The sequence below is a fragment of the Manis pentadactyla genome, chromosome 5 (assembly GCF_030020395.1).
Source record: "Manis pentadactyla isolate mManPen7 chromosome 5, mManPen7.hap1, whole genome shotgun sequence".
NCBI classification, from domain to species: domain Eukaryota; kingdom Metazoa; phylum Chordata; class Mammalia; order Pholidota; family Manidae; genus Manis; species Manis pentadactyla.
The window spans coordinates 11,771,037-11,842,671 of record NC_080023.1 but is presented as its reverse complement, the minus strand read 5'-3'; the positions used below and the strand labels follow the sequence as shown (position 1 = coordinate 11,842,671).

Below are 71,635 nucleotides of genomic sequence, written 5' to 3'. Positions count from 1 at the left end.
AGCCGTAGCACGGACATAGCCAGGGGTGACTGATGGGTCAGTGCAGGCTCGTGGATGGTGAGCAGTGTGCGGTTTCCGTGCTGATCTGCTGGCAGTGGGGATGGACACACCTGCTGAGCACAGGGTGCATATGGGAACCCTCCTTACTGTCCACTCCATTTTGCCTAACCTAAAGCTTCCCTAAAAAATAGGCTGTTATTATTTTATTTTTTAAAAAAATAATGATAATAACAATAATAATAAGGGAGAAATGTGGGATTCACATATAAATCAAGTATAAAAATCAAACGAATATTCACATTTGACCTGATTGTTCATAGTTCATGATGTGTGATCAAAACCAAAAGTTTCTGTGATGGCTGCCCTCGCACTGCTCACCATGTAAGAACTTGCTCGTTGTGCTTCAGAAGATTGGAGACTGTGGAGAATTAGGCTTGGGGTGGATTAATGATTGTGCATTGAGTCCCCTATACAGAATTTTATTGTTGTTAACAATCATTTGATCAATAAATATGAGAGATGCCCTCAGGAAAAGAAAAAAAGGAAGAAAAAAAAAAAAAGAAAACATGCTCCCTGGTTCTCAGGAAAGCAGAAGTGTAGAAATAGCCTAAGGCGTTGCCTTCTTTAGTCATTAAAGCCCTTCTTTCCCTTCTTTTTCTTTCTTTCTTCCTCCCTCCCTTCCTCCCTTCTTTCCTTTTTTTCTCACTTCTTTTCTCTTGTGTTTTTATTTTGTTTAAATATCCAGTACCCACTCAAATACAGATGCGTTATGGGGAAGTCATTATTTACCCTGATCTTCACTCTGAGGAAATTCCCATTGTCTTCCGACTAGCTATTGGCCCTCATCTGCACAAACCTTTAGAGGTCTGGGGAGCTCACCCCCATCAGCACCCACGTCTTGGCATCAAACCCGTCAGTGCCCTGGGACAGCCCCCTAGAGCTGAAGACGTGAGAAGAATAAAATATTTTCACCCTCAAGTAACTTGCAGTCTTATCAAAAGGGCAATATCCATTCATATTAAATAATTAACTAAAAATACATAACAATATAGTATAAGTATCTGAAGAAGCTCTGAAGCCATTACATTCCGATGTAGTACCAGGCAAATCTCCCCCCAGGTTCTAAGGTTCTACAGCCGGCAACTGGGGAATGTCACAGCGCCTTCTCTTTGCTACACTTGAAGGTTTTCATATGAATATATTGGACCTTAAAAGATGAGTAAGAACCATATACTTTTGCCTAGTAAATAGAATTACTAATAAAAAAAATAGGCTGTTATTAAATTTAAAAAGAAATCTAAGGAGTCTGAATAAAATATGGACTTTAGTAATATAGCTCTTTTATGTGATGGTTCAATAGTTATTTTATGTGTTGCACAGTAATGTGAGAGGTTAACCGCAGGGGGACCTGCGCAAGCTGCGGGGCAGGGCCACTGTCTTGCCAACTTTTCTGACAATCTGAACTGTTTAAATATTTGATATTTAACATAATAAGAGGAACACAGAGTGGGGAAGAGAGAAGGAGAAAGAGCAACTGGAGCTTTTCCATGTATGGGTCCATCACTCCATTTTTAATATGCTAGAAGTGGCTTTCATTTATGACATCTCTGTGCTAAGCACTTGGTGTAGGCATCTCACTTGATCACAAAGTACTCCTGTGAAGTTGGTACGATTCTCCTTCATATGAAATTGAGAAATTGACCTTCAGGGTTGATGGAACTTGTCTGGAAAGTCTTCTCTAGTCTGGATCTTTGCCCCTGCATTGGTAAAGAGGGAGTCACACTAGGTTGCTGTGCATATGAAGTAAGATATGTTTTCAGGATGGTGTGTGAGATACAAAAGAACTGAGACAGTGATTTCCAAGTAGTTTCAGTATCACCATCTTCCCCAACATCCCTGTAAACATCACCATCATCATCATCTACATATCATGAGTGAAAAACACATAATATCTTAGGCACACCTCAAATGCAAAATGAGGACAGTGTCCCGAGTTTGATGGAAGGATAAGAAGAGTTTGGTTAGAATTTTTTTCAACTTCAAGCCCCCAACAAACAGACAGTCCCAATGGCACCGGGCTGTGTCCAGAGTTCAGATTCCTTGCATTCCTTCTGCCTGGTTTCTTGTTTACACAGTTGCTTCTATTTCCTATCCCCGTGGGGTCAGTTGCCACCATGAATTCCCTTCTGAAATCAGTGGAAGACGAACAGCCTGGGGCTACACATGCTTCTTGCTTTTCTTTTCCTCTCGGGTTATTGAGCCTGAATCCAAATGTCAAGGCAAGGTGAATCTGCAGTGGAAGTCATTTCCTGATACGTGTTCAGTTTCTTGTGCAAAGCTTGCGGGTGCTCCAAGGTGGGAGTTTGCTGTCTTTTCTTTGTCAAAGTACTTGATATACCCTGAAGCCCTGTCTATGGCAGAAATGGCAAATAGGTTTTGTCTTTGATGCCAACACTGGCAGATCGTACATGGCTTCTGGAGGACTGGGGTCCAGTGAGTCCAAGGCTGTGTCAGGCTCAGCAGGAGAGCCCTGCAGTCTGTCGTCCTGTCTGCCAAGGGCACTGGAGGGGATGCTGATGGTTCCTGGCTTGCGTGTTGTCATCCTCAGCCCATGGAATAAAGCCTTTAGCTTTACATTTAGGACCTCTCTTTGACTGTCCAGTCTTACCTTCCTCCTTCCCCTGTCACAAACCTTCTCCTTCAAGCAGTTTACCTAGCGATTCTCAAACAGATTATCAATAGTTCTGTCCCAAGAATTTGATAGGGCTTCCCTAATGAGCTGATGTGTCCAGTCTCAAGAAGTCTTTCTCAGTAAGCCAGCCAATCAGCAAAGAGCCATGAAATTTCACTGTAGGTTGTTGTCTGTGTCTGCGTCTTGTAATGAGCAACCACTGAAGTATAAACTGTGTTTCCAGTCAGACTTTTCTCTTTCTGAGGGTAACAGAAGCCCCTTTTCTTGTGGAGAACTGCCAGGGCACCACTCCCTGGAGGGCCGTGCTCCACACCACGGACTCTGAGTACCAGGGATGGGCTGTCAGCCTGGGGGTCCCTGTGGCTGCTACAGATGAAAGGTCACGTTCTGTGGCAAATGGAAGGAATCTGCCTGAGAATGAGACTAGACAGCAGAGAGTGCCCAGGAGAGACATACCGACAGACAGACACACAGACACAGGGAGAGATGCAGCCACTAATTAAACCCTTGCATCCATGTGTGTCTGAACCAACCTCACTCCTTATACTACCCAGTTATGCAGGCTGCAAGTAGTTATTCATCTCTTTCAAGCTAGTTGAGTTGGTTTACTCAACACATTATTAAAACAGTTCTGATGAGAATGCGTCCCATACGGCAGAACTGCTGCTCGTAAGGGAAGCACGGAGGCACGTAGGACACCAGCACTGGGTCTGGTTACATTTACAACCGAGACAGATTCAGATCTCGGCATCATAAGATAACGTCTGAAATAGCGTGCTGGGAGGTTCATCATCAATAAACTCAACAAAGCTCAGGCACTGCCATTCAGAGCACAGGGCATTTGCCAAGGGACTTGCCTCCCCTTAGCCTCAGCGCTGCAGCTGCTCCATGGGATCAGGGCACACTCCCCTCCTGGGGCTCTGGTGCTAAAGACAGGATGAGCCTTTCTGGAGCCAGTTCTCCAGGAGTAGTGAGCCCCTCAGCCCTGGGGGTCTGGGGAGATGGTGGGAGCCTGCTGGGAACAGCCAGCCTGGGGCTCCAAACCCTCCCCAGTGGCCCCAGGGCACTGCAGGGGGAGAGCATCATTTCCTCAGTTTATGGAGGTGTGAAGGAAGGGGGGACACAGCCTCAGCTCACTGTGGGTGATGGTCTGTTTCTCTCCGTGAATATCCAAGAAAGGGTTAGGGGGGAGGGTGCTTAGGGCAGGATAAGAGGACCAGTGACACCATAGAGAGGAGGCAACATTTAAGCAGATCTTGAAGGCTGAGCTGGTGTGTGCCTGGCACAGTGGGACGTGGAAGGGCATTGCAAGTAAGGCAAACAGCAAGATCAAAGGCAGAAAGAGGGCAAGTGCACCGTGTCTCCAGGAGATGCAGGTGAGTGCTGTCTGAGTAGCTTGGTGTGACCAGACTGGAGTGTGTGTGTGTGTGTGTGTGTGTGTGTGTGTGTGTGTGTGTGTGTGTGTGAGACATGATTGTGGAATGACAGGCGGAGCCAACAGGTAAGGGTCTACACAGCCTGGGCTAATATTACACCCCCTGCATGAAATAGAACTATCCAGGCAGAAGCTGGGATGGGATCTCAGGAAGACTGAAAGTCCATGGGAAGGAAGCCTGTGGGGGAAGCTCCAGGTTCCCTGCCAAGACTTAGAGACACTGATCAGAGAAGTTCCTGGAGTCTGCATGTTTCCTTGCAGATTTGCTTGGTGTTCTGACTTACAATCATCCAGAAAGAATCTGCCTGCCTCCTGAGGATCAAGATGAATTTTTCATCTTTCAGTAGACCACCTTGCTCTACACCTCCCTGGGAACAAAGCAGCTTTACGTTGCCTATGTCTAAATAATCGTCCAGGTACCACATTGGGAGTGACTGTTTCTGGGAACTTGGGGTGGTGGTCAGGACAGTGGAGGCGGCCCCTCAGTGAACAGTTTTATGAGAGCCTCGGAGTGTCAGGAATAGGCCCCTGCAACGGAATTCATGCAGAGACTCTTTGAAACACTGGGTGAAGCAGAAACACCCATCTCTTTGTGACTTTGGAATTCTCAGGTGGATTTTGCATGGAAGCGAACCACAGCTGTAACTTTTGGTCTCTATATTGTTGGAACATATCACTGTTTTCAGAAATTATGAGTTAGGTGCTGACCGAATTTCACACAAAAAACATCCTGATCTGGGACAACTTAAAAGTTCAGGAAGTCTGACAGCACTGAGTCCCATCCCCAACTGTGCTCAGTCAATTGGAACTGGGGTGTGCACATCTAGAAAGGCATGAGCTGTCCAGTTTTCCACCATCCCCATAATTCTTTACTTGGCTGTGTCCAAGCAAAAGGTTATTTGCCATCAAACCTCTATGACTGTTATCCTTACAGCAGAGTTAAGAAGAAAATGTGCCCAAATATCCATGATATGAGAGGCTTCATAACAGAGGGAGGCCTACATCTTGGTGGAAGTGAATCTCTTTCTATATGCTTAACATATAAACCATGTAAGTCTGTTTTAAACAATACAACTTAAGTTCATATTATGAACAAAATCACATCTGTTCCATGACATGTTAACAGTTAGGCCCAGTTCGAAGAAATCAGTATGTAGCCCTTAATGAGGTCCTGTTACTGTCAGCAATCGGCAGACCACCAAGCGGAGGGTCAGAGAGGACAGCTGCCTGGGGTAATGTCAGCTAAGCAGTGGTGCTTCAAGATTCCATCTAGGTCTTCGTGGAATGAGCCTTTGCCCACAGAAGGCTGACCAGAGTGAGGTTCTTGCATGTAACCAGAAGATGAATATTTTCAGCAGAAGTCCCTGAATCAGTGGACTCCCCTCTTTCTCAGGGCCCATGGATTCCTCTGGCCACACATGAGTCTCAGGGGCTGCCTTAGTAAAGCTGACTTGGAAACTGACATGTGGCTGCAGCTTCAGTGACTCCTTCACCAAAGGTTTACTGAGAGTGGCAGGTGGGAAGAGACCAGACAATGGATGCCGGGAGTCCCAGGTTTACAGTCTGGGCCCCTCCTGCCCGTAGCTCTGTGAACTTACTCCTATGTATAAAGTAAGTGGCCGGAAGCTTAGAGAGGTGAGTTGTCCAAAGTTACACTGCTCAAAAGAGTTAGGGCCAGAGTGGGGTCCAGGTCCTCCTGATTGCACAGCTCCTGGCTCCCAAGATAGGCACATCACAGGCCCGGGTGGGTTTTTTTACAGACCATTTCCTAACAATATTTCCAACTAAAACCATGATGTAGCTATCTGATATTTTCTAATGTGAAATGCAATGTAACCTGTGCTACTTAAAGGGTGGCCTGAGGACTAGAAGCATCTAGAGCTCTAGAAAGGCTAATTCTCACGGTCCATCCCAGACAAACTGAATCAGAATCAGAGGTTCAGGCATGTCTATTTTTTAAATGCATTTTTTAATCTGTGAATAAAAACATGCAACCTAAAATTTCCCATCCTAACCACTTTTAAGTCATCCTTCAGTAGTATTAAGTATATTCACATTGTTTTGAAACATATCTCCGGAGTTTTCTCATCCTCAAAAATTCAAACCATTAAGCAACAACTCCCCTTCCGTCCCTACTCCCAGTCAGTGGTAAGCATGACTCTACCTTTTCTGTCCATGAATCTGAGTACTGAAGGTACCTCATAGAAATGGAATCATGCCCTAGTTGTCATTTTGTGACTGGCTGTTTTCACTTAGCATAAGGTTCTCAAAGTTCATCCGTGTTTGTGGTATGTGAGAGGATATCTTTCCTTTTTTCAGGTTAATAGTATATACTGGATCATATACCACAATTTGTTCATTCATTCATCCGTGGATGCTTCCACCTCTTGACCATCGTGAATAGGGCTTCTATCGACGTGGGTGTGCAAAGATACCTTCAATTTCCTACCTTCTTTCTTTTGAAATTATATCCAGAAGTAGAACAGTTGAATCATATGGTTGTCCTATGTCAATTTTTTGAGGGACAGTTATACTGTTTTCAATTGAAGTTGTATGATTTTATAGTTTTACCTGTAGTCCACAAGCGTTCCAATTTCTCCTGCTAACACCAGTTATATTTGGGTTTTGATGATTGCCATTGAGTTGGAGGTGATATCTTGTTGTGTTTTTGTTTTCATTTCTCTGTTGATTAGTGTTGAGCAAGGGGCATCTGATGCCTACTATCAGTAGTAGAAGTTTGAGCACTTCTGTCCATGGCATCTCAGTATTGGAGTTTCCAGCAAAAGCACAATGCAGTCAATCACTGGATGGAACAGCACTTTATTCCTGTAGGGAATGGACAGAGCAAGATCAGAGTCAGCAGTGGACATAAGTCCACCATGGCCAGCAGGTCCCTGTGGGAAGCTGGCACAGGGAAATTAGCATGCACACATCCCTCTTATGCTACAGTGGAAGGACTCATCCCCTTCCTGAAGAGGACAGATACAGTAGTGAGATTGTCCAGGTGCCATATGGTGCACAGGTTTAAGCAAAGCAAAGAAGCACATGTTGAGTAAGAAACAGGGAAAGATATTCTCACACAAGGTGATAAATCCAGAATAAGCTATATGGACTCTTTATCTATTAGGAAGAAAGAGTTCAGATCCCAAGACCCATTTTTATGAGGACTACTGATGGTCAAAATACTGTATGCATGAGACTGCCCTTTCCAACAATTAGTGATATCTTGTTTATGTATGTGTTGGCAATTCATATATCATCTTTAGAGAACTGTTTATCCAAGTTCTTTCCCAATTTTTAATTGAGTTATGTGATTTTTTGCTATTGTTGGTCTGTGGGAGTTCTTTATATATTCTGATTATGAATCCCTTATCACATATTTTATGTGAAAAGAGTTTCTCCCATTCTATAGGTTGCCTTTTCACTCTGTTGATTGTGTCCTTTGATGTAGAAAAGTTTTTAACGTTGATGAAGTCCCATTTGTCTATTTTTCTTTTCCTTCCCATGCTGTTTCTGTCGTCTCTAAGAGACTGCTGGATCCATTGCCCTGAAGCATTTCCCTTTTTTTTCTAGGAGCTTTGCGGTGCTGTGTCTTGTTAAATATTTAAGTCATTTTGTATTAACATTCACTTATTTTGCAAGATAGGGTCCAACTTTTCTCTTCTGCATGTGGCTTTCCAGTTATCTCACACCATGTGTTGAAGAGATTGTCCTTTTCCCATACAGCTATCTTCTCAACTACTTGTCAACCAATCGTTTGACCATAGATGTGAGAGTTTTTGCTGAGTCCTCTATTTCATTGGTCTATATGTCTGCCTTTATGTCAACACCACACTGTTTTGATTATTGTAAACTTGTGATATGTTTTGATAACAGGAAGTGTGAGTCCTCCAACTTTGTTGTTCTTTTTCAAAATTGTTGTCTTCTAGGTCCTTCAAGATTCAGTATGAATTTTAGGATGATTTTTTTCTATTTCTGCAAATAGCCCCTAGGATTTTGATAGGGATTGTGTTGAATCTATAGATTTTTTAAAGTAGTGGTAAACCTTAACCAAATTAAGTCTTCCAATCCACGCACATGGTGTGACTTTCTGTTTTTTTTGTGTCTTTTTAAATTTTTTTTCAGCAGTGCTTTGTAGTTTTCTGTGCCCAAATTTTTTACCTCCTTGATTGTATTTATTCCTAAGGATTTTTTTCTTTTTGATGGTATTGTAAGTATAATTGTTTTCTTAATTTCCTCTTAAGGTTGTTCATTGTTAGTGTGTGGAAACAAAACTGATTTTTGCATGTCAATTTTGTATCTTGGAATAAGACTAAATCCATTTATTAGGTCTGACGTGTGTGTGTGTGTGTGTGTGTGTGTGTGTGTAGTCTTTAGGATTTTCTACATATAAGACCATATTATCTGTGAACAGAGTCAATTTCACTTATTTTTTCCAATTTGGATGCTTTTTCTTTTTCTATTTCTTTTCTTTTGTTTCTTGCCTAAGTGCTCTGGCTGTGACTTCCAGGACTATTTAGAAGTGGTGAGAGCTTCTTTATCTTGTTCTTTATCTTGTTCTTGATCATGAAGGAAAAGCTTTTAGTCTTTTCCATAGAGTATGATGTTCACTGTGGGCTTTTCATAATGTATTTTCATTAGGTATTATGTAGAGGCAGTTTCCTTCTATTCCAATTTTGTTGAGTGTTTTTAAGGCTACTGAATCTAGTCAAATGCTTTTCCTGCATCAGTTGAAATGATCATGTGGTCTTGTCTTTCATTCTGTTAATGTGGTATATTACTTTGGTTGGTTATCTTTTTTTGAATCATCATCATTGCATGCCAAGAATATATCCCACCTGGCCATGTATAATCCTTTTAATGTGTTGTTGAATTCTACTTGTTAGTATTTGCTGAGGGATTTTGTATTAATATTCATCAGAGATATTGGACTGTAGATTTCTTGCAGTGTCTTTGTCTAGCTTTAGTATGAGGGGGATGCTAGCATCATAGAATGAGCTTGGAAGTTTCCTTCCTCTTCAACTTTTTAGAAGAGCTTGAGGAACGTTGTTATTATTTCTTTAAATGTTTGTAGAATTCTACAGTGAAAGCAGCTATACCTGGGGTATTTTTTGCTGGGAAGTCTTTGATTCTTGCTTCAATTTCCTTACTAGTTATGGGTCTGTTCACATTTTTCAGGTTCTTCATGATTCAGGCTTGGCAGATTTTGTGTTGCGTTTTTTTTTATCTTCTCTGTTTCATTTATCTGTGCTCTAATCTTTATTATCTCCTTCCCCTGCTAGCTTTCGTTTGGGTCTATAATTTTATCTGAGTCCTCTATTTCCTTAATTATCTTCTGACTGGTTGTATTATCCATTAATGAAAGTAGAATATTGAAGTCTCTTGCTATTACTGTACTGTCATCTAGTTATCCCTTCCGTTCTGTCAAAGTTTGCTTCAAAGTTGCTTTGTAAATATGATTTTTATCCTCTTGGTGAATTGACCCCTTTTTCATTAAATAGTGTCCTTCTTTGTCTCTTGATCTAAATAAAGTATATTTTGTCTAGTTGAGGTCCATCCAGATTGGTCTTTTTCTGTAGACCTACATCATTGGAAATGCCTGCTGGAGTATATATGTGGTTTCCTTTACTCACAGAACTGTGTGTTAGATCTGGGGGAAGGAGCTATAAGACAGGTCTGCGACGCTATGAAAGACCTAATGGAAAATTGTTTTTAATCTTAGGTATTTGCGTATCCCAATGATCTGTACTATTCCTGGGGAATGACAGCTTATGACTGAAAATGGTTTGAACTTAACTCATGGTTAGAGAGTGTCTGAAATTGAGAACCAGGCAGATCCATTTATTCCAACCCTAGTATGGCCCCAAAGGAAATTACTTGAAGAAATTGGATCCCAGAGATTACAGGTGGGGAATTCTGGAAGTATATCCATATTGAAGTGGAGATCAAAGCTCAGCTAAAAGAATCTTGGACTGACTGATAATGACAACTGTGTATTGAACAAAAGTTGATTTTAAAAAGACTACCTTGAAGCTCATGACTCAAACTTTGAAAGAGCTATAGCAATTGGTAGTGGAAGGAAGCATAACATATGAAATTCCTTAAATACAAATTTATTAATGTAAAAAAATAAACGAACAAATAAATAAATAATAAAGTGTATTTTGTCTCATATTAGTATGGCCACTCCAGCTCTCTTTTGGCTACCATTAGCATGGAATATCTTTTTCTGTCCTTTCAATTCCTATCTATGTGTGTACTTAGAAGGAAAGTGAGTTTCTTATATACAGTATATAGTTGATTCTGTTTTTAAAATTGATTCAACAAGTCGATGTCTTTTGATTAAAGAGTTTCATCTGTTTTTATTTGAAGTAGATGCTGATAGAGAAGGACTTATTATTGCCATTAAAAATGTTTTCTGTATGTCTTGTAGCTTTTTCTGTCCCTCTTTTCCTCTATTACTGTTTCCTTTATATTTCATTGATTTTTTTGCATGGATATGCTTTGATTCTCTTATCATTTCCTTTTATATAAATTCTATAGATAATTTCTTTGTGGTTATCACAGTTATATAAAACATCTTAAAGCTACAACATTCTACTTTATACTGATAACTTCAAATGTATACAATAATTCTATCCCTTAGAGCTCTACCTCCCCCAGTTTATGTCACTGATATCACAAGTTACATATTTATGCAATATATACCTATTAATGTACATTTATAGTTATCATCTTATATTTTTGTAACTTAAATTCTTTACAAGAATAAAAAGTGAATTTATGCATAAAATTACAATAGTACAGGTTAGTATATTTGTGCATGTAGTTACTTTACTAGAGAATTCTAGGTCTTTATATGGTTTTATGTTGCTTTCAGCATCCTTTTCTTTAAACTTGAAGGACTCCCATTATCATTTCTTGCAGAGAAGATCTAGTTGTAATGAACTCCCTCAGCCTCATTTATCTGGGAAAGTCTTAATTTCTCCTTCATTTTCATGCACAGTTTTCCACTTATGGTATTCTTGGTTGACAGGCCTTGTTTCTTTCAGCATCCTGAATGTGTCGTCATACTCCTTGTGGCCTGAGTGGTTTCTGTGGAGAAATCCCCTGATACACTTATAGAAGTTTCCTTGTATGGGATGAGTCACTTTTTTCTTGCTGCTTTTACGATTCTCTCTTTGTGATAGCAGCAGTGTGATTATGATGTATGTCAGTGTGAGTCTCCTCGAGTTTATTCTAGTTGGAGTTATTTGAGTTTCTTGAATTTGTATGTGCACTGCTCTCATTAGATTTGGGAGTTGGCAGGCATCACTTCTTCAGATGGGCTGTCAGCCCCTTTCTCCCTCTTATCATTCTGGGACTCCCACCATGTGTACTTGCTCCATTTGATGGTCTCCCATTAGTCCCTTAGGCGCTTCACTGTTCTTCATTCTTTATTGTTCTCCTCTTGATGATTTCAAATACCTGTCTTCAACTGCGCTGATTGTTACTTCTTTATGTCTGCAGGTGAAACCCACTAGAGAACTTTTAAGCTCAGTTTTCATATTTTTCAGGTTCAGAATTTCTGTTTGGTTGTTTTTTATACTTTCTACCTCTCCGTTGCTATTCTTATTTTACGTATGCATTGTTTTCTTGATTTCCTATTTTTGTCTGTGTTCTCCTTTAGTTCACTGAGCATCTTCAAGACAGCTATTTTATATTCTTTGTCAGTTAGCTCATGGATCTGCATTTCTTTAGGGTGAGTTTCTGAAGTTTTATTTTGTTCCTTTGTGCCATGTTTCCCTGTTTTATTTTGTTTAGATGCCTTGTGATCTTTTGTTGAGATTTAGACTTTTTTGTTTTGCTTAATTGAAGCATCACTGATATACGATATTATATTGGTTTCAAATGTACACCACAGTGGTTCAACAGTTACCTGTATTATTAAATCCTCACCCTGTCTAATGAGGTTGTTATCAATAAATGTAGAAAGATGTTACAGAAGTATTGACTATATTCTCCATGCAGTATTACTGGCCCTGTGACCAACTTATATTGTGACTGTGAATTATTGTGCCCTCACTCTCCGCCCACCATCCACCTCAACCCCTTCCCCTTGGTAACCACCAGTCACTTCTCAGTGTCTACGAGTCTACTGCTGTTTGTTCCTTCTGTTTTTCAGGGTTTTATATGCCACAAGTAAGTGAAATCATATGGTATTTGTAGAGATTTAGACATTTGAAAAAAACCTATTCTAGTTTTTTACAAACTGCCTTCAGTCAGAGGAAGGCCTTCACCAATCAGCCCAGTTAGAGGTTCTGGGATTTTCAAATACTTTCTGTTTTGGAAAACTATTAATTATTGATTCACATTCTTTAATAGGTAAAGGCCTATTTGGATTGTCTATTTCTTCTTGAGATTGACTTTTGACAGATGTATATTTCAAGAAATTGGTCCATTTCATGTAAGTTATCAAATTAGTGGACTTAATAGAGTTGTTCTTAATATCCCTTTATTATCTTTTTTATGTCCATAGGATCTGTACTAATGTCTACTTTTTCATTGCTCATATTAGTCATTTGTGTCCTCTCTCTTCTTTTCTTAATGAGTCTGGATAGAGGCTTATGAATTTTATTGATCTTTTCAAAGAACCACATTTACGTTCCATTGATTTTTTTCCATAGATTTCTTCTTTAATTCTTATTATTTCTTTCTACTGCTTACTTAGGATTTCATTTACTCTTTTTTCTAGTTTCCTGATGTGGATACTTAGATATTTTCTTCTAATATATGTATGCTAAAAATTTCCCTCTGAGTAGTGCTTCTTTGTATCCTACAGATTTTGTTCAGTTTTGTTTCCATTTTCATTTCATTCAAAATATTTTTAAATCTATTTTGAGATTCCTCCTCTGACTAATATACTATTTAGAAGTGTGTCGTTTAAGCTCCAGTTATTTGAGGATTTTCTAGTTACTTTTATGTTATTAATTTCTTGTTTAACTCTGTTGTCATCTCACGCAAATGTTGTATCTATTCTCCTTTTAAATTTGATAAGGTGTATTTTATAACCCAGAATGTAGTTTATTTTGGTGGAAGTTCCATGTGAGTTTGAGAAGAAAGTATATTCTGCTGACATTGTATGACATAGTCTATAAATATCAATTAGATATAGTCTATTGAGGTAAAGTTGAGTTCAACTACGTAATTACTAATTTTCTGCCTATTAGGATCTGTCCATTCCTAAGAAAGGACTATTGAAGTCACTAATTACTATTATGGATTAATCTATGACAATCTATTACTTTTTGCCTTGTATATCTTGATATGCTGTTGTTAGACATATGTATGTTAAGGATGCTTATGTCTTCTTAGAATATTGACCCCCTTAACATTATATAATGTCCTTCTTTATCCCTGATGACTTCCTCTTCTTTGAAGTCTACTCTGTCTTAAATATATATAGCTATGCATGCTCTCTCTGATCTGTGAAATATGATATATACCTATTATATTTGTTAGCAAGGTATGTTTTTCTCTGTCTGGTAACTTTTAATCTATGAGTCTTTAACGTTGGTTTCTCATAGACAACACATAGTTAGATCTCACTTCTTGATAGGGCATGTGCTCTAAACCAGCAGAGTCTCTAAGGAGCTTGTCCCTCCTTCTTAGAAGCCCCTGGTCTAATCCTCCCCCTTCTGGCTTCCTGGGAAACTGCATCTCTAACTTTTTCAATGACTTCGAATTGAACCTGGTTCCCATCAGGGCTCTGAGTCAGGCAAAACATAAAGCAGCACCTCCGGCCTTCCCCAGACATGCCAGAATGCTGGACTCATGGCCCAGTCCTTTCTGTCATTCCCGAGGGAGGAGCCCCTGTATGGGAGGGCTCCTCTCCTTGTGCCACACTATGCCTGGCAGGGGAAGGGGCATGCATGGGAATGCAAAATGCCATGAATTTTCCTACTGCTTTCACAGAGTCCCTTCTTCATTTGATCTCCTTTTTCTTTTTAGTGGGGAAATGGGAGCTTCTCAACTGATCCTTTGAGTTCTCACAAAAGGATTCTGTCACTGCTGTTCACTCTGTAGGGAAAGGAGGCCATGGATCTTCTTAGCTCGCCGTCCTATGACATCACTCGTGAATGAGTATTTTAACCAGCTTTTCAGAAGAGTCCAACACACAATAAAGTTGACCAAACAATATTTCAACTCATCCTACAGGGAAAGGTCCTCATCTGTTTAGAAAATAGCTTTTGTCCAAGAAATGGCACTAAAGCCCATGACAAATGACAGATTATTGACAGAGCAGCCTGTGCCTCTAACTGCTTCAGGAGAAAAGTGAGAAGGTGGAGCCCATCCTGAGAGTGTGGCCCTGGGAGGTTCCAGGCTAACCTCCAGCCCTGGAGCCCCTCATCAGCCTGAAATGCCTGTCTCCACTCCCAGCTCTGTGTAGGGGCCCCTGCACCCTGCGTGCCCTTGAACCACTGCTACCATTGCTTGGTGAGATCAGTGAGTCCTGCCACCTCTCTGCCCTCTTCTAAGTGAGCATTTGTTGCATTGCTCTTCCCCTGACAAGATCGCAAACACTCGTTTAAGTTCCTTTGGTTCCCTGTGGTCCTTTAGAGGCAGAATGGGCAGATGTTGGACTCAGAAGGCCTTGGTTCAAATGTGGCTCTCCGATGGGAGCAATGCAAACTCTTAGCCTCATTCATTCTCTGTAAAATGGGGAGGGGATTGTACCTACCTCATGGGGTGGATGCGATGCTCAGCATGATGCTGGGCACTGACTGGGCTCAATGAAGGGGGTTCTATGTCCCCTGCCCACAGGAGGCCTCCAATAAATAGCACATCAAGTTTCTCTGTGAGGAAGTAGACTCTTTAGAGCCCCTCAGTGGGAATTTAAGGAAAGTCTGGCCAATCTATCTTTCTATGCATAAAATATCCAGAGGAGTCGCCACTCAATTCAAAGGGGAAAGGAATTTCTTTCACCTAATGATACTGAAACAACTAGATATCAATAAGAGGAACAAAAAAAGTTGGGCATTATTTGACAGCATGATCAAAAGTCTACTGAAAATGATTCTAGACCTACATAAAAACAGGGCTCCCCTCCCAGCACCCGGTTGTGTTGTTTCCTTCCGTGGTCAGAGCTGCATGTGCTAGTGCAGAGGTCACCACCGGCCCCTGCCGACCAGTTACACAGCCACACCTAGGTCTCCCGACCAACGGATAGGGGTCACGGGGGCAGGGAGAAAAGGGGACAACTTTTAATGTTCATGATGTCTCTCTGCTACTGCTTCCCAGAGAACCAGTGAAAGAGCACTCTAGGGTTCAAAGTTCAACCAATTCATCATAAGTCTTGTGGCTTGTGCTATTTCATATTGAAACACCAAAACCAGTGGTGATGGAAGCAACAGGCCGGAATTACTCACCATGTTCTCACCTATAACCACCTGAAGATGAAATCAGTTAGTCTCTGAAGCACTTATCAGTGACATGGAAACTCCTTTGCTGTGAGTTGCAAATATATCCAGGTCTGGAGCCCCAGAAGGACTGCAGTTTATAATCAACATAAAAGAAGTCTTTGAAAGACTTTTTTTCAGTCTGTAGAGGTCAAGACTGTTGCTACTAACAGGCAAAAGGAGGTCTTGTGGCTGTCAGTTTAATAATATAGTTCTTTTTTATTCCTCAGAAGTCAAATGTCTATCAGTGTGTTAGAAATTACAGTTGGATAATACTTCAGACTATTAAAGGCAGGGACCAGTGTGATGCAAAGGCATCTCCCATCCCTCCCCAGCCTTTGACTTACTCACCCTCCACCCCACACCTCCCAGGGAGCAAAGGTTCCCTTCCCTCCCCTGCCTCTTTCCTCAGGCCCCTCTGCTTCCAGAGGCCAAGCCAGCCCGGGCTGCCAGCTGAGGTCTTACCAGGAGTCCTCCTCCTGGGTTCTTGCCAGGATCCGGTGCTCGGTGCTGTCAGGCTTAGTTTGGGGTCCTGGTGTTGCATTTCATCTTTTCTCTCAGAGCAGAAGGGATACTCGTGCAGCTGGAAGGAATGAGTCCTGTGACTTTGGGGACATCATATAAGTCAGTTTTCTCATCTTTATGTCAGCAAAAGTAATGCCACTCCTTAGAGTGTGGATATAAGTCTGTGTGACAACTCACGGCAAAGACTCCATGGTGACACAGTGCCGCACAGATGTGCACCTGGTTGGGAGTCCAGTGGAAAAGGGATCGAATATTCAAGGGAACAAAAATGTTCTTGGCCGTCTGCTCCCCAGGATAAGGTCACCAATGGTGACACCTTGAAGACAAAAGTGCTCGTGACAAATGGGGACATGAGTCTCCCAAGGACACTGAGAAGGACAGAGGCCTAAACTAGCCCGACTCTAACCCGGACCCATAGCAGGTGCCATCAGGGTTGGTTGGAACAGTTCAAGTCCAAGACAAATTAAACCACGGCATTGCAATCGGTAATTGTTTCCAAGAGAAACTGAAGGTGACTCACCTTTTCTGCTTGTAGATCCTGTGAAGGTGAAACGAGAGGGAACCACGTGCTGAAGGAAAGCTGCCCCTGAGGCCGCGTCCCTCCCTTCCCTCCCTCCGCCACCCTCAGGTGACACTGTGGCTCCTAGACGGGGCCCCTAACTGAGAACTGTGAGTTCTGCGGGCACAGTCTGGGGGGCTGGGGAGCATTCCTGGCCCCTCTCCCCCAGCCCCAGGTGGGTTCCTGAGCCTCTCTCATTGGAGGGTGGCCCCCGTGTGGCCCCAGTTTCCTGACCTCTGGTCCCACAGGGCCTGGAGCAGGGGCTGGGGAGTAGGGAGAGAGGAGGGTTTGAGGGGAGACTTCGCAGTGTATATGAGGCCCTTAAAATGCTTACATATATTGTAAATAGGTCCACAAGTCACATGCCAGGGAGAGTAAACTGAATTGTGTTAAAGTAACTGTTTATCTATGTAAAGGCTCTGCCGAGTTCCCCTGGCTTTGTGGCCACTTGGACAGTATTCTAGGAGAAGTGCGCCAGTTTTAGAGTCTCAGTTTTAGTTTTTTGGAAACCTGGCCCCACCAGTCTCTAGCTGTCTCAGCGAGCCTTCACGTCCCCCTCTGTGTGGTGTGGATCACAGTGGCACCTGTCTCCTCCGCATGGTGTGAGGATTAAGTGGGATCATCCATGTGAGCATGTGCAGAAATAGATCGAGTGATAGCTGCTGCCACTCAAACCCTTGTAGTGTTGCTCAGTCACTCTGTTAAACGTGTGGCAGGTATGGAGGCAGGTCTGCCCAGTGGGCATCATAACAGTGTCATCATCCTTGGGAAGATGGGTAGCCAGGGGCCTGCAGGCTCCTCAGGAGAATTCTGGAAAGCCCTCCTGCACATCTCCTCACCTCCTGTATCCATAACTTCCTTCCTGGGCACACATGAAACCCACGAGTGTGTCCCCACTGGGAGCAGCTCTCCCGTCTCAGAGAACAGTTGTTCCTCCCCACATCCAGCCCCACATTTCAGGGGATTGGCTGTTCGCCCTAGAATCCTGCTCTTTGCCGGGGTGGGTGAGTCCAGCAGCAGGAAGGTGACACAAACGCCTCTTATCAAGGTCTCTCCCTGAGATTGTCCACATTGCAGCGCAGCTCAGAGCTGCTGACATCTGATCCCATCCACGTGGAGAAAAGCAGGCTGAGAGATCACAGCCCACGTGCGGAGAACTCTGAGATGCAGACTGAGAACTGAGTTGCTGGTGACACACAAGTCCCGACTCGCTGGGTCCCTGATTCCTGCCCAACCTTTGCCTCCATCATTTCTAAGAAACTTCAAATAAATACCAATACTCTTTGTTTTAGTATGTGTAAATATAGTTAGTTTCTATTATTGCAAACAGAAGTGGCTTAAGAAATACACAATCCATTTCTATCCAATAAATATTTTCTCAGTACTTACAAGCTTCATGCTAAAAACTTGTGGAAAACCAGGGGAAGGTACAATGAATTCTGTCACGGACACAGGGAGTCATGATGCCTCTTTGTCACGTACAAAGTGACAGGACAGAAATTTAGGATAAGAGTTTGGCAGAGGCAAAGTGTACTGCAGTAGCCTGGCATTTGGGAAGAGGAGTGGACACTCGGGGGAACTAGGGCCTAAGAACATACCTGCAGGGGTGGTGTGCAAGGGGCTGGACCTAAGATAGCAAAGGCCCCGTATGTTGGACCGTGACCCTTGGACTTTGTTCTGTGCATAGATGAAAAACCCTGAGGGCTTGCAGTTGGGCAGCGATGAGCACCACCACTAGAGCAGCCAGTAGGCAGGGAGCCCCAGACCAACAGGCCTGCCCTGGGGCGGCAGCCCGCTCATACTGACCTTCCTCTTCCCTAAGGCGAGACTAGCAGCTTGCACAGAGTGGTCCTGGGTAATGGCTGCGTGAACACCAATCCTTCCCCTGCAGCTGTTGTGTTGTCTCTTCTCCAGCCCAGGCCTTTGGCAATCCTCTCTGCCTCTGGCTGTGTTAGATGCCCCAGCCCGAGGACCCGCCCTCCCAGCACGGCAGCTGACCCTGCCTTGTTGTGATGAAGATCCTTGTCTGTCATCTCCCCGAGGGCGAGGGCCATGTCACCTTGACTGCTTCCCTGGCAATGACAGAGAGGCTGCGCCTTGGGTGACTGGGAGAATGAGTGGATCACAGGCTGAATGACTGAGCGGCAGAATGAATGGGGGCTGGGTAGAGGCCTGCCCTGTTCTCCCTGGAGCCAGCGCGTGTCTATGCCCCTGCCACTCCCGTCGTCCCCGAGCCAGCCCGCAGCAGGGGAGAGGGCTCTGCTCCCCGGGTGTGGTGCCATCCATTGGCCCCTCGCGTGCCCTCACCAGAGCACCTTCCCCTTCTCCTGGGACTGAGGCTGCCCCTCACATGCCAACATGAATGGTGACTCAGCATTACCCCGGAGAGAGGACCGCTCGGCTTTCCCCTTTTCCAGCTTTGCATGGTGGTCAATGGCACAGTATGAAACCCACTGAGAATTCAGCAAGAAGGCTCCCTGGGACCTTCTGCCCTGACTATGGAGAGGGGGCAGGGTGTGTGCTGTGTGCCTGCCTGTGTGCAGTGACAGTGCATAAATGTGTGAGTGAGGTGTGTGCCTATGAGTGTGTGCATGTGCCTGTGTGTGTGTGTGTGTGTGTGTGCTCAGGTGCACAGACATCTGTTATCTAAAAGGAACAGATTTTTTTTCTTTATTTTTTTTATTCAAGTATCATTGATAAACAATCTTATGAAGGCTTCACATAAAGAACATTGTGGTTTCAACATTCACCCATATTATCAAGTCCTCACCCCCCCATTGCAGTCACTGTCCATCAGTGTAGTAAGATGCTACAGAGTCACTACTTGTCTTGTCCGTGCTATACTGCCTTGCCCGTGACCTACCTATATTGTGAGTGTGAATTATCATGCCCTTTAATCCCCTTCTCCTTCCCTCCCCACCCATCCTCCTCAACCCCTTCCCTTTGGTAACACTAGTCCCTTCTTGAAGTCTGTGAGTCTGCTGCTGTTTTGAGGAACATATTTCTTTAAAGTATGTTTAACCTGTTACAATAACTTCCTTAAAAAAACACAACTGAAAAACCTGAAGGAGATAGATGAACTTGCTGTCTGAAATAGATGAGTTTGCTATAAAAACTAGAGAAATTTTTAGGTAACATAGAAAGATTTCAAAGTCCCCTATTACTGGATGTGGTCCATCCAGAAATGGAATATTATTTAGTTGTAAGAAGAAATAGGGTGCCAAAAAACCCATATAATTAAGTTGATCCATTTGAAATTGTTGATATTGTCCACTCTGGACCTTTCATTTGGTTTAACCTGAAAATGCAAAAAAAGGTAGATTTCTTTTTAGATAGACTGAGAATAGGAACCAAGGATTGTACATGGCTTCTAATAAACCAGGTAAAATATTATGGAATGTGAAACAAGGTATTCTTATTGAGATAAATCAGTACAAATAAACTGTATAGGCTTTCAATTTGCATTCAGACCAAATACTATACCATCAACAGTTCACTGTCATTTTTCTAAAGTAAAACTTTACCATTTGTATTGTTTGATTTGCTAATCAGGAATTCTGAAATCTCATGACTAATGTGCATTTTAAATTTCACATGCAAATATTGTTTGACAGATCCAAGATGAATGCTTCCTGCAGAGCAGATTTTAGAGGATTTTTTAACCAATTTCCTAATTTTCTGACAGTCAGGAAGTTTTTAATGCACACTACTTGACCCAAAAATTAATATTGCTTTGATGCAGTGACTCAGCATTTTCTAAGGTTGTTTATGTGGTCACTGTGGAAGGAGGGGCTGGTTTGTATCGAAATTTGGCCTGGATTATTGCAGTTAAAGCTCAACTCACAACCAAATCACATGACTATACAGTCTCTGGTGACTGCACCCACGGAGGCCAGCCCTCGAGGTCCAGGAACCATATTGTCACAGTGAAAACACATCAGGCTAAAATCAGCTTTGGGACTTGAAATCACCTGCCAGAGACCAGACTGCATGAGACATGCATTCAATTACCAACCTGCCCCCTGGGTGGGTCCCAGCCGGGTCCAGGCTTCCAGTGGAGCCACCAAAGCCCCTCAGAAGAGCCTGAGATCCATCACTCAAGTCTTTGATGAAGAGAAGAATGACACAACCCCAATCTAATCAACACATTCTCAAAGCCCCCGCCCCGCACTCCTAGAATTGTCAGGTCCCCAAACACAAGGGACGCCTGAGGAACCGTCACAGCCAACAGGCGCCAAGGAGGCATGGCCATGAGATGTCCTGTGGGATCTCAGATAGACCCTGGACAGGAAAGGCCCTTAGGAATTGAAGACTTATGTCCCCAGCAAAACCTGCACATGAATGTTTATAGCAGTTTTATTCTTAATTGCTAGGACGTGGGAGCCACTAGGTGTCTTTCCAGAGTGAATAGATAAAGGAACTGTGGTCCATCCAGAAATGGAATATTATTTAGTTGTAAGAAGAAATAGGGTGCCAAGCCATAAAAACACATGGAGGGATCTTAGAGCTAGAAAGCTGAGTGAAAGAAGCCAATGGAAAAGCCTAAATTCTATATGGTTCCAATGATATGACGTTCAGGGAGAAGCAAAACCATAGCAACAGCCAGAAGATTAGTGACTCCTGGGGCTTGAGGAAGGGGGAGGAATGAAAAGGTGGCATCCTGAGGACTGTGAGAACAGTGGGGGGATCTGCGTGACGCCATCGTTGTGGATCCATGTCATTATATGTCAGTCAAAAGCCGTAGCACGGACATAACCAGGGGTGACTGATGGGTCAGTGCAGGCTCGTGGATGGTGAGCAGTGTGCGGTTTCCGTGCTGATCTGCTGGCAGTGGGGATGGACACACCTGCTGAGCACAGGGTGCATATGGGAACCCTCCTTACTGTCCACTCCATTTTGCCTAACCTAAAGCTTCCCTAAAAAATTGCCTATTATTAAATTTAAAAATAGTATCAGGTGAAATTTAAAGAGTCTGCATAAAATATGGGCTTTAATAATAATGTGTCAATATTGGTTCAATAGTTCTTTTATCTGTCGCACAGTAATGTGAGAGGTTAACTGCAGGGGGACCTGGGCAAGCTGTGGGGCAGGGCCACTGTCTTGCCAACTTTTCTGACAATCTGAACTGTTTAACTATTTGATATTTAACATAATAAGAGGAACACAGAGTGGGAGAGAGAGAAGGAGAAAGAGCAACTGGAGCTTTTCCATGTATGGGTCCATCACTCCATTTTTAATATGCTAGAAGTGGCTTTCATTTATGACATCTCTGTGCTAAGCACTTGGTGTAGGCATCTCACTTGATCACAAAGTACTCCTGTGAAGTCGGTACGATTCTCCTTCATATGAAATTGACCTTCAAGGTTGATGGAACTTGTCTGGAAAGTCTTCTCTAGGCTGGAGCTTTGCCCCTGCATTGGTAAAGAGGGAGTCACTCTAGGTTGCTGTGCATATGAAGTAAGATACATTTTCAGGATGGTGTGTGAGATACAAAAGAACTGAGACAGTGATTTCCAAGTAGTTTCAATATCACCATCTTCCCCAACATCCCCGTAAACATCACCATCATCATCATCTACATATCTTGAGTGAAAAACACATAATATCTTTAGTCACACCTCAAATGTAAAATGAGGACAGTGTCCTGAGTTTGATGGAAGGATAAGAGGAGTTTGGTTAGAATTTTTTTCATCTTTAAGCCCCCAACAAACAGACAGTCCCGATGACACTGGGCTGTGTCCAGAGTTCAGATTCCTTGCATTCCTTCTGCCTCATTTCTTCTTTACACAATTGCTTCTATTTCCTATCCCCGTGGGGTCGGTTGCCACCAAGAATTCCCTTCTCAGATCAGTGGAAGATGAACAGCCTGGGGCTACACATGCTTCTTGCTTTTCTTTTCCTCTCGGGTTATTGAGCATGAATCCAAATGTCAAGGCAAGGTGAATCTGCAGTGGACCTCCCTTCTTGTGCAAAGCTTGCGGGTGCTCCAAGGTGGGAGTTTGCTGTCTTTTCTTTGTCAAAGTACTTGATATACCCTGAAGCCCTGTCTATGGCAGAAATGGCAAATAGGTTTTGTCTTTTATGCCAACACTGGCAGATCATACATGGCTTCTGGAGGACTGGGGTCCAGTGAGTCCAAGGCTGTATCAGGCTCAGCAGGAGAGCCCTGCACAGTCTGTCATCCTGTCTGCCAAGGGCACTGGAGGGGATACTGGTGGTTCCTGGTTTGCGTGTTGTCATCCTCAGCCCATGGAATAAAGCCTTCAGCTTTACATTTAGGACCTCTCTTTGACTGTCCAGTCTTACCTTCCTCCTTCCCCTGTCACAAAACTCCTTCAGAAACTTCTTTACTAACTGATCCTCAAACAGATTAGGAATATTTTATTAGGAGAGACTCCAGATTTCATATGGCTTCCCTAATGAGCTGAAGTGCCCCGTCTCAAGAAGTCTTTCTCAATAATCTAGTCAATTACTCAACAGCTGTGAAATCCCACTAGGAATTATTATCTACATTTGTGCCCATTTATGATCACTTACTGAAGTATTGACTGGCTGTTTTTGCCAGTCTTTTCTCTTTCTGTGGACACGGAAGTCCCTTCTCTCATGCGGAACTGCCTCCTGGGAGGCGGTGGGAGCCTGCTGTGAACAGCCGAGCTGGGGCTCCAAACCCTCCCCAGTGGCCCCAGGCCACTGCAGGGGGAGAGCATCATTTCCTCAGTTTATGGAGGTGTGAAGGAAGGAGGGACACAGCCTCAGCTCAGTGTGGCACAGTGTAGCACCCACTGTGGGTGATGGTCTATTTCTCTCCATGAATATCCAAGAAAGGATAAGAGGGGATGGGGACGATGGGGAGACCAATGACATCACAGAGAAATGACATTCGAGCTGGATGTTGAAGGCTGAGCTGGTGTGGGCCTGGCACAGTGGGACTGGAGGGCATTGCAAGTAAGGGGAGCAGTGAGATCAAAGGCAGGCAGAGGGCAAGTGCACCACGTCTCCAGGAGATGCGGGTGAGCGGCTGTCTGAGTGGTTTAGTGTGGCCAGATGGGAGTGTGTGTGTGTGTGTGTGTGTGTGTGTGTGACATGAGTGTGGAATAACTCAGGCTGAGCCCACAGGTAAGGGCCTTCACAGCCTGGGCTAATACTGTGCCCCCTGCATGCACTAGAGCCATCCAGGCAGAGCTGGGATGGGACCACAGGCAGGCTGCAGGTCCATGGGAAGCCCGTGGGGAAAGCTCCAGGTTCTCTGCCAAAGCGTGGAGACGCTGCTCAGAGAAGATCCAGGAGTCCCTTGCAGATTTGCCTTGTGTTCTGACTTGCATCATTTTCCAGGAAGAATCTGACTGCCTCCTGGGGATCACAATGAATTTCTAATTTTTTCAGAAGACCACCGTGATCTATATCTCCCTGTGAACAAAACAGCTTTATCTTGCCTATGTCCAAATAATCTCCCAAATACTACCTGTGAGTGCCGTTTGTGGAGGTCAGGGCTTCTCTAGGGTGATGCTTGGGACAATGGAGATGACCCCTAGATGAACAGTTTTACAGGAGGCCTGCCATTCGGAGAGATAGCCACCTACAATGGGAATTCATAAAGAGACACTTTAATGCACTAAGTGAACCAGAAACACCCTTATCTCCATGACACTGGAATTCTCAAACAGGTACATCTTGCATAGAATCCAACCACTGCGCAGTTATTGGAGCATTTCACTGTTTTCTGAATTTATGACTTAGGTAGCAACCATATTTCATATGAACATATTGGATTTGGGCATCAAATGCTGAGGAAGTCTGATGGTGCTGAGCCCTGTTCCGGAACTGCTCAGTCAGGTGGAACTGAGTGTGGACATCCCCAGTTTGCCACAATCCCCACAATTCTCTGTTAATGCTCTGGCAGAACAGAAGTTCCATTGCCTTTGATCATCAGAGTTGTGGTATTGCTCTCCTTACGGAGGAGTTAAGGAGAATGTGAACAACTTTTGTGCCAGTCCATGGTGAGTGAGGTATATTCTGAGGTCTATGTCTTCTTAGTGGAAATGAACCTCATTCTATATGTTTAGTATATAAACAATGTAGTCTCTTCTAAAGACTACATCTTAAGACCACATTATGACCTATTTCACATCTGCTCTGTTCTATGTTAATAGCTTAGCCCAATTTAAAGAAATCAGTGTGCAGCCTTAATGAGGTACTGTTAGTGTCAGCAACTGGTAGACCAACAAATGGAGGTTCAGGGAGGTTAGTTGTTTGGGGTAAGAGCTCACAGCTATACAATGGTGCTTCAAGATTCCACCTAGGTCATTCTGGGATAGGCCTGTGCCCACAGAGGGCTGACCAGAGTGAGGTTCTTGCATGTAACCTGAAGGTGTGTATTTTCAGCACAAAGCCCCAGATCAGGAACTTCCTCCTTACCAGCTTCCAGGGCCCATGCACTCCTCTGCTCACACAGGACTTTCAGTTGCCTCCTCAGTAAAAACAGATGCAGAAACTGAGATGTGCCCCCAGCTTGATTCATTCCCTAACCAAATGAGAGTAGCAGGTAGGAAAGAGTCAGATAATGGATGCAGAGAGTCAGTCCCAGATTTAAACTATGGGCTCCTCATCCTCGTAGCTCTGTGACCTCAGACAAGCCCTGAATATCTCCAAGCCCCAGTTCTCCATGTGTAAGACCAGATCAATCAGCTTGCTGCACCAGAGGGTGAGTGTGATGAGAAGGGTTTGGGGACAACAGGCCAGCACAGTGCAGGGCAGCAATGATTATTTTTCTTATTGCTTGTTACTGTCCCACAGGTATTCCTCCTGGGGTCCTCATCCCATAAGAAAGGCCTTTGCCAGGCTGAGCTGTCCTCCCATCCTGGCCCCTATGGGCAAGGGAAGGGCTTCAAGGAAGCAGGTCAGATGTTCTGCCAGGACCCCCTCCCCCAGGATGGCATCAACCACCTTCCCTACCGAAACTGGCTCCCTCCCAGGGGTGCGGCTGGGAGGAGTATGATAAAGATCTACCCTTACATGTGTTGTAAAATCTCTGCCTGGGCTCCTATAAGAAAGGCTTCCCTGCCTGGCCCTGCAGGTGAGACAGCTGCAAGCCCGCGAGCTTCTTCCTGCATCTGGCACTGCACTGGATCTGCACGCCCAGAACAAGGTAAGAGCCTGGCTTCTTGTAAGAGTTTCATGTCCCGCCACCCTTCCCACTCCCCCGAGGACCTCAGGATCCTGGGTCTTGACCCCATCCATGGACTCTTGGGGACCAAGTCCCAATTCCATGAGGAATGACGGGGCCACCACCTGGTGTCCCTAGGCCCCTGCCCACCCTTTGTTAGGGAGCCCATGCTCTTATTACTGTCTCCCTTTGTCAGTCTTCACCTGACCAGGGTGAAGATGACATCTGAGCCATTTCCTGATCCTGCCCCTCTGCAAAAATATCCTGTATTTTTAAAAAATAGAACACTATAATATGAATCATCTTATCATGAACTGAGGCAAATCAAATCTTGAGTAAGTTATAGTTTTCTTTGTTGCCAAAATTTTCTGGGAAGTGGAATAAATTTAAAGGCAAGAATTGTTCAATATTGGGTGGTGTGCAGGACAAGAGAGATACAGTCTGGCTGTCTGCTCCATCATCGCCACTTACCCACTAAGGGATCTTGAACAATTTGTTTACTGGTCTGAGCCTTAAATGTCACATCTGTTACCTGGGGGTGGTTTATAATTATCTACCAGGCATGCATCTTGCATGGAAACAAGGTGAGAATCAAATGCTGGTGGAGGGCATAGCACATAATAGATAATAGAAATGCTATTTCTCTCCAACTTTGAAGCATACTGTTCATAGCCCACCTGGTAAAATCCACACAGTTTAGTGCAGTAGTTAAGGTCATCAATTTATTCAACAATGTATTTTTAAAAGCATTGGTTGAAGGCTTTCTCTATGCTCAGCACAGGGCCACAACAGGGCTCCAGAAATTAGTCAGGATCCTTCCCTCCCACCTTATAATCTAAACGCTCTGAGGGAAAATCCACCCCTATTGGCTCTGACTCACTCTACCTCAGATTGGTTGGCCTCCCCTGCTTCTGCATTTCCTTAGGCTCCTACTGCCTCGCTAATGCTCCCACTCACACTCAACTCAGTGTCCAAACTCCATGCACATGGATGCTTGCTTGGGTCAGCATCACCTGCCATGTCACCTGCCATGTCCTATCCCCTTGTGTGGTTGTCTGAGTCCGTGTAGAATGGTGAGCTAGGAACCCAGCACCTGGAGCTGGAGGAGGGCTTGGCAACTATCTCATTCAGCACCTGGGTATCCAGATGAAGGGTTGAGACCCAGGGAGAGTGACTTTCTCAAGATCAAGTTGAGACAGTGTTGGAATAGATTCCTGGTCAAATGCTGTTAATTTCCCCAAAGAGTTACTTCAAAGTTTTTTGTTTTTTGTTTTTTGGTATCATTAATGTACAATTACATGAGCAACATTATGGTAACTAGACTCAGACTCCCCACATCACCAAGTCCCCTCCAACATACCCCATTACAGTCACTGTCCATCAGTGTAGTAAGATCCTATAGAGTCACTAATTGTCTTTTCTGTGTTGTACAGCCCTCCCCATGCCCCCCCCACATGATGTCTGCTAATCATAATGCCCATTTTTCCCCCTTATCCCTCCTTTCCCACCCATCCTTCCCCGTCCCTTTCCCTTTGATAACTGTTAGTCCATTCTTGGGTTCTGTGAGTCTTCTGCTGTTTTGCTCCTTCAGTTTTTTCTTTGTTCTTATACTCCACAGATGAGTGAAATCATTTGGTACTTGTCTTTCTCCACCTGGCTTATTTCACTGAGCATAATACCCTCTAGCTCCATCCATGTTGTTGCAAATGGTAGATTTGTTTTCTTCTTATGGCTGAATAATATTCCATTGTGTATATGTACCAGATCTTCTTTATCTATTCATCTACTGATGGACACTTAAATTGCTTCCATTTCTTGGCTATTGTACAAAGTGTTGCGATAAATATAGGGATGCATATGTCTTTTTGAAACTGGGCTCCTGCATTCTTAGGGTAAATTCCTAGGAGTGAAATTCCTGGGTCAAATGGTATTTTTATTTTGAGCTTTTTGAAGAACCTCCATACTGCTTTCCACAAAGGTTGAACCAATTCACATTCCCACCAGCAGTGTAGGAGGGTTCCCCTTTCTCCACATCCTTGCCAACATTTGTTGTTGTTTGTCTTTTGGATGGTGACCATCCTAACTGGTGTGAGGTGATATCTCATTGTGGTTTTAATTTGCATTTCTCTGATGATTAGCGATGTGGAGCATCTTTTCATGTGCCTGTTGGCCATCATAATTTCTTCTTTGGAGAAGTGGCTGTTCAAATCCTCTGCCTGCCTTTTAATTGGCTTATTTGTTTTTTGTTTGTTGGGTGTGTGAACTCTTTATATATTTTGGATATCAACCCTTTATCAGATATGTCATATATGAATATATTCTCCCATACTGTAGGATGCCTTTTTGTTCTATTGACGGTGTCCTTTGCTGTACAGAAGCTTTTCAGCTTGATATAGTCCCACTTGCTCATTTTTGCTTTTGTTTTCCTTGCCCAGGGAGACATGTTCATGAAGAAGTTCTCATATTTATGTCCAAGAGATTTTTGCCTATATTTTTTTCTAAGAGTTTTATGTAAGTTTCATGACTTACATTCAGGTCTTTGATCCATTTTGAATTTACTTTTGTGTATGGGGTTAGACAATGGTCCAGTTTCATTCTCCTACATGTAGCTGTCCAGTTTTGCCAGCACCATCTGTTGAAGAGACTGTCATTTCCCCATTGTATGTCCATGGCCCCTTTATCGAATATTAGTTGACCATATATGTTTAGTTTAATGTTTGGAGTCTCTATTCTGTTCCATTGGTCTGTGGCTCTGTTCTTGTGCCAGTACCAAATTGTCTTGATTACTGTGGCTTTGTAGTAGAGCTTGAAGTTGGGGAGCGAGATCCCCCCCACTTTGTTCTTCCTTCTCAGGATTGCTTTAGCTATTTGGGGTCTTTGGTGTTTCCATATGAATTTTTGAACTATTTGTTCCAGTTCATTGAAGATGCTGTTGGTAATTTGATAGGGATTGCATCGAATCTGTATATTGCTTTGGGCAGGATGGCCATTTTGACAATATTAATTCTTCCTAGCCACGAGCATGGGATGAGTTTCCATTTGCTAGTGTCCTCTTTAATTTCTCTTAAGAGTGTCTTGTAGTTTTGAGGGTATAGGTCTTTCACTTCCTTGGTTAGGTTTATTCCTAGGTATTTTATTCTTTTGGATGCAATTGTGAATGGAATTGTTTTCCTGATTTCTCTTTTTGTTAGTTCATCATTACTGTAGAGGAAAGCCACAGATTTCTGTGTATTAATTTTGTATCCTACAACTTTGCTGAATTCAGGTCTAAGTTCTGGTAGTTTTGGAGTGGAGTCTTTAGGGTTTTTTGTTTTTTGTTTCTGTCTTTTAAATTTTTTATTAAGGTATTATTGATAAACACTCTAATGAAGGTTCCACATGAAAAAACCAATGTGGTTACTACATTTACCCATACTGTCAAGTCCCCACCCACACCCCAATGCAGTCACTGTCCATCACTGTAGTAAGATGCCACAGATTCACTATTTGCCTTCTCTGTGCTACACTGTTTTCCCGATTAACCCCCATATCATGTGTACATAATACCCCTCAATCTACTTCTCCATCCCTCCCCACCAGCCCTCACACACCCTTCCCCTTTGGTAACCACTAGTTCCTTCTTGGAGTCTCTGAGTCTGCTACTATTTTGTTCCTTCAGTTTTGCTTTGTTGTTATACTCCACAAATGAGGGAAATCATTTGGCACTTGTCTTTCTCTGACTGGCTAATTTCCCTGAGCATAATATCCTCCAGCTCCATCCATGTTGTTGCCAATGGTAGGATCTGTTTCTTTCTTATGGATGAATAGCATTCCATTGTGTGTATGTACCACATCTTCTTTATCCATTCATCTACTGATGGACACTTAGGTTGCTTCCATATCTTGTCTAATGTAAAAAGTGCTGCAATAAACATAGGGGTGCATATGTCCTTTTGAATCTGAGAAGTTGTATTCTTTGTGTAATTCCAAGGGGTGGGATTCCTGGGTCAAATGGTATTTCTATTTTTAGTTTTTTGAGGAACCTCCATATTGCTTTCCACAATGGTTGAACTAGCTTTCATTCCCACCCGCAGTGTAGGAAGGTTCCCCTTTCTCCACATCCTCACCAGCATTTGTTGTTCTTAGTCTTTTCGATGCTGGCCATCCTTACTGGTGTGAGATGATATCTCATTGCGGTTTTAATTTGCATTTCCCTGATGATTAGTGATGTGGAGCATCTTTTCATGTGCCTGTTAGCCATCTGAATTTCCTCTTGGAGAACTGTCTCTTCATATCCTCTGCCCATTTGTTAATCAGGTTAGTTGTTTTTTGGGTGTTGAGGTGTGTAAGTTCTTTATATATTTTGGATATTAACCCCTTGTTGGATATGTCATTTACAAATATATTCTCCCATATTATAGGATGCCTTTTTGTTCTGTTGATGGTGTCTTTTGCCGTACAGAAACTTTTTAGTTTAATGTAGTCCCATGAGATCATCTTTGCTTCTGTTTACCTTGCTCGAGGAGATGCATTCAGGAAGAAGTTGTTCATGCTTATATTCAGGAGATTTCTGCCTATGTTTTCTTCTAAGAGTTTTATTGTTTCATGACTTACATTCAGTTCTTTGATCCATTTCGAATTTACTTTTGTGTATGGGGTTAGACAATGGTCCAGTTTCATTCTCTTACATGTAGCTTTCCAGTTTTGCCAGCACCATCTGTTGAAGAGACTGTCATTTTGCCATTGTATGTCCATGGGCCCTTTATCGAATATTAGTTGACCATATATGTTTAGTTTAATGTTTGGAGTCTCTATTCTGTTCCATTGGTCTGTGGCTTTGTTCTTGTGCCAGTACCAAATTGTCTTGATTACTGTGGCTTTGTAGTAGAGCTTGAAATTGGGGAGTGAGATCCTCCCCACTTTATTCTTCCTTCTCAGGATTGCTTTGTCTCTTCGGGGTCTTTGGTGTTTCCATATGAATTTTTGAACTATTTGTTCCAGTTCATTGAAGAATGTTGTTGGTAATTTGATAGGGATTGCATCAAATCTGTATATTGCTTTGGGCAGGATGGCCATTTTGACAATATTAATTCTTCCTAGCCAGGAGCATGGGATGAGTTTCCATTTGCTAGTGTCCTCTTTAATTTCTCTTAAGAGTGTCTTACAATTTTGAGGGTATAGGTCTTTCACTTCCTTGGTTAGGTTTATTCCTAGGTATTTTATTCTTTTGGATGCAATTGTGAATGGAATTGTTTTCCTGATTTCTCTTTCTATTAGTTCATTGTTAGTGTATAGGAAAGCCACAGATTTCTGTGTGTTAATTTTGTATCCTTCAACTTTGCTGTATTCCGCTATCAGTTCTAGTAGTTTTGGAGTGGAGTCTTTAGGGTTTTTTATGTACAATATCATGTTATCTGCAAATAGTGACAGTTTAACTTCTTTACCAATTTGGATTGCTTGTATTTCTTTGTTTTGTCTAATTATCATGGCTAGGACCTACAGTACTATGTTGAATAAAAGTGGGGAGAGTGGGCATCCCTGTCTTGTTCCCAATCTCAGAGGAAAAGCTTTCAGCTTCTTGCTGTTCAGTATGATGTTGGCTGTGGTCTTATCATCTATGGCCTTTATTATGTTAAGGTTCTTGCCCTGTATACCCATTGTGCTAAGAATTTTTATAATGAATGGATGTTGAATTTTGTCGAATGCTTTTTCAGGATCTATGGAGATGATCATGTGGTTTTTGTCTTTCTTTTTGTTGATGTGGTGGATGATGTTGATGTATTTTCGAATGTTGTACCATCCTTGCATCCCTGGGATGAATCCCACTTGGTCATGGTGTATGATCCTTTTGATGTATTTTTGAATTCAGTTTGCTAATATTTTATTGAGTATTTTTGCATCTATGTTCATCAGGGATATTGGTCTGTAATTTTCTTTTTTGGTGGGGTCTTTGCCTGGTTTTGGTATTAGGGTGATGTTGGCTTCATAGAATGAGTTTGGGAGTATTCCCTCCTCTTCTATTTTTTGGAAAACTTTAAAGAGAATGGGTATTATGTCTTTTCTGTATGTCTGATAAAATTCTGAGGTAAATCCGTCTGGCCCGGGGGTTTTGTTCCTGGGTAGTCTTTTGATTACTGCTTCAATTTCTTTGCTGGTAATTGGTTTGTTTAGATTTTGTGTTTCTTCCTTGGTCAGTCTCGGAAGGTTGTATTTTTCTAGGAAGTTGTCCATTTCTTCTAGGTTTTCCAGTTTCTTAGCATATAGGTTTTCATAGTATTCTCTAATAATTCTTTGTATTTCTGTGGGGTCCGTCAGAATTTTTCCTTTCTTGTTTCTGATTCTGTTGATGTGTGTTTCTCTTTTTCTCTTAATAAGTCTGGCTAGAGGCTTATCTATTTTGTTTATTTTCTCAAAGAACCAGCTCTTGGTTACATTGATTTTTTCTATTGTTTTATTCTTCTCAATTTTATTTATTCCTTCTTTGATCTTTATTATGTCCCTCCTTCTGCTGATTTTAGACCTCTTGTTCTTCTTTTCCCAATCTTGATCATTGTGATGTTAGACTATTCATTTGGGATTGAATATGCCTGAATTGCTATATACTTTCCTTTTAAGACTGCTTTTGCTGCGTCCCACAGAAGTTGGGGCTTTGTGTTGTTGTTGTCATTTGTTTCCATATAGTCCTTGATCTCTATTTTAATTTGGCCATTGATCCATTGATTATTTAGGAGCATGTTGTTAAACCTCCATGTGTTTGTGGGCCTTTTTGATTTCTTTGTATCATTTAGTTCTGGTTTTATTCCTTTGTGGTCTGAAAAGTTGGTTGGTAGAATTTCAATCTTTCTGAATTTACTGAGGCTCTTTTTGTGGCCTAGTATGTGGTCTATTCTGGAGAATGTTCCATGTACACTTGAAGAATGTGTATCCTGTTGCTTTTGGATGTAGAGTTCTATAGATGTCTATTAGGTCCATCTGTTCTAGTGTGTTGTTCAGTGCCTCTGTGTCCTTATTTTCTGTCTGGTGAATCTATACTTTGGAGTGAGTGGTGTGTTGAAGTCTCCTAAAATGAATGCATTGCATTGTATTTCCTCCTTTAGTTCTTTTAGTATTTGTTTCACATATGTTGGTGCTCCTGTGTTGGGTGCATATATGTTTATAATGGTTATATCCTCTTGTTGGACTGAGCCCTTTATCATTATGTAATGTCCTTCTTTATCTCTTGTTACTTTCTTGGTTTTGAAGTCTATTTTGTCTGATACTAGTACTGCAATACCTGCTTTTTTCTCCCTGTTGTTTGCATTTAATATCTTTTTCCATCCCTTGACTTTTAGTCTGTGCATGTCTTTGGGTTTGAGGTGAATCTCTTGTAAGCAGCATATAGATGGGTCTTGCTTTTTAATCCATTCTTCTATTACTCTGTGTCTTTTGATTGGTGCATTCAGTCCAATTACATTTAGGGTGATTATTGAAAGATATGTGCTTATTGCCATTGCAGGCTTTAGATTCATGGTTACCAAAGGTTCGAGGTTAGCTTCTTTAGTATCTTACTGCCTAACTTAACTCACTTATTGAGCTATTATAGACACTGTCTGGTGATTCTTTATTTCTCTCCCTTCTTATTCCTCCTCCTCCATTCTTTATATGTTGGGTGTTTTATTCTGTGCTCTTTTGTGTTTCGTTTAACTGCTTTTGTGGGTAGTTGATTTTATTTTTTGCCTTTAGTTAGTATTTGGTTGGTTGCTTTCTTTGCTGTGATTTTATTTTCTCTGGTGACATCTGTTTAGCCTTAGGAGTGCTCCCATCTAGAGCAGTCCCTCTAAAATACCCTGTAGAGGTGGTTTGTGGGAGGCGAATTCCCTCAACCTTTGGTTGTCTGGGAATTGTTTAATCCCTCCTTCATATTTAAATTATAATCGTGCTGGATACAGTATTCTTGGTTCAAGGCCCTTCTGTTTCATTGCATTAAATATATCATGCCATTCTCTTCTGGCCTGTAAGGTTTCTGTTGAGAAGTCTGATGATAGCCTGATGGGTTTTCCTTTTTAGGTGATCTTTTTCCTCTCTCTGGCTGCCCTTAATACCCTGTCCTTGTCTTTGATCTTTGCCATTTTAATTTTTATATGTCTTGGTGTTGTCCTCCTTGGTTCCCTTGTGTTGGGAGATCTGTGGGCTTCCATGGCCTGAGAGACTATTTCCTTCTCCAGCTTGGGGAAGTTTTCAGCAATTATTTCTTCAAAGACACTTTCTATCCCTTTTTCTCTTCTTCTTCTGGTACCCCTTTCATGAAAATATTGTTCCGTTTGGATTGGTTACACAGTTCTCTTGATATTCTTTCATTCTTGGAGATCCTTTTATCTCTCTCTGCCTCAGCTTCTCTGTATTCCTGTTCTCTGATTTATATTCCATTAACAGTCTTTTGAACTTTATCCAGTCTGCTCTTAAGTCCTTCCATTAACTCCTTCATTTCTGTTATCTCCTTCTGGACTTCATCCCTTAGCTCTTGCATATTTCTCTACAGCTCCATCAGCATGGTTATGACTTTTATTTTGAATTCTTTTTCAGGAAGATTGGTTATATCTATCTTGCCAGGCCCTCTCTCTGGCATTGTTTGAGTGACTTTGAACTGGACCAGGTTCTTCTGCCTTTTCATGGTGCCAGAAGTGATCGCCGGCATGTGGCGCATGTGTCAGCTGGGAGAACAAAGTCCCTTCCTGCTTGCTGGTTGCCTTGCCCTCCTCCGCTGCCTGTGCCAGTTACTAGCACACAGGGAGCAGCAGTCTCTGGGTTAATTCCCTGAGCTCCCGTGGATGGGGTGGCCCTCAGGATAGCTTAGGGCACTGCCAGGGATCGGAGGCACCTGGCATGTGTTCTCCTGTGAGAACTGCACCCCTTCGTGCCTTACAGACTTTGTCCCAGCTTTTTCTCTGTCTGTGCCAGGCAGCCATGTGCACGTGGCAGCCTCTGTGTCTGTCCTGGTTAGCTGCACACTGGGAGAAGACTCTGTGCGGCTGCTGTGGGCGGGGCTGCTCTCCAGCTGGTCTGCAGCATTGGCGGGTCAGCCGGTTTGCTTGTATTGCCAGTGGAGGAGAATGAACCGCAGGCTGCTTATCACCAGGAGGGGCTTCGGAGCCTCGTTTCCACCCAGGGGGTTAGGGCACCTGAAGTTCCTTAAGATTCCCAGCCTGCTGGGCTGAGTGTGCCAGGATAGTTTTGTCCACCTGTTAAACCCTTGTCCCTTTAAGACTTTTAAAGTGCCCACTTTTCTTTTGTCCCAGGGGAGCCGGCTGTGGGGACCCTCTTGCAGTCTCCATCTCAGATTTTACTTTTCTGTTTCTCAAACATCCAGCACACCATGCAGTGTTTCTCTGTGCTCCTGGTGCTGATTACTGGGGCTGGTTATTTAGCAGTCCTGTGCTCCCACTCCCTCCCCACTCTGATTCTTTTCCTCCTGCCAGTGAGCTGGGGTGGGGGCAGTGCCCAGGTCCCGCCAGGTCATGGCTTTGTATCTTACCCTTTTCATGAGATGCTGAGTTCTCACAGATGTAGATGTAGCCTGGCTATTGTACTGTATCTTCTGGTCTCTCTTTTATGGATAGTTATATTTGCTGTATTTTCAAAATATATATGGTTTTGGGAGGAGATTTCCATCACCCTCCTCATGCTTCCATCTTGAGCACCTCCCCAACCTCAAAGTTTTATAAATGTGAGACTGTCTTATTTACCTTGATAAATTTGATATCTAGTCCAGTGCATGGCATGTAGTAGGTGCTTTCTAAATCCTTGTTGAATGAGTAAATGAAAGAGTGAGTGAATGAGGGAGTGAGAGCCTATGAAGCTTGGAGAGGGTGAAGGAATGAATGAAACTAGGTTTTTGACACTTAAAATGCATGTCAAGCTGAACTGTGCAAAATGGACCACTTGTGTCCTAACCCCAGCAGCCAGATGGGTTCTTGACCTCACTCCTAGGCAGGCAGTCCTGTGTTAGGGTGGAAGGGACAATCCTGCAGCCCTGCACTGCTGAGCTGCTGCCCAGCACTGACTCACCTGCCTTTTGTCAAACAGGATCCCACCAAGCTGAAGTCATGAGGACCCTGCTTTCCTTCCTCCTTCTGGCCGCTCAAGGACTCCTCCTGGAGGGCACAGAGAAAATACAGATAGAGAGACGCAGCATAGCATCCATGGATGAAAAGCTACCTCTGTGCAAGCCTGAAATTGTGGAGAGAACCTGGAAACAAATTGATGCAATTGGTGGCAGGATTGTCACCCGGGACGAGGCCATATGTACTGTAACTGTGATGGAGCAGGGGAAGGACACTGCCCTGAAGGTGGACTGCACCCGACTGGACAACCATTTTTCCTGTGTCTTTGCTGGTAACCCAACTTCCTGCTTAAGGTGTGTGAGAAATGACATATGGTACTGGAGACAAATTGCCCAGAACTTGCGCAGATTGAACCACATCTGTGAAGACTCACGTGTGGCTCTGAAGACCAGGGTGTGCCGCCGCTTTCCAGAATCCCACCTTAAGCTGGTGTACTCCACTCTGATCAATGATCCAAGTGAGGATGACCCGTGGTGGCATCTCGTGGTCAAACAGGACCCCTACATGGTTTGCAAATGTGTCAAACATGTTTTTCCCAAACCACCCTGTGATAGGACCACACAGCCCACCACCACCACACAGCCCACCACTAACACCACACAGCCCACCATCACACAGACCACCACCACCACCACCACCACCGAGCCCACCACCACCACACAGACCACAACCACCACACGGCCCACCACCACCACCAAGCCCACCACCACCACACAGACCACCACCACCACCACTGAGCCCACCACCACCACACAGCCCACCACCACCACACAGTCCACCACCACCACACAGACCACCACCACCACCACTGAGCCCACCACCACCACACAGCCCACCACCACCACACAGTCCACCACCACCACACAGACCACCAGCACCACCACTGAGCCCACCACCACCACACAGCCCACTACCACCACACAGACCACCACCACCACCACTGAGCCCACCACCACCACACAGCCCACCACCACCACACAGTCCACCACCACCACACAGACCACCAGCACCACCACTGAGCCCACCACCACCACACAGCCCACTACCACCACACAGACCACCACCACCACCACTGAGCCCACCACCACCACACAGCCCACCACCACCACACAGTCCACCACCACCACACAGACCACCACCACCACCACTGAGCCCACCACCACCACACAGACCACCACCACCACCACCGAGCCCACCACCACCACCACACAGACCACCACCACCACACAGACCACCACCACCACACAGCCCACTACCACCACACAGACCACCACCACCACCGAGCCCACCACCATCACACAAACCACCACAACCATGCCCATCATGACTGATATGACCACCTCCACTGAGGTCCCAGGTGTGGAAGAGATCACCACCACAGAGTCACCCAGCAGAAAGGTCACCTCTACCATGCCAGTGAAGACAGAGCCCATGGCCATCCCCATGCCTGGTTGTAGGGAAGACTCAAAGATCATGATCATGCAGGGGACAATCCAGCAGACAAAACTGCACATAGGCCAGAAGATAATCCCAGCCTTACCTGCATATCCCTAGATGTGGATGAATACAGCCCAGAAAACAGCCCAGCAGATGGCACTGAATGACTGTCAGGAGTCAGGAAACCCTTCTACAAAACCTTAGGCACTCCATTACAAGACAAATATTGTAATGATGCAAAAACAAATGCAGTCAGTTAGGAAATCTCATGCATTTTTCCCTCTGTACGTAGCACAGCTCTCCAAGTTCACCATGATATAGGAAATTCTGTGCTACAGGAATGCAGTAGAATATTCAAATAGATTTTGTGATTTTTGTATTTGTTTTGAAGTTTCCTTTATATTCACTGGGGTGGGTATGATTTTCAGAGGCTGTTTACAAACACAGAGTATGTTTCCATGACCTACAAAACTTTGTGTATGTGCAGTGAGGACCTGTCCTTGAAATGAATGAGCCAGAGTAAACATTTTGATGGATTGTAATTTCTGTCAAATTAAGATAATAAAACTCTATGTATTTTTCAGAAATATGTTCACCTATTGTTTGGTTCTATCCTTCTGGTCCCAAGTGGAATCAGAAAGAGGCCCTAATAAGTCAATGAAAAACATATCTCAGGAGGAATATTCATCTAGTCATCTCCAAAGGTGACTCATTCCAGAATCCCTGTCCTTATGCTTTCATTTGTTGATCTGTGGTGTTTGATGCCTACTGAATTGCAATAGTAAGGATCTCTGATTTCAAGTGGGAACTCAGGGTACGATGTGATTAAGACTTAAGAGCCTCACAGATGGTAAGAAAGGAAGCAAGATTTGAGTTGGGAGGTCTAAAGGCTAAGTCCACAGGCTAGAGGAATGCCCTCCAACCATTCAACTCAGTCCCCACTACCACACACTGTGTACTTGACCCCTGACACTGAGGAGCTCATTTCTGGGCTGGGGGAGTGGGACTTGTGTTAGAATAATACCTTGAGATGAAGACTCCAAAGGAGGGAAGAAAGGGGCATGGCAAACCAGAGTGAGGAGGTAGAAAGTGCTGGAAGATCTCAGGTTGAGCTTTCAGAGAAAGTAACTTTGTGAATGGAAATTGGGGATAGGATCTTCAGGTATGGTAGGTCTGGATGATTACAAATAGCATTGGAGCACTTTAGGCAGATGACAACATGTATGAAAGCAAAGAGATGAGAAAATCCTAGAAGATGGGAGAGACCACATGGCTGGAATATGGTGAGATCCAGTAATGACATTGCTATTAGTCATTTACATGTTAGTATGAAGGCTCTGAAAGTGTTCTTATTCAAAAGGTGGGAAAAGAGGATGTTGTGCCCCTATATCATCTCTCAATTCAAACAACACCAAATAGTGAAGAGCTGGAGCTGGTAAAAGCACTGGTCTTTAGGGCCTTACAGGTGTCAGGGAGGAGTGTAGGTGGGGTGGAGGCACTGTCTTTTACACTCACGAATCTAACAGGACCCACCCAGGGTTGGTTGTCACTGATGAATTCAGGGTGTGGCCATCTCAGACTGTTGCGTGGATGTCATCATCAACATCATAAGACTAACCTTATCTCGCACATGCAAAGTGTCAGGCCTGTGCTAGGCTCTTTGCATGTACTATGCACACATTCATTCACTCACTCATTCATTCGACACATAATTTGCTGAGCACTGACTCTGCCAGATTCTGCTGTAGGGGCTGGAGGTGCAGCAGTGCTTAGGAGATGGATGCACTGCCCGCAGGAACAACCAGTGAGGAGTGTGGCGATAAACTCACAAATACATTCGTGATAGAGGGAAAAGTAAAGGAGGAGAAGGGGCTAAAGTGATGGAGAGTAACCATAACCAATCTTAGATTAGATGGCCAGGTGGGCCTCCTTGTGGAGATGACTTTGAGCTTATGATAAATGCTGTGAGGAAGCAAGCCAGGTGTCTCCCAGGTAAAGATGTAACATCAGGTAAAGATGTTAGTGCAAAAGCCCAAAATCAGTTCATTATTTATTACCTACTATGAGCTCCTACTATATGCCAGACATTGTTCTAGGGGCAGAAAATAGCAGCAAACCAAAAAGCAGAAAATATCCTATCCTTCTTCATGGTACTTACACCCCAGTGACTGGGTCCTGTGTGGCATGTTCAGAAACGTCTCAGGTTGCAGGTGGGAATGTAAGCTAGTTCAACCATTGTGGGAAGCAATATGGAGGTTCCTCAAAAAACTAAAAATAGAAATACCATTTGACCCGGGAACTCTACTCCTTGGAATTTACCCAAAGAATATAATTTCTCAGATTCAAAAAGACATATGCACCCCTATGTTTATTGCAGCACTTTTTACAATAGCCAAGATACGGAAGCAGCCTAAGTGTCCATCAGTAGATGAATGGATAAAGAAGAGGTGGTACATATACACAATGGAATACTATTCAGCCATAAGAAAGAAAGAAATCCTACCATTTGCAACAACATGGATGGAACTTGAGGATATTATGCTCAGTGAAATAAGTCAGGTGGAGAAAGACAAGTACCAAATGATTTCCCTCATTTGTGGAGTATAACAATGAAGCAAAACTGAAGGAACAAAACAGCAGCAGACTCACAGACTCCAAGAAGGGACTAGCAGGGAGGGATGGGGGAGGGTGAGTAGGGAGAGAGGGAGAAGAGGATTGAGGGGTATTATGATTGTCAGACATGGTGTGTGTGGGGTCATGGGGAAGACAGTGTAGCACAGAGAAGGCAAATAGTGAATCTGTGGCATCTTACTACCCTGATGGGCAGTGACTGCAATGGAGTGTGTGTGTGTGTGGGGACATGATAATATGGGTGAATGTAGTAACCACGTTGTTTGTTCATGTGAAACCTTCATAAGAGTGTATATCAATAATATCTTAAAAAATAGTAATAATAATGGCAACTTCAGTTGTGGGGTTATCAGAGACCGTTAGGTGCCAAGGTTCCGGAAGAAGCCACATGATGGCGGCAGAAGACCAATGTGTTCTATTTGCCAGACACAACCAGGACCCACCCTGAGACCCATGGGTCCTTTTTCGCCTTTAGACAAATAGATCAATTACTGACATGTAGCACAGTCTTGGTGGACCATTTCAGTCTCCTTGACATAGACGGGGGCCCGTTGATACAGCGCGTTGTAATGGTGATAGAGTTACCATACCCCACCTGGTGATGGATGGGGGACTGATGCTGGCCATGTAGGCTATGTGTACCAGGTCACTCACATTGCACCTCGTACTCTCATCTGGAGATGCACCTTCCATGGGCATTGACATGGGATATAAAGGAATATACAAGGAAGGTGTCACCCTCTAGCTAGGTTGTTATCCAGAGCCCGAGACAGGTGATAAAACGCATGCTATCTCCGTAACAGCATTTGCCTAACAGAAGAGTCATGGCTTTCAGCATACCCATTGGCCCATGGGCTTCTCACAGGGGGTCTTCCAGAGCTGCCACTGGCCTATGTGACTGCTACACCCAGTGGACTCCATTAGCTTTCAGTCGCGAGAAGCCTTCCATAAACCAGGCATCCTCGGGGCTTCCTGGGAATCACATCCAAAGGCTGCCCCTGTGAGTGAACGAAAATAATACAATAGGTCCCTAAAGACATGGCCTTGACTGACTTGTGCGAAGAGCACTCAGCAATGAGACCAGACTTGCTGTTCTGGAATGTTCCATGTCCATTTCTTATGGGAAATCTGTTCACCATTCCTACTCTCTCTTTAGCATCTGACACAGGACGGGGTACTGGGCACATGACACCCGGCCATCCTCTGAGGCACGCGCTCCCCACGAGCGCCCGAGACCAGGCCAGCAGCTGGCACCCCAAGGGGTGACTGTGCAGAGCCTGCCCCCCTTCCCTGGAGGCTCCACTCGGCATACTTCCTGAATCAGGCAGCCAGATTCCACCAGGGGCTTCACAGGGCCCCAGAGCAGGCAGGTGGGACCCCCTCTACCCCACCTGCTACCCGGGTCCCTAGGGGAAAGCGGCTGGTTTTCCGGTCAGTCTCTACACAGGGCTCAGCAGAATACCTGGATGAGCCACATACTGTCCCCTACGCCCAAACAGTCCACCTCAGCCTGGGCTTCCTGCTTTGCTCACGAGGTCTGTAGGGGAGCGACCTTCCTGTTACTCTCCCAGGAATCAGGCCTTGAGCCGCAGTCCACAGACTCCCCAGGACTGACTTGGAGGGCTGGTCCCTCATCTCCTCAGGACTAACAAGTCAGGGTCGACCTCTGCGGGTGCCACCTGCTCCCCACTGGAGCCGGTGAGCATGAGCTCATGAGATTAGTCATTCCCCGAAGGGAGAGGGCTTGTCCCATTAGGGGGGGGGCCATCCTTGGGGGCAAATAGTGGGAAAATGCACTGAATTGATGAATTCAAACTTAAGGAATTGAACAACATCACCTCCAATATATCCTCCTCCCCTTACATTCAGTGATTTAACGTTTATATGAACATTGGGCCAGGTTAGAGTCTCGGCCAATTATTGACTTTTCACAACCATCCCACTGCCTGCAGAGAGGATTTGAGAAATGCCTGAGGGATGCAAAATTTATGGTGGGGCTCTAGCTGCTTTGAGTTTACTGGTTAAGAGAAATGTGAGCATGGAAAATCCCTTGCTGAATCTGGTTGCAAATATCTCCAAGTCTGTGAGCTCCAGATGGATTGCAGCTTAAAATCAACATAAAGGAAGCCTTTGGAAGACTTCTTCTGTCTGTAGAGCTCAAGCCTGATGCCATCTGGGAGGCAACGGGAGGTATTGTGACTGTCACTTAAAAAATACGTTTATTTTCCCCAGAAGTCATATGTCTATTGATGCTCTAGAAATTACAGTTGAATAAGACTTCAGACTATTAAAGGCAGGGACCAGTGTGATGCAAAGGCATCTCCCATCCCTCCCCAGCCTTTGACTTACTCACCCTCCACCCACACCTCCCAGGGAGCAAAGGTTCCCTTCCCTCCCCTGCCTCTTTCCTCAGGCCCCTCTGCTTCCAGAGGCCAAGCCAGCCCGGGCTGCCAGCTGAGGTCTTACCAGGAGCCCTCCTCCTGGGTTCTTGTCAGGATCCGGTGCTCGGTGCTGTCAGGCTTAGTTTGGGGTCCTGGTGTTGCATTTCATCTTTTCTCTGAGAGCAGAAGGGACACTGGTGCAGCTGGAAGGAATGAGGCTGTGACTTCAGGGATGTCATGTAAGCCAGTTTTCTCATCTTTATTTCAGGTAAAGATAACTCCACTCCTTAGAGTGTGGATATAAGTCTGTGTGACAACTCACAGCGAAGGCTCCACAGTGACACAGTGCCGCACAGATGTGCACCTGGTTGGGAGTCCAGTGAAAAAGGGATCGAATATTCAAGGGAACAAAACTGTTCATGGCCGTCTGCTCCCCAGGATGAGGTCACCAATGGTGACACCTTGAAGACAAAAGTGCTCCTGACAAATGGGGACATGAGTCTCCCAAGGACACTGAGAAGGACAGAGGCCTAAACTAGCCCGACCCTAACCCAGACCCATGGCAGGTGCCATCAGGGTTGGTTGGAACAGTTCAAGTCCAAGACAAATTAAACCACGGCATTGCAATCGGTAATTGTTTCCAAGAGAAACCGAAGGTGATTCACCTTTTCTGCTTCTAGATCCTGTGAAGGTGAAACGAGAGGGAACCACGTGCTGAAGGAAAGCTGCCCCTGTGGCTGCGTCCCTCCCTTCCCTCCCTCCACCACCCTCAGGTGACACTGTGGCTCCTAGACGGGGCCCCTAACTGAGAACTGTGAGTTCTGCGGGCACAGCCTGGGGGCTGGGGAGCATTCCTGGCCCCTCTCCCCCAGCCCCGGGTGGGTTCCTGAGCCTCTCTCATTGGAGGGTGGCCCCCGTGTGGCCCCAGTTTCCTGACCTCTGGTCCCACAGGGCCTGGAGCAGGGGCTGGGGAGTAGGGAGAGAGGAGGGTTTGAAGGGGAGACTTCACAGTGTATATGAGGCCCTTAAAATGCTTACATATGTTGTAAATAGGTCCACAAGTCACATGCCAGGGAGAGTAAACTGAACTGTGTTAAAGTAACTACTTATCTATGTAAAGGCTCTGCCGAGTTCCCCTGGCTTTGTGGCCACTTGGACAGTATTCTAGGAGAAGTGCGCCAGTTTCAGAGTCTCAGTTTTAGTTTTTTGGACACCTGGCCCCACCAGTCTCCAGCTCTCTCAGCGAGCCTTCGTGTCCCCCTCTGTGTGGTGTGGATCACAGTGACACCTGTCTCCTCCGCATGGTGTGAGGATTAAGTGGGATCATCCATGTGAGCGTGTGCAGAAATAGATTGAGTGATAGCTGCTGCCACTCAAGCCCTTGTAGTGTTGCTCAGTCACTCTGTTAAACGTGTGACAGGTATGGAGGGAGGTCTGCCCAGTGGGCATCATAACAGTGTCATCATCCTTGGGAAGATGGGGAGCCAGGGGCCTGGAGGTACCTCGAGAGAATTCTGGAAAGCCCTCCTGCACACCTCCTCACCTCCTGTATCCATAGCTTCCCTCCTGGGCACACATGAAACCCACGAGTCTGTCCCCGCTGGGAGCAGCTCTCCCATCTCAGAGAACAGTTGTTCCTCCCCACATCCAGCCCCACATTTCAGGGGATTGGGCTGTTCACCCTAGAATCCTGCTCTTTGCCGGGGTGGGTGAGTCCAGCAGCAGGAAGGTGACACAAACGCCTCTTATCAAGGTCTCTCCCTGAGATTGTCCACACTGCAGCGCAGCTCAGAGCTGCCGACACCTAAGTCCAGCCATGTGAAGGAGAAAAGCAGGCTGAGAGATCACAGCCCACATGCGGAGAAAACAGAATGCCCAGTGAGAACTGAGTGTCCCCCACTGCACACGTTTGAGTGGTTTTATTAATCACATATGTTACCTTCTCTATCTTATGATGTTTTGGTATCTTGGAGGCCCTGCAGACCAAGGGGTAAAGTGCCTCTCCTGGCACTGGGTGACTCCTTAAGGTACTAAATAGCTTACCTGGGGGCACACCACCCATGCACAAGCCAACCACCCCCTCATATACCAAGCCAATGTTATTTTCTGCCTTAAATCAACTGATGGTAGGTACCAGATAGCTGGCCACTCTTTTCCAGGCCCGCCGGAATTGCTCACACTGGCCAGTCCTAAACAGTTTACCTTGCTCTGCCTTCATGTCATAGTGAAATAGTCAATGGGGGAGGGCCTTTCCCACAAAGAACCGCAATATGGATTCCGGCCTAGGCTTCCCCTCCTGACCAAGCCAGCTGCTCCCCATGGCATGGTGTGCCCGCTTCTCTTGGGAAATATAAGTAAAATTCTTCTTTTCTTGGTGTTAGCCTCTCCTTGTCATCATCCAGTTACCTATAACTGTAAATCCCAGGGTGCACTTTGAGACAAGGGAGCAGGGCCCTGGCTTCACGCTCAGCTGAGGGCCGAAGCTGCCGGTCATCTTGGCTCACTGACTGGCAAGACTGCCAAGCTGGCTCTGCCCTGGCAACAGTGCTGGCTTCTGGGGCGTTTCGGGGTCAGCTGCCACTGCCTTGGGCTGTGTCTGTTATGTCCTCCCACCGTTTCCAGCCTAAATGGGGGCAAGAAACTGAGCCAGACTGTTGCTTGGCACAGACAGGACGGCAGGCATGAGAAGCTCCAGGGAGGGCTTCCTGGAGAGAGGGGGAAGCAGGGATGGCTCCCCTTGGAGGGCTTTGAGCTCCCTGAGACTGGCCATCTCATGGCTGCGCCATCAGAGCCCCACGAGGCACCAGCACAGCCGGCCTGAGAGCTAGGCATTGCGCCACAGACGGTGCCCCCTGTTGCAGCAAATCTCTTCTCTGATGGACAAACAAGTCCCTGGAGAATGAGGCACCTCTTCAACGGTCTGTCGGAGGCTGAGGTTGCCTGTCCCCTGGTCATCGCCGACCTCAGAGACACCCATTTGATTCCAGATTCAGCCCAGCCCATTTCTCCTGGTTGCTAGCAGGTGTAGGGTGCCCTCCCTGTGGAAAACCATGGCTACCCAAATTTCAAATGTTGCTTGAAAGGCAAATCTTTGCTGTTGCTTGCCTTCCTGATGTCATGACTGGTCCCCCCACTGGTGTGATATGAGAGATCACATCCTCAGAGACTGGTGGCCCAATGCTTAATGAAAAAGGGAAAGAGGAAAGAGCATTTGGTTCCTGCCCCTAACTCCCCTGAAACATCCAGAAGTTTCTCAGCTTATAAAGGGTTTAACACACCTGGCCCACGTGCTTGGGCACCCTGAGTGCCCCTGCTTATCAGCATGCTAAGAGCCTTCTCTTCGAACCAACTGTTGAAAAATCAGGACACTGCTGCCTTTGCTCTCTTGGATGTTGACCCCATAGATACAAGGTTGATTGGGACACCCTAGGCTGGGAGCTGCTACTCAGCAGCAGAGGTCACCTGGGGCCATGAGGAGCATAGCAGGTAAATACCCCAAGGGAAAAGAAAGGTCAGGTGCAGACAGGAGAGAAGAGGAAAGAGAGAGAGAGAGAGAAATTGGGCAAGAGGGAGGGAGAGAGGGCGGGAGGCAGGCTGGAAGGGAGGGAGCGAGAATAAACTTTAGCTTCCCAGAGTTGTGTCAGTCTAAAAGATTTCATTTATAAGAAAAAAAGGAAGAGCGGGGCGGAGGGGGAGGGAAGTTCTGATTAAGCTAGAAAGGGGCTGCCACAGGGGGAGGCTGCCGCCAGGAGGCTCCAGCCCTTTTCACTTCCCCCTTTCCCTCTTATCAGCCAGAGAGGAATTGAAAATTCTGACTTTAGGGAGCTAAAAGTCTAAAACAGAAAAAACGTAATCCCTAAATACAGGGGAGAAAATAGAAGGTGATTAAATTAATTATACACGTGTAATTATACACATATGCGTGTATAACTAAATTAAAAGAAAGTTCCATAATTTGACCCAATTAGAAATCCAAAATGTATATACTAAAAATTTATGAATAATTTTATACATACATAAAAACAATGCATGTACTAAAAGAATTTATGTAAGTGTGAAATAATAAAGAAATAAGTATTTGGCCCTTGTCCCTGGCTCCTGTCCCTGCACACAGCTTCTAAAACCTTTGGAATCTCAGGAGTGGTAAGCGTGTCTTGTGTATGCTAATGAGGTGACAGGTGGCTGAGGGCCCCTAGACACCTTCAGGGTGGGGGCTTATTGTCAGAAGGGGCAAATTGAATGATTGGAGGGTTGGAACATTCAGCCACACTCCCCCATTTCCTTAATCACTAAAGCTAAGTGATCTAATCAATTGTGTTCATATTAATGAAACTTCAGTAAAAACCTCTAAACGATGAGGCTTGGGAATACCCAGCGGTGCTGGGAGGCGGAGCACCTGCAGAGCTCAAGGAAACGGCCAACTGCCCACTCTCCACATGCCCTAAGCATCTCTTCCGTTTGGCTGTCCCAGAATTGTATCTTTATAATGAACTAGTAATGGTGAGTAGAAATCTCCTGAGTTCTGTGACTCCATCTAGCAAATTATCAAACCCAGGAATTTGCAGTCAGCCCAGCAGACATGTGGGCACCCCATTTGGGGCTGGTGTCTGAAGTGGGGAGCGCACCTTGTGAGACAGAGCCCTCACCCTGTGGCTTCTGCACAGACTCCAGCTACTGTCAGCACGGAACTGAACGGTAGGACGCCTAACTGATGTTGAAGAGATGGAGGAGAGGCGTGAGGAAAGACCCTGTATTTGGGGGAGAGTGTGTGTTGGGCGGTACCTCTCAATAACAAACAAGACAAAGAAAGAGAGCTGATTGGCTTTGGCACCTCTACAACACAGGTTCTAAATTAACCTCAGCATTGGCTACAATGTGCCAATTGACAAAACTCCATGGATTTAATCAATTTATGTAATATTGATCACCAAATTTAAATATTGCATCCCTGTAACCCTCAAAAGCAACTCAACATAAAATGGAAGAAAAACAGACACGCCTCCCTTTAACTGGAGCCTTACCTAAATTTCCCATGATCATAGCACCCACTGCCCTAAAATGGTTCCTATTGGGCATAGATGTTCTAACATAACGAATAATTAACTAAAATAAGTCAACATTTTTTTTGTTTAGGGAGGCAAACTAATGCCCAGAGACTGAAACTGTCTTTGTCCATAGTTGATTTGACAGAGGTTTGCTGTGAGAATTCGACAAGTCAATCACAGACAGGATGTGTTTTATAAGCCAGTAAAGAAACCACGTACTCCAAACCAAGGATAAATTAATCACAGTATTGTTCCAGGCAAGAGGAGATGAAAGAGGTAAAGTCCAAAGAAGTGTACCTGTATGAAAGCTGGTGCTTAAGAGAGATGACTTAGCCAACCGGGAGCTGAGGCCCAGCTTCCAGTGCAAAAGTAAAAGCCCTGTTGCTAGAGCAGGTTGCTAGGGAACAAAGGCATCAGCCCTGTCAGTATAAGAGCCATTTTTACCTTGGCAGTTGCTGATTAAGGGCCCCAACTTCTTTGGAGATGTATTTTTGATGAGCAGAGGTCCTTGCCCAGACCAAGCACTCGCGCCTGCTGGTCGGGAACGCTTGGTGTTTATAGTCTAAACGTCCCCTTGCCATAGTTGCTTCTGTGTAAGGGTTTATTGACAGGCTCAGCTGCTGAGCGCTTGTCAAGCGCCATAGATGAGATGATGACATCCTGTCACACCTCACTTCACTCCTACAGCAAAACTGCTCTGACAAACAATCTCATTTTTCTCATAAGCAAGTGGATTTGAAACTCTATCAAGCACTTATTAATTGGCTTAATAGAATAGCACCCAATGACCCCTGTTAACATCGTTCAAGTGGCCCAATTTAAGTTCAAACAGGCCTTCAAAGATTAAAACATGCAATTAATGAAGGGCTGATTATCTTCACTTCTCTGACAGCCCAATTTTGCCTGCTTTGAAATCTGGAAAAATTAAAGAGCACCTCCTGGGGGATTACTATATTCATGCTGTGTTCCCTCCCACTGGGACCCTCATTATTATTATTAAATCCAAATCCAATATTATTGAAGTTACTGACTCTAATAACAGTGTTGCTCTTCCAGACTCAGCCAACATGTTCTGATGTTCCATTCAGCGCCTCTTTCCCCAGCCTCTCAGCTGTACTTTGCCTTCACTGCCGAAGGTACCCCATGCATCTTGTCCGGGCCACCGTGGAGTAAGCGCCTCGACCGCTCTGTCATCACGCACTCTTGGCATACAAGATCTTGCCTGCCTCCGCCTTCCTCATACCTGCATCCTACGTATGACATTACACTGACCACATCCTCCTCCAGGGACACACTCACTACAGACATACCAGTCCAACATCTCTGAGTCCCTTTTGGATTCTGGTGTCAGCATATTCTTTATTTACAAACCTTACTTCTAAACTGAAATTAGCAGGCATTCCTGTTAGTGCCTTCAGAGACTCCCTCAGTGCCGAGGCTTGGCAGCCTCTTCTCAGGCACCATGATCTCAGGCTCCTGGACCTCTTCTGGGAGCCAAAGGTCATCCAAGGGCTCTGAGGCAAGCTGCCCCTCTCAGCCTCATGCTGTATATCATTAAAATAAATGACTGGCTACCTATTGTGCCTCTGGAAATAGAGGCTCTCCTAGATCCTGAGCCTGTGACCTTCCATACCCCACTGATCATTTGGTTGGAGTCATGGAAACACTCCCCATGAGCTCTGCACAGCTCCCAAGGCTGATAACAATACAGGAGGGAGCCAAACCTGGGCCCTCTGGTGCACCCACCTGCAGGAGGGCCGCCTCCCCATCCATGGTCCCTCTCCGGGTGCCTTGGCACTGGAGGAGGTTGCCCTTCCCCAACGACCCTTGGCTACCTGAGAAGCAGTGTGAGACTAACGGAGTGAAGAGCAACAGGTATCCATAGACCTTGCAAATGACCATGGTAGGTAGCAGAGCTCAGTGGAATGTTGTAGCGCTCCATCCCTGAGCCAGGATGTCTCTGATAAAGGACTGAATGCAGGAACTAGCTCACTTGGCCAAACTTCAGTCATCTTAGCTCTGGATGCCTTGGTCAGTAAGTGGCCCCATCTTCACAATCATTATAAAGTTTTGGTTCATTGTCTAAAATTCGTACTCTTCAGGATAAAGGCTACGGGACTCTCTGGCCTTACAGACACCCAAAATACGAATCAATATCACGTATGTCTCTACCTGTACATATACTAAGGCCACCATACAAGGCCATGCCAGGGCACTCTGCATTCCCTTCACAGTCATGGACATGACTGACAGTGACCAGGACATACATCTCACTTCTCAGCCTGCACCAGGCTCGGCTCTTGCAAGAGGCATTCACTAGAACCATCATGTCTCTATACTTCCCAGATAACCAGTGTATTTAAGAGACATACTGGTCTCCTCAAAAAACTGGTTTTAATGTTTCAGTCTGGCAGATAAACCTCTAAATTAGTTTCTATTTTGCCTCAGGCCTGAATCTTTTTTCATAAATTTTCTATCTTGCCCCCATCCCATAAGGTTTGGAAACCAAATCAAGGGCCAATAATCTTCTGAAACCCATTCACCATACAGTGTCCCAAGGCCAGTCAACTGCTCATAGGACACGGGACTGATTTGAATCCACATTTCCACTGAAAACAAGAACTGGTTAAGTGTAACTGTACACCATTCGATACACTGTTGGTGTTAGTAGTACTCCTGCTCTAGGTGTTTTCATTGGTTTATAATCCAGAGGCCCAAACCCTCCAAATAAGCCATTGTTTCAACCAAACAGCAAATGCTTGGACTCTCAACAATGTGAGTGGGTATCCACTTGAAAGGATCCCATCCCACATCCCAGATGGCCTCAACTCACCCAAGAGCAACACTGGAAACATCATTGCCTCAGGTGACACTGACCTCACCTTGGACTCCATCCCCTGTGCCAGAGACAGCCTCACCCCAATATCCAGTGGTGCCCCTGGACTGCCTCTTCTAGGGTACAAATTGGACAGACATAGGACACTATTTTGCTTTTCTTGCTTTGATATTAGGATTTCTGTGTGTTTCTGAGCTCCTGTTTGCTTAGCTCATGACCCAGCATACTCCTTGCTCTCTGCCAGAATGAAGTCTCCTGCACTCCCATGCCTAAAGGGAAATCCAGTGAAGGTTACTAATATCTGTGCCATTCTAGAAATTAACGGAGAGTATTGCTTTCCCCAGGACACCCCTGACTCATACCGGTTAACCCCTGGGACCCCTGGGTAGAGGACCACTCACTCCCCAGTGCCTTCTCTGACTTTCTCTCCAGCTCAGCCCTACAACCTCCCCCGGCCTGTGTCTCTCTGATTATGACTATAGTGAGTCCTTCCCCCTGGTTACACACAATATCATTTATCTTTACATATACTTTACTAACTTGTCAGTTCATACCTTCAACAGAGTAACTCCGGACCTGCCACTTTGACTCAAGAAATAGACCCAGACTTCATTGTCAGGCTCATCTGTTTAATATTTCCAACTCTAGCACAGTATTGCTAGAGACCTCGCCAAAATTCCAGATCTATTTTCTTGGATTATGCCATATGAATAGAAAGCTGATCATGGGCTGGCCAGTAAGGACTCTATCTAGCTCTACTTGTGTTCGTCCCTGTTGCTTTTCTAATAAGATGTTTTCTTTGCTAATTGGGGCGATTTATCTCCTACTTCCTAAAGGTCTCTATTATTATCACACCAACATTTCTGTGATGATGGGTTGGATTAGTTATGTTTTTTATATTCTTTATCTTACAATGGTTGGGTATCTCAGGAGGCCGGGACTTGAGGAGAGACTGTACCCCACAACCCCACAACAGGACTAGTTAATTCCTAATGACAGCAGGCAGCTTGGGAGAATAACTCTCCTATGCAAGTTCAGCACGTCTTCATCCAACTCTCACACATCAAGGCAAATTTCCCTGCCCTAAATCCACCCAGGGCCAGATACTGGACAGCTAGAGGCACTCCTATGTCCCAAAGCCTAGAATTATTCAAACTGGCCAGTCTAAAGCTGCCTACTGTGCTTCACCTCCCCTTTCCTTGGGAACCACACAGAGGGCTCTGGCCCAGGCTTTCTCCTCCCTCTTGATTCTGCCTCATGAGCAAAGCATATGCTTCCCCATGCCACCCTACGTGGGGCGGCACGCTCCCTTCTCTTGGGAAATCTAAGTTACAAACTCTTTTCCCAATAGCATTAGACTCTCCCTGAAGTCTCTTAGTCACCTCCATAAATTAAAATCCCGAAGACACATTTTGAAACAGTCATCCTACACAACACTTGCTTTCCACAAGTGATAAGATCGGTAGCACAAGAAACTTTCTATAAATTCCTGGTTTTGTTTCTGTTGTCTTTGGTTTATTTGATTTACAATCAGAATCCTCTTATAAATGCAAAATCCAGTTCAACCCAGTAAATATTTGCAAAGTGCTTTCTAAGCTTCATCCTTGAGTTCTGGATGACCAGGTCGCTTACCAGGAGGATGATGATGACAAGCACATGAAGACACCACAAGGTGACGAACCAGCTGCAATAACGGGGACGTCGGTAAGAATTCATGAACACCCAGATGAAGGACCAGTGAATTCTGTCGTGGGCAAAGGGAGTTCAGTTAGGATAGAATTTGTCAAGTAGACAAGGGTGGAATAGAATTTGAGGCAAAGATAACCGTTTGGCAGAGGCAAGGTGTCCTGAAGCAGCCTAACATGTGGGGAGAAGAGTGGACAGTGTGTAGGATATGTGTGTAGGACGTAATGTGTATGGACTTTAAACTTGGCTGGAATCAAGAAGAGAAAGGCCTCAGCTGTCAGACTCAGAAATGAGGACCTTATTCTGCAAGCAGATAAGAAACCATCAGAAGCTTGAGGTGAGGCAGTGACCAGGTATCACCACTACAGCAATGATCACCTAGTGAGCTGTAGACTTAGCTAGTCATCTTCAAGTCAGGAGCCAGCGAATCATATTCACCTTGCATTTCCCATGGTGACTAATATTGCACTTTGTGTTGAGTGGTTACTGAGTAATGATTGAATGGACACCCTTCCTCTTCCTCCAGCTGTTGAGTTGTCTCTTAACCAGTTGCACTCCCTGGAGAAACCCTCTCTGCATCTAGCTAGGTTAGCTGTCCCCACCCAGGGAACCACCAGCCTTCCCTCCAACATAGCAATTGTTCCTATGTTGTCATGATTAAGATTCTTGTCCTTTGCCTCTTGTCTGTCATTTCCTTGAAGGCAAGGACCATGGCAGTACAGACTGTATTCCAGTCAAGGGCAGAGAGCCTGGGACCTTAGGTGCTTCATGAGTGCTCCTTGGATGAATGGAAGAATGAGTAGATGACAGAATGAATGAATGTATGAGTGGTTGCTTAGAGGCCACCCTGCTCTCATGTCTTACTCCCCTGCCATCCCTGCCTTCCTTTAAACAGCCCATAGCATGCAAAGTGCTTTGCCCCCTGGGCCTGCATGCCATCTGCCCCATGTGCCCTTGCAGGCTTTTTCAGAGCTGTTTTCTGGTGCATCTCATCTAAACATCTTCACCTCTTCTTGTGACAGAAGCAGCACTTCACATGCCCGTGTGCAGCAGTAACACAGAGAAAGGGCAGCTCATCTTCCCCCTTAGCCAGGTTTCCAGGGTGGCCACTGGCACTCTTCATAATGAACAAAGGTTAGAAACTGAAAATTCAAAAGAGAGACTCTCTGGAACTTTCTTCTGCCTTAAGACATGGAGGTGACAGGTGTGCATATGTGTGCACACCCAGTGTGATATACATGCATGTGTATGTGTCTGCATATGTATGTATACAGGCATATGTGTGTAGAGGTGTGTGCTTCAGAACCTTTATCTAAAAGGAGCAGACTTCTTTAAAGGATGTTTAAAATGCTTTAGAGTGATTTCCTTAAAATAAAATGATACCAAAAACCCAGAGACAATCGATCAACTTATCTTCTGTGGAGCATTTCTTATAAAACACTAGAAAAAAATTTAAGAACATGTAAGGCTTCAAAACAGCTTTATTATTTGAGAAGAAAAACTCTATTATTGTTGGGTTGATCTATTCAGAGTTGCCCACTCCCACTTTTACCTCCCACAGACAGCAATTTCATTTGGTTTAATTTAATATGAAACCTGGAGTTGTTTTTTTAGATGGATTCAGAATCAGCACCAAGTGTTGTACATGGCTGCAAACTAAATGGGTTCAATATGATGAGGTGTGACAGAGGATATTCCTCTAAGATAAATGGACTTGAGCAGATTCTCAATCAGCGTTCATACGGAATGCTGCACCGACAACTTTTCACTGTCTCTTGTTTTTCTGAAGTAAACTTTAGCATCGTGTATCATTTGATTTGCTGAACAGGAATTCTAAAATCTCACGATTAGCGACATTCTAAATCTGGAATGCAAATATTTTTTCAGTAAGTCTGAGATGAATGTTTTTGCCACCTCATTAGATTTAGCTGATTTTTTAAGCCAATTTACTGATTTTATGCTAATGAATAAGTTTTTAATGCACATAATTAGACCCAACAAATTTATATCACTTTAATGGGACAATTCAGTTCTTTGTACATGATGTCACTTTTTAAGGAGGGACTGATTCTTTACCACATTTGACCCAGTACAATGCACAATTAGGACTCATCTCCAAACAAAATCACGCCCACTGATATAACTTCTGGTGACTGTACCCGCAGAGGTCAAGGACATGAGAATAATATCAGCTTTGGGCTTGAAATCCCCTGCCAGTAACTGTGCACTCAACTGCCAGCCTTCCCTTGGGGTGGTTCCCAATTGCATCCAGACTTCCTATGGAGCCCCCAAAAAGAAACCTGCAATCCAGCATTTAAATCGTTGATAAAGAGAAAAAATAATACAACCCCAATGTGCTCATGACAAAAACCCAAGCAAATTCAAAATGGGAGACGCTCAAAACCCTTGCCCAGCACCCCTGAACACTGTCAAAGCCATCAAAACCCAGGAACATCTGAGGAGCACTCACAGCCAGGAGGTGCTAAGGAGTCATGACGACTAAATGCCACGTAAACTCTTGCATGAGACCCTGGACAGAAAACACCACCAGGGGTTGGAAACTATGTCTATTCCAAAACCTACGTATGTATGTTTATAACAGCTTTGTTCATAACAGCCAAAACTTGTAAGCAACTGAGATGTCCTGCAATAAGTAAATGGATATATAAGCTATGGTCCATCCCAACAGTGAAATATGATACAATGGTTAAAAAAAAAAAAGAAAGAGATATTAAGCCATGAGGAGACATGGAGGAAACTTAAAGCGACGAAGTTGAATGAAAGAAGCCAGTCTGAGAAGAATAAATTTTGTATGATTCCAACTACATGGCATTCATGCAATGCAAAACTATGGAGATAGTAAAAAAACAGGGTTACCAGGGAGGAAACAGGTCATTACATTCTTGTCAAAACCTATATGTGTTCAACAACAAGAGTGAACTGTGAACTTTGGGTGATCATGATGTTTCAAGGAAGGTTCATCAGGTTTAGTGATTTTACCACTCTGGTGGAAGATATTGATAGTGTAGGCAGCTGTGTCAGTGAGCAAGATACATATGGGAATTTTCTGTACTTTCCACTCAACATTGCCAGAAAAGAAGAACCAATCTTTTTTTAAAAGTATCATTGATGTGCAGTCTTACAATGGTTTCACATACGCCAAACAGTGTTTCAGCACCCATATTACCAAGACCTCACCCCCTCCATGGAGGCCACTGTCAATGTACTAAGATGTTATTGATTGTATTCTCCATGCTGTCCAACCATCCCAATGACCTACCTATGTTGTGATATGGAATTATAGCACCCCTTAATCTCTTCTCCGCCAACCCTTCCCTTTTGGTAACCACTAGTCCCTTCTTGGTGTCTATGAGTCTACTGCTTACAAAAACCACTCTTTTAAAAATAAAGTTTACTAACCTAGGTAAAAAAGTAAGAAGGGCTGAACAAAGTCTGGAGTTTAGTAATAATATGTCAATACTGGTTCCATAGTGTTATAAAATAACAAGTTAATGATAGGGGAACTCCTGTGAGATGTAAGGCAGGGGAACTATATCTTTGCAAATATTTGCAAAACTAATACTAATCTGATATTTAGAAAGATACATATTTAAAAATGAAAGGGTAAGAAGGGAGAGTTTACAATTTACCAAAGTATGGGTATATTATTTTGTTTTTAATAAAAATATTAGAAGTGGCCTCCATTTCATTCTCTTCCAATTGTGTGCCAGGCCTGCGTTTGCCCACGTTAGCCTCAGCTCCACAGCTGTTCCACAGGACCCAGAGCACACTCCCCTCCTGGGGTTCCTGTGAGAAAAACTGAATGAGCCTTTCTGGAGTCAGTTCTCCAGGAGTAGTGAGCCCCTCAGCCCTGGGAGTCTGGGGTGGTGGTGGGAGCCTGCTGGGAACAGCCAAGCTGGGGCTCCAAACCCTCCCCAGTGGCCCCAGGGCTCTGCAGGAGCCGAGCATCATTTCCTCAGTTTATGGAGGTGTGAAGGAAGGGGGGACACAGCCTCAGCTCAGTGTGGCACAGTGTAGCACCCACTGTGGGTGATGGTCTGTTTCTCTCCGTGAATATCCATGTGGGGCAGGGATGTGGAGAAGGACCAGGAAACCCATGACATCACAGAGCGGTGACATTCGAGCTGAATGTTGAAGGCTGAGCTGGTGTGAGCCTGGCACAGTGGGACTGGAGGGCATTGCAAGTAAGGGGAGCAGTGAGATCAAAGGCAGGCAGAGGGCAAGTGCACCACATCTCCAGGAGATGCGGGTGAGCGGCTGTCTGAGTGGTTTAGTGTGGCCAGACTGGAGAGTGTGTGTGTGTGTGACATGAGTGTGAAATGACAGGCTGAGCCCACAGGGAAAGGGCTACACAGCCTGGGCTAATACTGTGCCCCCTGCATGCACTAGAACTATCCAGGCAGAGGCAGAGCTGGGATGGGACCACAGGCAGGCTGCGGGTCCATGGGAAGCCTGTGGGGGACGTTCCAGGTTCCCTGCCAAAGCTTGGAGACACTGCTCAGAGAAGATCCAGGAATCCACATGTTCCCTTGTAAATATGCTCTGTGTTCTGACCTCAGTTTTCCTCTAGAAAGAATCTGACTGCCTCCTGAGAGATGAATTTCTCATTTTTTCAGTAAACCACCTTGATGTATCCCTGTGGTACAAAGCAGCTTTATTCTGCCTATGTCCAAATAATCTCCCCAAATACCACATGTGAGAGCCTATTTATGGAGGTCATAGTTGGGTAAGATGGTCAAGAAAATGGGGATGGATCTTGAAATGAGCCAATTTTACCAGTGACTTGGAGTTGGGGGAAATGGCCTCTTCCAACAGATTTCTTAAAGAGACCCTTTACCTTGAGTGAGCTAGTCAACATCCACAGCCTGCCTTAGAATTCTCAAACAAGTGGCTCTTGAATGGAATCAAGTATATGTGAAATGCATATGTGTATATATAAGTGAAAAAAATTCTTGAGGTGTGAAAATACTGGCCCCCTGCCAATATGTTCTCAGTCAACTGTAGCAGCACATTGTCATTTAAATATCAGGAACCACCCAGTTCACCACAGTTCCCACCACTCCTTAGTGTTCCTGGTTGGAAGACAAGGTCTGTAGCCATTATTGTCTTGTGCCATCATTTTCCTTATAGCTGCATTAAGAAGAAAATGAACAATATCTTGTGCCCCAAATCATCAAATGTGAGGTGAAAAATATAGTGAGGTCCACATCTTCTTAGTGGAAGTGAGTCCACTTCTATATGCTTCGTAAGAAAATAAAATGTCTGTTTTTAAAGAATACAACTAAAGACCATCTTATGCACCAAATCTGGTCTATTTCACTTTATGTTACTGCTCAGCCCCATATAATTTAGAATGAAATCCTAAGTGAGGTATTGCTTTGTGAGCAATCGGTAGATGAACAAGTGTGAGTTCAGAGAGGTTAAGCTCACAGCTAAACAATGCTGTGCCAAGATTCCACCTAGCTCATTCTGGGAGCCTCTGCCTCCAGAGGGCTGACCAGAGTGAGGTCCCTGCATGTGACCGGGAATGTTTTCAGTGGAAATCCCTGGATCAGTGGATTCCCACTCTCTGAGGGCCCATGGATTCCTCTGCTCGCACAAGAACGTCAAGCGCCTCTTCAGTGAAAACAGATTCAGAAACAGGCAAGTGGCCCGAGCTTCAGTGACTCCTTCACCAAAGGTTTAGTGAGAGTGGCAGGTGGGAAGAGACCAGACAATGGATGCCGGGAGTCCCAGGTTTACAGTCTGGGCCCCTCCTGCCCCTAGCTCTGTGAACTTGGACAAGCCCTGAATATCTCCAAGCTCCAATTCCCCATGTGTAAAATGGGGCGAATCGTAGCTTACCATACCACAGAGTGGACGTGGGACAACGGGCGAGCACACTGTTGGGCAGCTATGATTATTTTTATTATTGTTATTAACCCCTCACAGATATCCCTGTTGGGGTTCTCATCCAATCAAGAAAGGCCTTTGCCAGGTTGAGCTGTCCTCGCATCCTGGCCCCTGGGGTAAAGGGAAGGGCATAGAGGAAGCAGGCCTGATGCCCCAGTAACCCTCCCTCCCACAGGATTACATCAACAACTTTCCCTGCAGAAGCTGCTTCGCTCTGAAGAGGCGTGGCTGGGAGGAGTATGATAAAGATCTGTGGGTATGTATGTTGTAAAATCTCTGCCTGGGCTCCTATAAGAAGGGCTTCCCTGCCTGGCCCTGCAGGTGAGACAGCTGCAAGCCCGCGAGCTTCTTCCTGCATCTGGCACTGCACTGGATCTGCACGCCCCGGACAAGGTAAGAGCCTGGCTCCTTATTACCTGCTCCTCTTCTCACTCTCCCCAAAAACCTCAGGATCCTAGACTAGAGCCCATCCTGGACACGTGGGGTCTGCGTCCCAGAGCTGTAAGGAATGAGTGGGCCACCATTTGGTATACCTAGCTTCCTGTCCACCTTCAGCTGGGATCCCACCGCCCTTGGCTATCTCCCCTCTCAGTCCTAAAAGGTGACCACACGGCCAGGGTGGAACTGATATCTGGGCCTGCCCCTTATGCAAACATGATTCTGTATCTTCATTTAAAACGGAGCACTGATAATATGAATCATCTTATCATTATAATTCCCTGAGTAGTTCACAGTTTTCTTATTTGTTGCCAATATTTTCCACAGCACAGAGTAAAGTTGAAAGGCAAGAAGTGATCAGTACGGGTGGTGTACAGGGTCAGATAGATAAGTTCTGCTGTCTTATCTGCAAGTCCCAGCTTTCTCATTTGCCCACTGTGGGATCTTGAGCAACTTATTTGCCAGTATGACACTTAACTGTCACATCTCTTACCTGTGGATGATTTATTATTACCTGCCAGGTAGGGCTGTTGTGCTAATTAATGGGCTGAGAATCAAATACTGATTTAGTGCTTATTTAGCATATTGGTATCAAACAGAATTCTTACTTCTCTTCCCCTTTCATGTATGGTTTTTATTCCTACCCAATAAAGTACATGCAATTTAGTGTAGAGTTTATGGTGATCCTATTTATTTAATGATTTATTTTTTAAAGTATTGGTTGAAGGCTTTCTATATGCCTAGTACTGGGCTGCAACAGGGCTTCAGAAATCACTTTAGGCAGGATCCTTCCCTTCCACCTTATAATCTAAATGCTCTGGGGGAAATACACCCCTATTCACTCTGGTTCACTTTGCCCAGTCAGATTAGATGGTCTCCCCTCCATGATGCATTTCTTTAGGCCCCCTAACGCTCCCACTCACAAACACTCATCTCAGCGTCCAAACTCCGTGCACATGGATGCTCGAGTCAACACCACCTTCCATGTCCCCTGCCATGTCCGTTCTCATCAAGTGGTTACCCAAGTCCGTGTAGAGCTGTGAGATAGAAACCCAGCACCTGGGGCTGGGGGAGGGCTTGGCAACTATTTTACTCAGCACCTGGGTATTGTGATAAAGGGTTGAGACCCACGGAGAGTGACTTGCTCGAGATCAATTTGAGAAAGTGTTGAAACACATTTCTGGTTAATGTTGTTAATTTCCCCCGAAGAGCTATCTCTAAGTTTTGAAAATTTGAGACGTTTTTATTTACCTTGATAAATTCAGCATCTAGTTCAGTGCATGGCATATGGTGGGTGCTCCATAAATGCTTGCTGGATGAGTGAATGAAAGCGTGAGTGAGCATATAGGAGAAACTGAGGGAGGGAATGAGGGATTGAAAGCTAATGAGGCTCAGAGGAGGTGGAGTGAATGAAGGTTAGGAGGAATTTTACACTCAAGACTCACATCAAACAGAAATATGAATAGACAGGCTGCTGGGCTCGTAACCCCAGGAGCCACATGGATTCTTGATTTCACTTCTGAGCAGGCAGGGTGGAGGGGGAGTCTGCCTTGCACCACTGAACTGCTGCCCAGCACTGACTCACCTGCCTTTTGTCAAACAGGTTCCCACCAAGCCGAAGCCATGAGGACCTGTAGCCTCACCCTGCTGTCCTTCCTCCTTCTACCTGCACATGTGTTCTTGGCGGAGGGCAGAAAGGAAGCAAAGAATAGACATGTCAGCAAATCCACCCCGGGGGATAATCTGCACACTGTAGTCAAGACCGATGTTGAGAAAAGAAGGCAGCCACCCAAGCACCTGACCAAAGGCAAATTTGTCACTCAAGACCAAGCCAACTGCAGATGGGTGGCGACTGAGCAGGAGCAGGGCGTCGCCCTGAAGGTCGAGTGCACTCGACATGACAACAGGTTTTCCTGTGTCTTTTCTGGCAACCCAACTTCTTGCTTAGAGTTAAACAAAAATAACGTCTATTGGAAACAAATTGGCCGGAACCTGCGCTCTCAAAAGGCCATCTGTGGGGACTCCAAGAGTGTCCTGAAGACCAGAGTGTGCCGAAAGAAGTTTCCAGAATCCAATCTCAAGCTAGTGAACTCCACTCTGATTAGGAATAAGAAACCCAATCAAACGTCATGGGAGCCCTCTCCCCTGGAGCACAGCAAGGTCAAAGGGAACACACCCTCCGGCCCTGTGGGGACCCAGACCTCAGCAACCAATGACCCCAAGTGTGTGGAGGACCCAGACCTGGTAAATCAGAGGAATTTGGCCCTGGAGTACTGTGGGGAGACCTGGAGCTCTTTCTGCAAATTCTTTATCACGATGGTACAGGGCAGTTCTTGTTAATGAGGTCAAAAGAGAACAGAGTCCATTAGGAGGCGTCATGTCAAAGCCCTTCAGTACGTGTAAAGTTCTCCAAGTAAGATGAACATTTATGCTATGGGAGTGTAGTGGAATATTTAAACAGATTTTATAATATTTGTTTTTGCGTTTTGGAATTTGCTTTATATTCATTTCCTTAGACTTGGTTTTCAGAGGTTTTTTTTACCTCAGTATGTTTTCCTTGGCCCATAAAACTATGTGAATATGTGCAGCAAGGACCAGTCTTGGAGCTAATAAGCCAGAGTGGTGATTTCAGTGCAATGCACTTTCTACAGAATTAACAAAGATAATAAAGCTCTGGGAATTTTTCAGAAATATGTTCAACCAACATTTTTTTTTGGTTTCAGTCTGCTTAGTTTCAATGAACTCATAAACATGCCCTCGTATAGTAGGAAAAATACCTAAGGAATAACTTCCTCTTTCCCACCAAACCTAAGCCGTCCCCAAAGGTGACCCATTCCAGAATCCCTATTTATACTCTCATCCATTGATCCAGTGTTTAGTGTTTACTGAACTGTAATAATTCGGATGCCTGATTTCCAGTGGGATACCTGGGGCTGTTGTGATTAAGACATTTATCAGAGCCTCACAGATGGTAAGAGGGGAGGCAAGATTTGAACCCAGGATGTCTGTAAGCCAAGCCTTGGCTTGCAGGCTGGAGGAACATCCTCCACTGAGTGACTCATGTCCGAGCCGCATGTCATATGCAGGACCCTGGACCCTGAGGAGCTCATTTCTGGCCTGGGTAAGTACAATGCCCTGAAACAAGCTCCAGAGGAAAGGGGAAGGCAGCATGGAAAACCAGAGAGGAGGCACGAACTACTGGAAGGGCTCAGGTTGAACTTCATGAAGGAGGTATTACTGGAGCTGGGTTTTTGGAAAGAGTGTCTTTCCAAAGTGGAGGTATTATAGCCAAATGACAGCATGTATGAAAGCAAAGAGATGAGAAAATCCTAGCAGATGAGAGCAGCTGCATGCCTAGAAGTAGGGAGATGCAGGAACGACTCTGCTATTAATCATTTACATGTTAGTAAGAAGGATCTAAAAGTGTTTTTATTCCAGAGTTGGAGAGGGAGGATGATGTGTCCCCAATTCCTTGTCATAATTCCACCAACAGCCAAAGGTGAGGAGCAGGAGCTGGTCAGGCAGTGTTCTGCAGTTTCTCGGTGGTAGGAAGGACTAGTGGGTCAGGGGAAGAGTGGCCTTTTTCTTACACAGAACAACCTACTTGGACTTACACTGAGGGTTGTTGGCAGCCAATCCAGTGTGACAGCCTCAGAGTAACACTTGGATGCCATCATTCACATCCTCAACACTAACACTCTCACTTGCTGTGTGCCGTGGAGTATGCATATGTTCACTCATGCGACACATACTTTATTGAGCACCAACTCTGCCAGTCTCTGCTCCAGGGGCTGCAGGTGCGGCTTGCTCAGGAGATGGATGCACTGCCCCGGGAACAACCAGTGAGGAAAGTGGAGGTAAACTCAGGAATCTACATGTAATGGAGAGGAAAGTAAAGGAGGAGAAGGAACTAAAAGTGATGGAGGGTAACCAGCTTTAGGTGAGGCGGTCAAGGGAGGCCCCTCTGTGGAAATCACTTTGGAGCCTATAGTTAATGAAGTGAGGAATCAAGCCAGGTGTCACTCTGCGTTAAGAGTGTTCCAAATGGAGAGGGCGTTGAGTACAATGCCCTGAAATTAATTAATCAGCTATGAGCTCCTACTATATGCCAGACATGATTCCAGGGGAGGAAATAGCAAACAAAAAGTCTTTCTTCTCTTGGTGCTTATAGTCCAATGAATAGATCCTGCTTCATGTGTTCAGAAACATCAAAGGGTGCAGTGTCATTGTAGGACAAGCCCCAGCTCCTGACCTGTGAACCTCACCTCACTCCCAAGGGAACTGAACCAACATTCCAGACCTTCCCAAGCTCCTCTTAGCCACACCACAAGAAGGACGTTTTCCCTTAATGTCCACACTGATTGTCTGCCCTGTGGCCACCTCCCCATTCATTCAGACATCTTAATTCCCCATAATCCTGAGATAAGAAAAGACTTGAAAACTTCCAGGGGCTGTTGAATAATAATCTTGTTTGATGTGTGTGGTATAATCATTGGAGAATCGACCAGACTAGTCCCAAAGCCCTCTTCAGATACCTTCCAGCCCATGAAGGTGATGTTTCTTCTAGTTCCCTCATGCCCTTTGGCCACTGGCTGAATTGGGAGGAGGTTTCTTTCCAACATGCTGGAGTCGCCTGCACCTGGGCTAGAGGTCTGCCTTTGCCACTTCCCATCCAAGGCCTCTGTGCAAGTTATTTAACTCATCTGAACTACAATGAGCTCATCCCAACAATTGGGGATAATGAGACCCACATTTAAGAGTTGTTATAAGACTCACATTGGTCAATAAATCTAATGCCAACCACAAACTCAGTAGGTATTCAACACAAGTAACCGTCTGAAGCCCACAGCACAAGACTGGTTGTAGAGAGAGAGTTAAAACATTCCTTATGTAAACTCTTTAAAAGTATGAGGGCTGCTAAAACAATAAGCAAAGCCAATACAATAAACAATGATCATCGATCACCTCAACTCAGTTTCCGTAACTACCCTGTCTAGTAGGTGTTCTCCTCATTTTCTAGATGAGTACCTGAAGTTCAGAGAAGCTGAGCTGCTTGCCGGGATAGAAAGCCTATAAATGGCATAGCTTGTAAGTGGGAAACCCAGATGGGGGTCCCCAAATACTTCCTGCCTTCCTACACCTGATGAGAGAAGAGTGACATTTGTGGCCCTCCGACACAGGCCGAGCCATAAGGTGAGCAGGATACATCAGTTCCTTGCACATCGACATCCCCTTGTATGTTCTTACAAAGAGAAAACTCCAGAAGGTAAAGCTTCCATTCACGCTGAGCCTTCCATCACAGTCACATGCTGAGGGGACATTTTAAAAACACAGTAAAAAAATTGTAAGACACAACATAGACCTTTACCTTAGCTTCTGTCCAACTTGGAACCCCATATTTTTTTTGAGGGCTTTCTGGATATGAAGTGGTAGAGCCAGTTTTGCGTGTGTGTCCTTACGATACGACTCCCCTTGATACTAAGAGGTAGGGAATTTTCAGGGAGGTAAGAGGTGCTGAAGGATGGCATGACTGCATCCCCTAAAGGCGTTCAGCACTGGGATTGTCTCACGTTCCTCATGAAACTGCATCTCAGCAGTCAGAGGGCCTTGCCTTCTGGCAGCCCAGGGCTCTGTGTGGTAACTCACAACCACACTAGCACTGACTTGAATCTCTGGAATCTTGGCCATTTCACCTGGCCTCCTACCCATCTACTTCCTTCCCAGCCTCCCTCCAAAGTTGTCTTCAGCAGAGCAAGGAGAGGAGGCAAAAGTGTTCAGGGCTAACAAGAACAAGACCAGCTATCTGCATTCTTGGTTCTCACAATGAACCATTTACAATGCTCATCTGAAAGGTCTCACACAAAAATATTGCATGAACAATATGCAAGAAAACATTTTTTGGGAGCCCTGCTAAAGTGAGGGATCAGGGTGGAGGATGGGTAAGAAGATTCTAGAGAAAGGCTGTTTTGGGACCTGCCAAATGTGAGGTGGGGTTTCCAGGGGGAGTTTTCATCAGGTAGTTGGATATGTGGGTAAGAACACAGCAAAGATGGTCTCCATCTTGTCTATCACTATAGATCTCACACACAGGACACAGCCCAGTGCATAATAGATCTTCAATAAAAACTAGTTGAGTGAATAAAAGAGAAGGCAAGAAATTATGGCAGAGGCAAAGATAATGGGCTTCAGAATAAAAGAAACTGGCCTCGAGTTTCTAACTGTGTTACCTGAGACAAGTTATGTTCTTGTCTTAGCCTCAGGTCCCCATCTATAAAATGGGTCTAAGAGTATAAACAGACTCTCATCAAGATTTGATTAAAAATGAATGAATGAATGAGTGAATGAGCCAGTTAAGTGAGAGAAAGACAAGGTGATTTTCTAGAAATGCCACTCAGTATGTACCATGCCAAGGGTCTGCCTATCAGGTGGAGCCTGGCTGCTCTTAATCCCCTTCCCAAGACCACCCTCTACTTAAGAAGGGTCCTTAAGGCCTCCCACCCTTGTGGCCTGTGTGCAGAAGCACTGTCCATGCAGTAAGAGGAAGATGAAGACAAAGGTGCTTCTTCAGGGCAACCTTGGAGACTTTCTTCACCAGCCCACCAGGCCACCCCCCGTGGCCCCGCCTCCTCACCCCTCTCTCCCGGCGGCTGGAGAGCTCCAGGGCCCTGTGCCCCACCTGCTCCCTGGGCCCTCTCCTCAAGTGTCACTGGGTCATATGCCGTCTGCCTGCCCGCAACTCCCACCTCTACAACTCCAGCCAGACCTCTAGCTGCTCCCTCAGCCTTGCTACCTAGAGACCCCAAAAGTACCCTACCCGTCACATGTCCGAAAGCACTGCTGACCGTGCCCTCAGGTCCGGCTACTCCCGCCTCCCACGTTCCCTCCCAGCTCAGCTCATGGCAGTGCCATCCTTCCAAGTGCTCAGGTCAGAACCCCTGAAAAGCCATATGTGATTCTTCTTCTCTTGCATATTTAATTTGTCTACAAGTCCTGACATCTCTACTTTTAGAAAATATTCCAAAACACAGTTTTTGTTACCTAATCACCACCAGCCTGGTCCGTGCCTCCTGCCTCTCCTACCTGGGTCACTGTAATGGTGTCCTGACCTGTCTCTCTGCTGCTGGCCTTTCCTCCTGTGGTCTTTTCTACCAGAGCAGCTGGAGAGATTCCTTCCAAAGTGCAAAAATGATCACCTCACTCCTCTGCTAAAACCCTTCACTGGCTCACCACCTCTCCCAGAGTAAATGCCAGATATTTTCGAGGTGCCTTGCAGAGCCCTATGTGTCCCAGGTCCCTCACTTCTTTCTGACCTTACCTTGCATGCTGTGACCCCTGGGTTACTCTTCTCCAGCAGTGCTGGCCTTGCTCTGCTTGGAGTTCACCCTGCACCCGCTGCCTCAGGCCCTTTGCACTAGCTCTTCTGTCTACCTTGCTTCTTTCTGATCTTTCCTTAAGTGTCACCCTAGACCCCAGCCCTGCTTTATTTTCCTTCATACCACTTGTCCCTACCTGACATGCTACATTTACCTGTCTCACTTGTTTATTGCCTTACTTTCTGTCTGTTCTTAGAATATAAGCTCCCTGAGAGCAGATTTTACTTCAGTCACTGATATTGCATTGCCGTTTTATACAAAGCCTGGATCTCAATACATATTTACCTCTATTTTGAAAACAGATTTAACCACAAGAGAATCATTTTCCTGTTAGACAACCCTCAGCCCCAATTCCTGTTCCAGAAATGTGATTGAGGTTAAATTGTTTCCCCTTACTTATTAATAAGTCTCAACTTCCTTATCTGGAAAATAGTACTCAGAAAACTCTTCTTACAAATTAAACAAGTCAAGGAACATAAAGTACTGGACTCTCTGCTCGGAACATGGTTGTCAATTAAAAATATGTTAGTTGTTCTTGTCTTGTTATGATTATTGCTACTATTGAACATCATGCTTTCCAAAGGGCATGATGCTACCTATTCTCTAGGCTATAAGATAGAAGGTCTGTCTCTCTCCCAGCTTATGTGCCTTTAGTTACAAAGACCCTCTGTTTGTGACTTCTATTCCACTAACCTTTTTAGAAAGAGGCCTTTAACTCTATGAAGATGCTTTGAAACAATAAAAATTGGAGTAAAACAGGTGATAATAACAACCCCCAGGTAATATGATTGCCAAGAACATGAAAGAGGCACCAGCCAAGGGAGAGCCAGGGGCTACAAGAAACTGGGCACAGAGATATTGGCCAGGGTTGAGCAAGGTTGCCTTCTCTGGGAGGCAGAAACGAAAGGGCCCTGTTTTCTAGGGGGCTCCAGTTCTGCCCAGCAGGCTTGCAGCTCTTTGAGCACCTCCTCCAGGCAGGCTGAGGGAGGTGGGGTGGCAGGCAGAGGAGCCAAGCAGTTACAGGCAGGGTGGCATGGAAGTACAAGCATGGACCCTGGCTGCAGAGATGTGGGTTTGGGTCCTAGATCTGTTAGTCACTAGCTGCAGGAGTCTGGGCACGTTCCCTAACATTTCCAAAACTCAACTTCATGCAACAAGGGCTACTGAGTGCCTCTCACGTGCTGGTCACTAGATGCAACAGGATAAGCAACCAGAACTGCCAGTGTTTATGGGGCATGTATTGGAGGCCGGGCACTGCTCTACACATGTGCATCACCTCATTTAACCCTCACAGCCTTCCCAGGAGGAAGCTGGGGCCGAGGAAGTTAAGAAACTCTCCTGGTGTCATAGCTAGTATCAGAGATGGAAGTCAAGTCTGAGCAGTCGGGCTCCAGGGCCCATGCACTTGACCACCGTAGCACTTTCCAGAAGCTGGGAACTCCAGTGTAAACGTGTCTCTGGGATGCATGCAACGCTGCGGGGTGTGGGGTGCGGGGTGCTGCAGTGCATATAGCTGCAGATGGAGCTGGCAGACAGGGGCCCAGGAGTCAGAAGGTCGGAGAAAGGTTCCCTGAAGAGATGATAACTAAGCTAAAGCCTTTAGGGAGTGGGGGTTACCTGGGCAAACCAACTGTGTGCAGAGAGTGGCCCAGGTGGGGCTGTGGGGGGTGCTCTCCCAACTGTAATAATGAAAGGGCCCAGGTCTTGACTGGCAGTCTGGACAGCTCTGGGATGCTCTACTTTGGTCCCTCTGCCTGCTATTGAAGACAGCACCTTTAGGTCTGGGGGTGCTCTGGGGACCTTCCTACGGATAGAACAGCCCCTGCCATGGCTGCTCCCACAGCTAGGTGCCCATTGCAGCCACTGAAAGGAAGCACACTCGGCCATGGGAGCGCCTGGTGAGCAGGGCATGAGCCAGTTGGCTCCCCTTTGCTCTTGGGATTTAGCATTGACCTGACACATGGTGATTGCTCAATGAACAGCAGTGTCAACCTTGGCAACGTCAATAGGTTGGGCCAGGAATTCTCTTGGCAGAGAATTGTCTTGTGCATTTTAGATGTTTAGCAGCAGCCCTGGACTCAACTCCCGAGATGCCTGTAGCAACTTTCCCCACATGTGACAGCCAAAAATACCTCCAGAAATTACTAAATGTCCCCTGGAGACAAAATCACCCCAGTAGAGAACAATGGGGTCATAGGGAAGTTGTAGCACCTTCTCGATTCACCTAGATTCATTCAACAGCAGGCATACTTCTGGAGGATGGGAGGCAGACAGACGGCCGGTGCCAGAGTGAAGTCTACCTGCATGGTATGTGGAGAAAACAGACCCCCTGTGAGCATAACATGCAAGACGGGAATTTGTTTGTTACTCAGTTATCTCTGGTGTTTAGAATTATGCATCTTATTTTGCGCTGAATGCAAATCAACGACTTTCTCTAGTGCTAAACCAAAAAAAGGCCATAAAGGCAATTTTGACTATAATCCATTTTTACAAATGCAGGCACTGACTCTAGAAACTGACTGCCATGTGCAGTGTGACTCAGCGGTGGCACTTTTGTAGGGAATGCAGTAGGAAGTAGTTTCCAAAGTCAAGCGACAACACCCACTGAAAGCAGCAGGGGGAGGGGCCGCTCTACTTACAGTGGGATCCCAGAGCACCTAGGGCCCCTCAGGCCTGGAGGAGCTGGCTTCCTGCATCCCCTCCCACAGGTGCTCTGCAACTGCCTTCCTGGAACTGGTGTGGGGTTTGCTCTAAGCCAAGTACCCCAGGGCAGGCTGGGGTGCGGCGGGAGCAGGAGGCCGAGAACCCAGATGGCCACCCCAGAGCAGACACCCCTGTCGTCAGAGAGGCCCGCGGCCGGAGCAGTCAGACCCAGGGACGGGCAGCACCAGATGCAGAAGCAGGCGTGAGGGCAGATGGGACAAAACGGTCATTTTTGCGATGCTTCCTGTGCTGCTAAGGGTAGTGATTCCCAACCCTGGCTGCAGGTTCGATTCCCCAGGAAGGGGGGTGGCTCTAGGAGACCCAATGCCCTGGCTGCTCCCAGACCAATGACATCAGAATTACAGAGGGGCGGACAGGGAATTTTTCAAGCCCTGAGGCTGAATGCCATGTGCAGTCAAAGATGAGACCCACTCAGCCAGGCACTATTCAAAGGGCTTCCCCTGCACCATCTCATTTCATCCTCACAACCACTCTATTGTCAAGACTGGCCTACAGATGAGGAACCGGGGCCCAGGGAGGTTCATCACTTGCTGGGGTCAGAGTTGGTATGCGGCTGACCCTGGAATCTCCCGGGCAGCCCACCTCCAGAGCCACACTCCCAGGAATAAACACAGACAGGAAAGCAACCGCCGTGCCACAGAAAGAGCAGGGCCCTGGCTTTGAATCCCACTTCTGCCCCGAGCAGGGGACCTCAGGCACGTCATGTCATCCCTGATTCTTTCAGCTTCTTGTCTGCAAGATGGGGGAGTGTTGTCATCTTTACAAAGGATTCAATGAGAGTTTATGAAGCTCCTTACAGCGTTTCTGCTGCATAGTTTGGTGCTTGGTTAGTTATCCTTATTCTCAGACCACGTGGCCAAAAATGGGTCAGCAGCTGGGACAGCAGAAGTCAAAAGGGGGTATCCCTTGAAACAAAAGGCATTACATGCTGAAGGGAAGGCATCAAGAATGAAATTCAAAGGCCAAATTGAGGCCGATTCCAGGAGGGAGGACCAGTGGTCCAATAGTCAGAGAACATGCCAGAGGGCACAAGGCCAAGCCAGCTGGGGGCATGAAGGGGCCCCTCTTTCATCCCTATCCCCCCACCCCCACACCCCTGATCATGGTAACTCTGCATCAGCTAAGTGTGGAGGGTTTGAGCCCACCCCCATCTCCCTTAGCACATACTTAGCACCCCCATTTCCCCACCCATACTCATTTCCTGCCAAGCCCTGCTGGGCAAAGGTTAACAGATAACTGGCATTTGCTAAACAGAAGCTAAGGTGTGACTCTTCTCACCTCTCTAACCCAGTGCATGCACGACCTTCAGCCCGGGGAGCATTCATTTTAAAAGGGACATTCAAGGAAAAAAGAGAAGGAGTGAGGCAAAAAGAATGCGCCCTTCATGTTTTATCATTCAAAAGTCATACACAGACATAATAACAGGAACAGACCAGCCAGAAAGTGCAAACAAGTATGGAAGAAAGAACACAACCCCATCCACTGGGACAGCCCTGTTCCTCCTTAGGCACATGTGAAAATTAAAATATTTTTAATTGGATTATAGTAGCACATGCTTTTATAACATTTTTATTTCAGCTAAATTATCACAAACAAAACAAATCATGAACATCTTGACTATATGCTTATTGCTACAACATCTGTGATATACTGTAAATCATGGTCCCCCCAGCTGGACAATTAGATCATTCTCAATTGTTCATTATTAGAACGAGGCTGTTAGAAACCATTCTTAAAGACAAATCCTTTTTTTTTTAACATTTAGGATTTTTTTTCTTTAGGATATATTCCTAGAAAGCACACTGTAAGGTCCAAGATTTGCTTTTGAATAATGCTTTTTATTATTGAAAAATTCAAGTGTTCATAATTAAAGAGATGAGTGTAATGAATGTTGAAGTATCCTTCACGCAGCATAAACAGCTCTCAGCTCACGTCCCATCTTGTTTCATCTGTAGGAAGTCCCAATTATCCTCTCCCCTAGATTGTTCTGCAGGAAGCCCTGGACTTACATCATTTCATTCATAAATATTTCAACACATATCTCTAAAAGATAGGGCAAGAGCATGCTCGTTTTTAAAGCTCACAGAGCATATTGCCCAACTGCCTGCCAAAAAAGTTTTGCAACAATTTCCATTCCCACCAACAGTGTAAGAATGTGGCCATTTCTCCTCACTTTTGTCAACTCTGGTTTAACTTTTTGTCAACCGTACAACTAGTGCTGTGTCCGGTTAAGGGAGGGGGGGTGGAATCAAACACACAAAACTAAAGCATATAGTTCAATAGAGGTGATTTTAAGCAGGAAACCGGTTGCAAAGATATTAGAAAAGCTAAAGGGGCAAAAAGGCTTAGTGAGGAGCCTGATGGCCAGAAGATACCTACCAGCAGCCCCAGGGCTAGAGGAACAAAGGGCACAGGTGGAGTGACCAGAGCCCAGGGGCCAGGGCACCAGCTGGAGCTGGGACCCTGGAGGGAGGAGCCTGCTGAGAGGAACCGGAGTTGGCTGCTAGAAATGCCACCAGAAACAGAGAGAAGGAGTGAGGCAATAAGAATGTGCCCTTCATGTTTTATGTCCAAGCCTAACCTGAAACCAGTGGGCAAGGGAGCCTGGGAAATGTGTTTGCTTCAGTACACACACACACACACACACACACACACACACACACACACACCTAAAACAATGCAGCCTTGGAGAGGATGGAGAAAGGATCTGACAGCTGACAGGCCAATGGACAGCCCTCTGAGAATCACCACTGTAGTTTAGCTTTGTTAATTAATATGAGCTATTTATGCACCAAAAAAATATCTGCAAGTCATGAAGGAAGGCATGAGATCGACAAGTATCAAGTGTAAAAGGCACACATCAGAGAGAATGTAAATCAGTACAACCCATTTTGAGAAGAATTTGCCAGTCTCTCGAAATTTAAAATCGCAAGCCCTTTAGCCTAACAGTTTCCCTTCCAGAGACACGCTACATGTACTTGCCTGTAACAGAAATGTGTGTGAGAATGTTCTCTGTGGCATTGTTTATAATAGCAAAATACTGGAAACCACCGATAAATCCACACGTACTGATGAGAAAGCATGAATGAGTTAGCTGGAATGTTTCCTCAGAGATGCAGTTAAAGAAAAACAGGTTAAAACAAAACAAAACAGTTTGTGTATCATGCTTCCACATGTTTGTAAACTAGTATATGTGTGAAATATTTCTCAAGTTGTGCACAGTTTTTTTTTCTCAAATCACTAGCAGCAGATATGACCTTTGAGGAAAGGAAGCAGGAAA

The 71,635-nt window shown here is 45.1% G+C and overlaps 2 protein-coding genes and 1 non-coding gene across 4 annotated transcripts; all 3 read left to right on the top strand.

The window, feature by feature from the left end:
- Nucleotides 1–9,672: 9,672 nt before the first annotated feature.
- Nucleotides 9,673–9,803, top strand: LOC118930346 (small nucleolar RNA SNORA18). The gene has a single exon (XR_005032005.1). It is a non-coding gene; the product is annotated as a small nucleolar RNA SNORA18 (small nucleolar RNA).
- A 15,859-nt stretch (nucleotides 9,804–25,662) lies between these two features.
- LOC118930162 (fibroblast growth factor-binding protein 1) lies at nucleotides 25,663–60,949 on the top strand. 2 transcript variants are annotated; one of them, XM_057502115.1, is made up of 2 exons: nucleotides 25,663–25,794; nucleotides 59,862–60,949. In XM_057502115.1, the coding sequence occupies exon 2, from the start codon at nucleotides 59,882–59,884 to the stop codon at nucleotides 60,596–60,598; it is 717 nt and encodes a 238-aa protein (XP_057358098.1). In that variant the 5' UTR covers nucleotides 25,663–25,794; nucleotides 59,862–59,881; the 3' UTR covers nucleotides 60,599–60,949. The 2 variants fall into 2 exon arrangements, with proteins under 2 accessions (XP_057358098.1, XP_036776971.1); XM_036921076.2 differs by lacking the exon at nucleotides 25,663–25,794 and adding an exon at nucleotides 58,061–58,213.
- On the top strand, nucleotides 35,858–59,301 carry LOC130683927 (spore coat protein SP65-like). Its single transcript, XM_057503225.1, has 6 exons — nucleotides 35,858–37,060; nucleotides 41,603–41,657; nucleotides 51,845–51,925; nucleotides 57,996–58,076; nucleotides 58,142–58,213; nucleotides 59,197–59,301. The coding sequence occupies exons 1-6, from the start codon at nucleotides 35,874–35,876 to the stop codon at nucleotides 59,299–59,301; spliced, it is 1,581 nt and encodes a 526-aa protein (XP_057359208.1). The 5' UTR covers nucleotides 35,858–35,873.
- Nucleotides 60,950–71,635: the final 10,686 nt, after the last annotated feature.

Coding starts and splice junctions, on each gene's coding strand:
- LOC118930162 (XM_057502115.1), top strand. CDS start 59,882: ATGAGGACCTGTAGCCTCACCCTGCTGTCCTTCCTCCTTCTACCTGCA.
- LOC130683927 (XM_057503225.1), top strand. CDS start 35,874: ATGAGGACCCTGCTTTCCTTCCTCCTTCTGGCCGCTCAAGGACTCCTC. Junction 41,658..51,844: donor CCTGCTCCCCACTGGAGCCG/GTGAGCATGAGC, acceptor CTGGATGACCAG/GTCGCTTACCAGGAGGATGA. Junction 58,214..59,196: donor ATCTGCACGCCCCGGACAAG/GTAAGAGCCTGG, acceptor CACTCATCTCAG/CGTCCAAACTCCGTGCACAT.